General features: G+C 38.9%; 1 pseudogene; it reads right to left on the minus strand.

The window, feature by feature from the left end:
• Positions 1-28,782: 28,782 nt before the first annotated feature.
• Positions 28,783-30,990, minus strand: LOC148564119 (uncharacterized; annotated as a pseudogene).
• Positions 30,991-72,089: the final 41,099 nt, after the last annotated feature.

Raw genomic sequence — 72,089 nt, forward strand, 5'->3', positions numbered from 1 at the left:
TCTTTTAAATAAAATATAGTAGACGTTCTACAAAGTTTTCAAGACGCATTAATCTGAAATATTCATCGTCCGATTATAAAGCGACAGATTGGCAGAAAGTAAAATTCACTGCACGATCACGATAAAGACCAACAAAGATGACAAACAAATTCATCTAAAGGTCGACTAAACGAGGATTTAATCCACTTTCTACAAATCGGCAAAGATGAAAACAAATAATGCAAGAAGTTATCGAAAGTGATCCGGAGAAAGGACCTAACGAGGTCCTGATGGATTGCTAAATAATAACTTAAAAGACTGGCCGATGTTAAGAAGTCGGACCAAGTCAAACCAAGTTATAAGTAAGCCCTGGAAAGAGGTCTGGCCAACCCTATAAAAGAGGATTAATTTAACTTAGAAGGGCTCGACATGACGAAGTCGGCCCAAAACACAAAGTTATAGAAGTAATCCCTGTAAGAGACCTGAACAAGGTCCAAGAAAGAGGATTACAAAAGTAACTTAGAAGGGCCCGACATGACGAAGTCGGCCCAAAACATAAAGTTATAGAAGTAATCCCTGAAAGAGACTTGAACAAAGTCCAAGAAAGAGGATTACAAAATAACTTGATCCGACATGACAAAGTCGGTCTAAAACATAAAGTTATAGAAGTAATCCCTGAAAGAGACTTGAACAAAGTCCAAGAAAGAGGATTACAAAATAACTTTATCCGACATGACGAAGTCGGTCCAAAACATAAAGTTATAGAAGTAATCCTTGAAAGAGACTTGAACAAAGTCCAAGAAAGAGGATTAAAAAATAACTTAATCCGACATGACGAAGTCGGCCCAAAATGTAAAAGTTATAAACGTAATCCCTGAAAGGGACCTGAACAAGGTCCAAAAAAGAGGATTACGAAGGTAACTTAGAAGGGCCCGACATGACGAAGTCAATCCACATAAAGTGCAAAGGCTATAAAAAGTAATACTTGCCAGAGACCTCACAAAAGGTCCAAAATAACAGGATTTTTGCCTCAAAAGGAATCAAAGCCAAAAGCACAAAAGCCACTCAAAGAGATCGAGCGACAAGACCCCAAGCACTACCAAAAGCCTAGAAAAAGTGCCTAGACGAGATAAAGATCGATATGATACTAAAGGCGCGAAGTTGTGATAAAAACAAATTTAAAGGGGCTACCCAAATCAGCCCCAAGAACTTGGAAGCTACCTTTTGTTTTTTATCCTAAGGTTGCTAAACAAGCAACTAAACAAGTGTCAACAGTCAGCAAAATAAAATTTACGAAATAAAGAGTTTAAAAGCCTACAAGCCGGGCTATCTACACAACCAAGATAAAAAAGTTCAGTTAAGCATCAGAAGCCTTCCTGGTAGCATCAGCACGGGGAGAAGGAGGGTGAGTCTGAATGGGCACAGCATCAACGGTCCCATCATCTCGATTCAGGATTTGACAGTCCGGATCGGATACGGGATGACCGACCTCAACTGAAGGAACTGAAGAAGTTGACACTTTGGCGGCAGGCGCAGGGGGAGGTTCGACATCATCATCATCCGGGTCGTCAGGGACAATCTTACCATCCCTCACAACATTGTCCAGGCTGAAGAGAGAAAGATCGACCTCGGGAGCCAGAATTCAAACCTGCTCCTTCAGGTTCTCATAAGCAGCATTCACGCTGCCGACAAGGTGACCTTGGAGCTCGGAGTAATCAGCTCGGGCAGACTCCAACTCCTCCCTCAGACGCATTACCTCCCGATAGGATGTAACATAGCTGTCTTTATGCCTCAATCCCGTGTCCTCGGCCAACCTCACAGAAGCCGCCAAGGCAAGGGAGCTAGCCTTCTCGCTCTACAGCTCCTTCTCCAGTTTTGTCACTTTCACTTCGAGCCCCTCCTTCAAGCCCTTCATCCGATCAAGCTCCTGTTTAGCCTCCTCCATGAAGGCTTTATTGGCTTGAAGAGGAAGATTTTGGACAGTTCGGTACAAGGCATCCCCCATGTGCGCCATCTTAACACTACTCCGAGTTATAAAGTCCAAATGGCGAAGGAGTGATACATCATCCATAGGAAGGGCACTGTAAGGACCGATCTGCTGATCTACGAACTCGACCGCGTCAAAATTAGGGGCATCAAGGTTGAAAGGCTCAATGGTTTTTTGCTTTTTGTTGGGAGGAGCACCAGAAGTAGCAACAGAGGCTTGGGGAGGATCAATCAAACGAACCCGGGGAGTCGGGATTACCTTCCTCACCTCAGGTGAGCTCGGAACGGCCGGCTTCGACTGAGCCTGGCATGATCCCTCCCCGGCCGCCTTGGCCGAGACGTTTTTAACTCCGGTAGCTTTCCTCACCCTTTTGAAGGCCTTTATAGATTCATTATCCTTAATCATCTCTGCAAGCAAAGCACAACAGTAAGGAATCAATTAACAAATCAGAAAAGAGCTTGCAAACAATATAGGAGTAGACAAAAGAGGAAAATCAAAAAATTAACTACCCAGCTCAGTTTGGTGGAGAGAGGGATTAGTTAAAAATTTCTTCATGTCGAGATGGGGAGGCTGACCCCAGGTCTCTTCCAGAACAGTCACGAAAGCTTGCTCAGCCTCATCCAACATTTCCCTTGAATATCTAGATACCCTCACGTCCTTTTGCCATTCCAAGGGAAAGGCGGGCTCGTCATTTTCATCCAGAAAAAATGGCCGAGCTCCTTCAACAGCTCGGACTTTAAAAAAGTAATTTTTAAAATCACGGAAAGATTCATCAAACATAGAGAAGACCTTTTTTCCTTGGGAAGGTCGGAAAGAAACCCAAGCGGCTTTCTTCTTAACTACGAGGCTTCGTCAAAACAAAGAGATAGAAGAAAAGGGATTGCGAAGCAGGAATACCGAATCCATGACACAACAATTGAAAGATTTTTATGAAACCCCAGGAATTGGGTTGAAGTTGGGAAGGAGCAACATTACAGGACCATAACAGGTTGATCTCAAAATCAGTAAAAGGAAGGGTGATACTCATCTGGCCAAAAAAGAAATCGTAAGCATAAAAAAAGGGCGATCTCCAGCAACCGGAGTAGAGAAACAAACTCTCTCTTCAGAAGTGGGAGGTACAAGTTCATAATTCTTTTCCTCACCAACACTACTACAAACCCTATGAAATTGCCTAAGCTGCTGAAAAAATTCAGCAACAACCAAAGAAACACACAAAAGAACCATTGAATCCACCCAATCAGCCATGCCCTCAGGGACCTGGGAAGATGTCTCAACAATGTTCTTGCAAGAAGACATGAGGTCAACTAGTCCTACAGCAAGAAGAGAAGAAAATAGATTACTAACCCAAAACATCTCGGATAAAAAAAAACAAAACATCTCAGAACAGCTCGGACAAGTACGACACGGAGCAATACAAACAAAAGGAAACCCCAGGACCCGCACTAAAGATCCAGGGGCATCCTTTTGGGGTAAGTTAGGGAGCGAGGATTCAAGGAAACCTACAAGTTTACATCTCTACACGTCCTAACAGGAAGAAAACACTCCGAGAAAAAAGCCACGAGTTACAAATCAAAAATATCAAAATAATTACCTCCCAAAATTCACAGTCTCAGACGGAACTAACAAGCAAACAAAAGCATCAAGAGAAAGTCAAGAAAACGCACTCCGAACAAAAGGCGAAAATCAAATTATGGGTATCGTTATCTCCTACAAAGGTACAGCAACAAGGAAAGCCACCAAACAAGGAAGAAATTAATGGGCAATCTTTTGAAATGGTGAGCAAGATACAGTTTTTTCAAAAAATAGCCAGAAGCGACAGTAGAACATACAAAGCCCTAGGAAGCCTCAAACAGAAATACCAGGAGTAGGCGTAAAAACGAAAAAGAAAGTCAGAAAAAATACATTACAGCGACAAGCAAACACAAGATCATAGAAAGGTTCAAGCTTTTTTTGACATACAGTCAAATATCAAAGAGTTACCAAAAAACCAAAGACAAAACAACGAAAAAAGTGAAGAAACTATAAATGGATCCAACCTGGAAAAAAGCGAAAAGATTCAGAAGAGTTGAAGATGGAAAGACGGAATCGCCGGCAAAATCGCTGACTGACGCCACAAGCAAGAAAAGGAAAAATGTAGGCGAAAAACTTGTAGCGAGAGAACGGAAGGAGAAGTTACAAAGAAAAATGAAGGAGAGAAACCGTTTCTGATTGCAAAATTCAAAATAAAAACCAAGGGAAATGGGGCACTTAATACCAATTAATGAAGGTATTAAACCCTCGCATGTTCCCAAGAACAAAGCGCTGATATAAAAAGCGCGCGCTTTTAGAGGAAAACATTCCACATTCAAAAAAGGTTCTACAAAGAAAGGAATCGACAAAATGCTCGAGTTCGGCTTCACTAGAGAAAGATCGAAGTCAAAGATTCAACCTCAAAGCAGAAGACCGAGCTCTAGCAGGGACACTGTTCATACCCTGGGTCGAGCTATCCGATCCGGGATGTTCAATAATAAAGCGACCGACCTCTTCAGGTCAGGCTATCTGACCTCTTCTCAAAGAGGTCGGTCGAATCGACAGGAAAGCCCAGTAAGGGGCCCAAATAGAGGAACACGACCCAAATCTAAAGGCAGTCCAAGCCTATAGAGATAAGGGCGGTTCCCTTAAAAGATAAGCTGACCTCAACTCAAAGATAAGATAAGATAAGATAAGATAACTAACTTATCTTATATAAAAAGGTCACTCTACACCATTATAAATACACTGGAGCACCCAGGTATAACTCATACTCTAATTCTACTAAAAACCTGTTTAATACCGAGGCTAACTTAAGCATCAGAGTCTCTTGTAGGTACCCCCCACCCTCCGGTGACCAAGGATCAGCAGTGCAGCCAGTCCAACAAGTCGGACACGACAGCTCCGGTCGCCACCCACCAGCCGGACACGTCATCTCTGACTAGTACAGAAGATCTCGTCCGAGATCGACCCACAGTTTCAGATAACCCTCGGAACAACTACACTGTCATAAACAACACCCTATTCAAAAGAGGGATTTCAATACCATTATTAAAATGTGTGCCGACCTCCAACACAAGGGAAGTTTTAGAGGAAGTGCACAGTGGCATCTGTGGCAATCATCTTGGAGCACAAGCACTCACCAAAAAAGTACTTCGGGCAAGATTTTATTGGCCAACTCTACAAAAGGAGGCCACAGAGTTTGTAAAGACATGTCCACCATGTCAAAAACATGCCAACTTTCACATCGCCCCGTCAGAGGAGCTCATCAGCATAACCTCACCTTGGCCGTTCGCTAAATGGGAACTCGACCTTCTCGGACCCTTTCCCAGGGATCGGGACAAGTTAAATTCCTCATAGTAGGGGTAGACTATTTCACAAAGTGGATCGAGGCAGAATCCCTAGCTAACGCCACTACTCGAAGAAGTCAAAAATTCCTATACAGGAACATTGTCACAAGGTTCGGGGTTCCATACTCCATCACCACAGACAATGGCACCCAATTCACAGATGCAGGCTTCAGAAAATTAGTAGCCGACTTGAACATAAAGCACCAGTTCACCTCCGTCGAACATCCCCAAGCCAATGGACAAGCCGAAGCTGCTAACAAAGTCATATTAGCCGGGCTAAAACGGAGATTGCAAGATGCAAAGGGAGCTTGGGCCGAAGAACTTCCCATGTTCTATGGGCATATCGAACAACGCCACATTCCACCACAAAGGAATCACCCTTCCGATTAGCATACGGAACAGAGGCAATGATCCCAGTAGAGATCAAAGAAGGGTCGCCTAGAGTGGTCCACTACAATGAAGAAGCCAACTCCCAACTTCAAAGAGAAGAGCTCGACCTACTTCCTAAAATTCAAGAAATGGCTCGGATCAGGGAAGAAGCACTAAAACGTCGAATGGCTTCCAGATATAATCAAAAGCTAGTGCCAAGTGGTTTCGCTGAGAACAATCTCATCCTAATCCGAAATGATATTGGAATAACTCGACCCAGGGAAGAAAAGCTGGCAGCAAACTGGAAAGGACCCTACCGAGTCATAGAAGTACTTGGGAAGGGCTACTACAGACTATCTGAACTCGACGGGCGAGAACTTCCTAGGTCGTGGAACGCCTGCAACCTAAGAAGGTACTATAGCTAGAGAAGGTAAAAGATCTCATCATAGGATGCACTCTTTTTCCTAAAAAGGTTTTTTAATGAGGCACCAAGTTGAGATTCAGAGGATAAAAACTCTATATGTACATATTTTCATTTTCTTTTAAATAAAATATATTAGACGTTCTTCAAGACGCATTAATCTGAAATATTCATCGTCCGATTATAAAGCGATAGATTGGCAGAAAGTGAAAAATAAATTCACTGCACAATCACGATAAAGACCAACAAAGATGAAAACCAAATTCATCTAAAGGTCGACTAAACGAGGATTTAATCCACTTTCTACAAATCGGCAAAGATGAAAACAGAATAATGCAAGAAGTTATCGAAAGTGATCTGGAGAAAGGACCTGACGAGGTCCTGATGGATTGCTAAATAATAACTTAGAAGACTGGCTGACGTTAAGAAGTCGGACCAAGTCAAACCAAGTTATAAGTAAATCCTGAAAGAGACCTGAACAAGGTCCAAGAAAGAGGATTACAAAAGTAACTTAGAAGGGCCCGACATGACGAAGTCGGCCCAAAACATAAAGTTATAGAAGTAATCCCTGAAAGAGACTTGAACAAAGTCCAAGAAAGAGGATTACAAAATAACTTGATCCGACATGACAAAGTCGGTCTAAAACATAAAGTTATAGAAGTAATCCCTGAAAGAGACTTGAACAAAGTCCAAGAAAGAGGATTACAAAATAACTTGATCCGACATGACGAAGTCGGTCTAAAACATAAAGTTATAGAAGTAATCTCTAACTTGATCCGACATGACGAAGTCGGTCCAAAACACAAAGTTATAGAAGAAATCCCTGAAAGAGACTTGAACAAAGTCCAAGAAAGAGGATTAAAAAATAACTTAATCTGACATGACGAAGTCGGCCCAAAACGTAAAAGTTATAAACGTAATCCCTGAAAGGGACCTGAACAAGGTCCAAAAAAGAGGATTACTAAGGTAACTTAGAAGGGCCCGACATGACGAAGTCGATCCACATAAAGTGCAAAGGCTACAAAAAGTAATACTTGCCAGAGACCTCACAAAAGGTCCAAAATAACAGGATTTTTGCCTCAAAAGGAATCAAAGCCAAAATCACAAAAGCCACTCAAAGAGATCGAGCGACAAGACCCCAAGCACTACCAAAAGCCTAGAAAAAGTGGCTAGACGAGATAAAGATCGATATGATACTAAAGGCACGAAGTTGTGATAAAAACAAATTCAAAGGGGCTACCCAAATCAGCCCCAAGAACTTGGAAGCTACTTTTTGTTTTTTAGCCTAAGGTTGTTAAACAAGCAACTAAACAAGTGTCAACAGTCAGCAAAATAAAATTTACAAAATAAAAAGTTTAAAAGCCCACAAGCCGGGCTATCTACACAACCAAGATAAAAAAGTTCAGTTAAGCATCAGAAGCCTTCCCGGTAGCATCAGCATAGGGAGAAGGAGGGCGAGTCTGAATGGGCACAGCATCCACGGTCCCATCATCTGGATTCAGGATTTGACAGTACGGATCGGATACGGGATGACCGACCTCAACTGAAGGAACTGAAGAAGTTGACAATTTGGCGGCAGGCGCAGGGGGAGGTTCGACATCATCATCATCCGGGTCGTCAGTGACAATCTTACCATCCCTCACAACATTGTCCAGGCTGAAGAGAGAAAGATCGACCTCAGGAGCCAGAATTCAAACCTGCTCCTTCAGGTTCTCATAAGCAGCATTCACGCTGCCGACAAGGTGACCTTGGAGCTCGGAGTAATCAGCTCGGGCAAACTCCAACTCCTCCCTCAGACGCATTACCTCCCGATAGAATGTAACATAGCTGTCTTTATGCCTCAATGCCGTGTCCTCAGCCAACCTCATAGAAGCCGCCAAGGCAAGGGAGCTAGCATTCTCGCTCTCCAGCTCCTTCTCCAGTTTTGTCACTTTCACTTCGAGCCCCTCCTTCAAGCCCTTCATCCGATCAAACTCCTGTTTAGCCTCCTCCATGAAGGCTTTGGTGGCATGAAGAGGAAGATTTTGGGTAGTTCGGTACAAGGCAGCCCCCATGTGTGCCATCTTAATACTACTCCGAGTTATAAAGTCCAAATGGCGAAGGAGTGATACATCATCCATAGGGAGGGCACCGTAAGGACCGATCTACTGATCTACGAACTCAACCGCGTCAAAATCAGGGGCATCAAGGTTGAAAGGCTCAATGGTTTTTTGCTTTTTGTTGGGAGGAGCACCAAAAGTAGCAACAGAGGCTTGGGGAGGATCAATCAAACGAACCCGGGGAGTCGGGATTACCTTCCTCGCCCCAGGTGAGCTCGGAACGGCCGGCTTCGACTGAGCCTGGGATGATCCCTCCCCGGCTGCCTTGGCCGAGACGTTTTTGGCTGCGGTAGCTTTCCTCTCCCTTTTGAAGGCCTTCATAGATTCATTATCCTTAATCATCTCTGCAAGCAAAGCACAACAGTAAGGAATCAATTAACAAATCATAAAAGAGCTTGCAAACAATATAGGAGCAGACAAAAGAGGAAAATCAAAAAATTAACTACCCAGCTCAGTTCGGAGGAGAGATGGATTGGTTAAAAATTTCTTCATGTCGAGATGGGGAGGCTGACCCCAGGTCTCTTCCAGAATAGTCACGAAAGCTTGCTCAGCCTCATCCAACATTTCCCATGAATATCTAGATACCCTCACGTCCTTTTGCCATTCCAAGGGAAAGGCGGGCTCGTCATTTTCATCCAGAAAAAACGGCCGAGCTTCTTCAACAGCTCGGACTTTAAAAAAGTAATTTTTAAAATCACGGAAAAATTCATCAAACATAGAGAATACCTTTTTTCCTTGGGAAGCTCGGAAAGAAACCCAAGCGGCTTTCTTTTTAACTACCTCAGGCTTCATCAAAACAAAGAGATAGAAGAAAAGGGATTGCGAAGCAGGAATACCGAATCCATGACACAACAATTGAAAGATTTTTATGAAACCCTAGGAATTGGGGTGAAGTTGGGAAGGAGCAACATTACAGGACCATAACAGGTTGGTCTCAAAATCAGTAAAAGGAAGGGTGATACTCATCTGGCCAAAAAAGAAATCGTAAGCATAGAAAAAAGGGCGATCTCCAGCAACCCGAGTAGAGAAACAAACTCTCTCTTCAGAAGTGGGAGATACAAGTTCATAATTCTTTTCCTCACCAACACTACTACAAAACCTATGAAATTGCCTAAGCTGCTAACAAAATTTAGCATCAACCAAAGAAACACACAAAAGAACCATTGAATCCACCCAATCAGCCATTCCCTCAGGGACCTGGGAAGATGTCTCAATAATGTTCTTGTGAGAAGACATGAGGTCAACTAGTCCTACAGCAAGAAGAGAAGAAAATAGATTACTAACCCAAAACATCTCAGATAAAAAAAACAAAACATCTCAGAACAGCTCGGACAAGCACGACACGGAGCAATACAAACAAAAGGAAACCCAAGGACCCGCACTAAAGATCCAGGGGCATCCTTTTAGGGGCAAGTTAGGGAGCGAGGATTCAAGGAAACCTATAAGTTTACATCTCTACACGTCCTAACAGGAAGAAAACACTCCGAGAAGAAAGCCATGAGTTACAAATCAAAAATCATCAAAATAATTACCTCCCAAAATTCACAGTCTCAGACAGAACTAACAAGCAAACAAAAGCATCAAGAGGAAGTCAAGAAAACGCACTCCGAACAAAAGACAAAAATCAAATTATGGGTATCGTTATCTCCTACAAAGGTACAGCAACAAGGAAAGCCACCAAACAGGGTAGAAATCAAGGGGCAATCTTTTGAAATGGTGAGCAAGATACATTTTTTTTCAAAAAATAGCCAGAAGCGACAATAGAACATACAAAGCCCTAGGAAGCATCAAACAGAAATACCAGGAGTAGGCGTAAAAACGGAAAAAAAAAGTCAGAAAAAACACATTACAGCGACAAGCAAACACAAGATTATAGAAAGGTTCAAGCTTTTTTTGACATACAGTCAAATATCAAAGAGTTACCAAAAAACCAAAGACAAAGCAACGAAAAAAGTAAAGAAACTATAAATGGAACCAACCTGGAAAAAAGTGGAAAGCTTCAGAAGAGTTGAAGATGGAAAGACAGAATCGCCGGCAAAATTGCTGAGTGACGCCACAACGTAAGAAAAGGAAAAATGTAGGCGAAAAACTTGTAGCGAGAGAACGGAAGGAGAAGTTACAAAGAAAAATGAAGGAGAGAAACCGTTTCTGATTGCAAAATTCAAAATAAAAGCCAAGGGAAAGGGGGCAATTAATACCAATTAATGAAGGTATTAAACCCTCGCACGTTCCCAAGAACAAAGCGCTGATATAAAAAGTGCACGCTTTTAGAGGAAAACATTCCATATTTAAAAAAGGTTCTACAAAGAAAGGAATCAACAAAATGCTCGAGTTCGGCTTCACTAGAGAAAGATCGAAGTCAAAGATTCGACCTCAAAGCAGAAGACCGAGCTCTAACAGGGGCATTGTTGATACCTTGGGTCGAGCTATCCGATCCGGGATGTTCAGTAATAAAGCGACCGACCTCTTCAGGTCAGGCTATTCGACCTCTTCTCAAAGAGGTCGGTCGAATCGACAGGAAAGCCCAGTAAGGGGCCCAAATAGAGGAACACGACACAAATCCAAAGGCAGTCCAAGCCTATAGAGATAAGGGCGGTTCCCTTAAAAGATAAGCTGACCTCAACTCAAAGATAAGATAAGATAAGATAACTAACTTATCTTATCTAAAAAGGTCACTCTACACCATTATAAATACACTGGAGCACCCAGGTATAACTCATACTCTGATTCTACTAAAAACCTATTTAATACCCATGCTAACTTAAGCATCGGAGTCTCTTGCAGGTATCCCCCACCCTTCGGTGACCAAGGATCAGCAGTGCAGCAAGTCCAACAAGTTGGACATGACAGCTCCAGCCGCTACCCACCAGCCGGACACATCATCTCCGACCAGTACAGAAGATCTCGTCCGAGATCGACCCACAGTTTCAGGTAACCCTCGTAACAGGTACTTTATATGCTTATATGAAAATGTGAAAACAATTTAAGCACTTGTTCATGCATCTAGCACATTAATCATATGCATTAATTCACTGAAAAAAAAAAAGAATATGAATAATGAGAAAAGAGAAAAAGAAAAGAAAAATAGCAAATAAATAAAAAGGGGGAAAATGCCCCAATGTCAATAAGTGAACTAATGCATATGACTTGTACTTAAAAGATATCAAGGTGCATGAATATGTGGAAAAAATAGTTAATGGGTAGTTAGGTTTTGGATTTTGATTACATGGATTGTCTTAAGATAGGTGGAAAGTTTGGGTTAATCAAGAATTCAGATTTTAGTCCACTTGACCAAATACAATCCTACCTTGACCTTAACCCCATTACAACCCTTAAAAGACTTCTTGATATGCGTATTTGTGCATTAAATTTTTGTTGATTGGTAGAAGAAGAGCAAGTTTTAGAAAGCATGATTAGTAGAGAACCGAGAGAATCGAACCTTAAACACTTGAGCGATTAGAGTGTATACACTTCCAGTGAGGGTTCGATGCTCTATTCTATGTTCCCGGCTTTCATGAGATTTCTTCTTGCAAGTTTACCTGTACTTTATTTTGTGATTTAAATTAGTGGAATCCAGTTTATGTTTGTCTTGGAGAATTTGTTTACTTTTAACCAAGTAAGTAGAATCATTTTTTTGCATGTAGTTGCACTCATATAGATAGATTATGATAAACCGCTATTTTACGATTTATTTTGTATTGAATTGAGCGGATTTTATCCATTATTCTCACACTTATGCATATAAATTGCGTGTTTTACATTTTCCTTCCTAATTCTGTGATATAGTCGAAAACATGTTTCCTAGGCCTTTAAATTATCAATTTTTAATTACCCTTTATTACCATTCGATGTTGTGATTTGTGCATTAAGTGTTTTCAGGCTTTATAGGGCAGGAATGGCTTAGAGGACGGAAAGGAAGCATGCAAAAGTGGAAGGAACACAAGAAAATGATGTTTTGAGAAGCTGGCAATGACGCGTACCCATAGGGCGTCGCGTACGCGTGACAAGGATTTTTACCAAGCGACGCGTACGCGTGACAAAGCGTCACGTGCTGCAATCTGCAGAAAATGCTGGGGGTGATTTCTGGGCTCTTTTTGGCCCAGTTTCAAGCCCGAAAACACAGAATAGAGACTGCAGAGTGGGGGAAACAAAGAGACAACTTTCATTCACATAATTTTAGGTTTTAGATGTAGTTTTCTAGAGAGAGAGGCTCTCTCCTCTCTCTAGGTTTTAGGTCTTAGTTATATTCCTTTTCTTTCAGATTTCTATCTTAGTTTAATTTAGTTTCTCTTCTACTTTTATTTGTCTCAGCATTCTAGTTTATTTATTTCCCTTGTTGATTACTTTATGTTGCCAATTTAGTTTATGAATTCTCATGTTAGATTTGATTTTCTATTTAATGCAATTTGTGGTATTTCATATTTATTACTTCTTCCTTTATTTGTTATCATTGATTTTGTAATTATTGGTTTTAGATTTTACATTCTCTTATTACTTTTCTATGCTTTTGTTTTGTGCCTTCCAAGTGTTTGATGAAATGCTTGGTTGGATTTTAAATTAGCTTTTTATGTTCTTAGCTAAGATTGTGTAATTAGAGACTCTTGAATTGTCAAAGTCTCTTGTTAGTTGGTAATTGAAACTTGCTAGTTGATTTGAATTCTATTAACTCTAGTCTTTCCTTAGGAGTTGACTAGGACTCGTGAACTCAAGTTGATTTTATCACTTGACTTACCTTCAATTGTTAGAGGTTAACTAAGTGATAGCAAAAGGCAATTACCATTACAAGTGACTACGATAATAGGGATAGGAATTCTAATTATCAATCCTTGCTAAGACCTTTATTTATTATTAGTTTATTTTCTTGTCATTTACGTTCCTTGTTCAACATTTCAAAACCCAAAAAGATACAACCTCATAACCAATAATAACTACACCTCCCTGCAATTCCTTGAGAGACGACCCGAGATTTAATACAACGGTAATTTTTATTGGGTTTGCTTAAGTGACAAACAAATTAAATTTGTTTGAGGTTTAATTGTCGGTTTAGATCTATACTTGCAACGCGCTTATTTCTGTGAAATTCTTTACCGACGATTTTTCCAACGTCAATTTTTGGCGCCATTGCCGGAGAAATGCAAATGTGTGCCTTATTATTGGTTATTGTGAATATTGTAAATAATTTTGCTTTTTCGTTTCTTTGTTAGTTGTTTCTAGTTTTAGGAGTTTATTCTCATTATTTTCTTATTAGTTTTTATTTTTACTTTCTTTTGTTACTATGAATTCTCACCCCTTTGGCTATGAGTTTAATTCAAATTATGTTGTTGAGAATGGAATCTACAATGAGAATATGCATCAAGGTTGGGACAATCAAAGATGGGAGGAGCCACAAGGATTTGATCAACCCTTTCGGCAACAACATCCTACAATGTACCATGAGCAACAACCATTCTACGATGCATCCTAAGACCATGGTTATAGTGGACCTTTTCGTGACAATCAACCTCCACCAAATTACTATGGGCAAGAACCATTCCAAGGTCCGTATCAAGACAATGGATATGGTGGACCCCTTGTAGTTACCAACAAGCCCTACCATATGCCTATGAACCCCCTCCTCAACATAGCTTTAAACCACCATACTCACAAGCCCCCTACTACCAAACACCCTCATATGATCCTAACCCTTATCCACCATACCAACCTCCCTATGAACCATATGAGCCATACATAGAGCCACCCCAATTCCAACCCAATCACTCCCAAGAGCCAGATGATCTTAATCATGTTATCCAATCGGAAGAAGAGTCAAGAGATCATCTCATGAAGACATTGGATCAATTTCAAGAAACCCTTCATCGATTAGAGCAAGTGGGAAGCCGAAAAGCACACGAAGCTCTCATGGATAAAGAATCTCAACTTGAGAACAAGGAATTAAAGTGTGTTGTGCAACAAGTGAAAAATATGGAGAGTGTTGAACCACCACATCCTTATTATGATGAACCACCCTCTTATCAGGAACCTTTCCTCCCAAGTAATGAACCTTCATATCCACCCCAATTTTCAATGGATGACACTCTAAGTGTTCTTCTTTAAGAGCAAAGAGAGATGCAAATGACAACACAAGAATTCATAGCTATCTTGACTGAGGTAGTAGGTAATTTAGCCTCTCTGCACGTCAACACTCAAAGCACGCCCATGGCTACATGTGGAGAACCAAGAGAAGCGTGTAGCATGAAGGAGACACTAAAAACTACGGTGGACAACGAGGAACATGACTTTGTATTGGAACAAGTGGAGGAAGCCGTAATAGTTGAAGAGGAAGAAGTGGTTGAAGACTTAGGAGATGTCGAACCTCAATGGGAATCAAGAGTTGAAGAGTATTCCTCCAAGAAGATTGAACTTGATGTCAAAGAGGCTAGTGCACAACCTCCATGGCATATTCCCTATGAAGAATTGCATGGAATAGATCAAGAGGTGAGTTCCCTTGGTGATGATGATCATGAATCAAGTCTTCCTAGTGATGAATCTACATCCGTAATTGAACTCCTTAAACATGAGGACCCTCCTCTGATTGAGTCTGAGAATGATGTGGAAGTGGAAGTCCTTCGGAAAGGTTGGACAGGAGTGGAACATGCTTTGTCAAGAACGTTGGAGACTTCTCTACCTAGGTTGCCGTCTACTACATCATTTGAATGGGTAAAACTCATCTCTATTCGCCTTCCTATCCCACTCGAGTATGGTATTCTTGAAACGGACGGCCAACATAGGGAGCTATGTGGCATTAAGCGTAAGAGAAGAATATTTAGTGGTTGGAGTTGCAAATCAAGGGTCATCAAGGTTGAGATTCCAAGAGCTAGATGCAAGGGTGGGACTAATGAACATTTGGTTGGATCTGAGAGAAGAGTTTGGTATTGCATTGAGAATTCAGACTGCTTGCCACCTGGTAGGAACAATGATGATCAACTTCAAGATGGGTGTGGAAATAAGATTTCGGATCCCGGGCATACAAGAGGATCGACTTTGGGAGCTCAAAGCTTGTGAAGAAATCCCTCAAGGCTTGGCAAATTCACTTGAGAATGATGAAGATTATTGGAAGTACAAGCGTTTGGTGGAAGTTTCAGGATGAGTTCAAGCACAAGCCATGATAAACCACTATTTCATGGTTTATCTTGTGCTCAATTGAGTGGATTTTATCAACTCTTTATCCACTTATTCATAATATTTGCATGGTTTTATATTTCCTTCCTGATTTTGTGCTATGATTGAAAATATGCTTCTTTGATCTTATATTTGCTTATTATTAATCCTCTCTTATTACCATTAGATGCCTTGATACGTGTGTTAAGTGATTTCAGATATTATAGGGCAGGAATGGCTCAGAGGATAGAAAGGATGCATACAAAAGTGGAAGGAATACAAGAAGTTGGAGAAATTGCTAAGCTGTCCAGCCTGACCTCTTTGCACTCAAACGGCTATAACTTTAGCTACAGAGGTCCAAACGACGCGGTTCCAATTGTGTTGGAAAGCTAACGTCTGAGGCTTCGATTTGATATATAATATGCTATAGTTCCTCTGACGCTAGGCGACGCGACCGCGTGATCCATGCGGCCGCGTCGCAGTGACGGAAATCAGCGTGTTTGAATTCTTCTCCAGCGATTTTCGGCTGTTTTCGACCCAGTTCGCAGCCCAGAAAACACAAATTAGAGGCTATAAAGTGGAGGATTGCATCCATTCATAGGGAGGCTTTCACATTCACAATTTTAGGAGTAGATGTAGTTTTTAGAGAGAGAGGTTCTCTCCTCTCTCTTAGGATTAGGATTTAGGACTTCTCTTAGTTTTAGGAGTGACTCTCAATCCCAGGTTCAATGTTCTTTTTATTTATTTTTCTAATTTAATTTATGAATGTCCATGTCAGATTTAAGTTCTTTTGTGAATGCAATTCGAGGTATTTTCAGATTTAATTTTGCTTTGCTTCATTTATAAATGTTTTTAATTTAATTTAGATTTTTCTTCTTTTTGGCTTTGGTTAAAGTAATTGGTGACGCTTGAGATGTCAAATAAAACAGTGGTTGAAATTGGCAGATTCTGATTGAACTAGGATTGCTCTAAAGCTAGTCTCTCCACAAGAGTTGACCAGGACTTGAGAATCAAGCCAATCAGCCCACTTAACCTTCCTTTGTTTAGTAAAGGCTGACCAAGTGGGATTAAAATCCAATTCTCATCACAATTGATAAGGATAGGACTTCCAGTTCTTGTACTTTGCCAAGAGTTTATTTTATAGTTATTTATTTATCTTATTCTTCTTGTGCAACATACTGCTCCCTTACTTTATAAAACCCCTAATTTACAATCTTCATAACCAATCATAAGAACATACTTCCCTGCAATTCCTTGAGAAGACGACCCGAGGTTTGAATACTCGGTTATCAATTTCAAAGGGGTTTGTTACTTATGACAACCAAAACGTTTGTACGAAGGGATTTCTGTCGGTTTAGAGACTATATTTACAATGCGACTGTTTTTATGAAATTCTTTACTGGCAAAAATCCTAATGTCAAAATGACGCCGTTGCCGGGGAATTGCAAACGTGTGCCTTATTATTGGTTATTGTAAATATTTTATTTTTGCTTGTTTATTTGTTTTTATTTTTGTTTTTATTTTTTCTTTTTCTTAAGTTAAGAGGTTATTGGTTTTTATTTTAAAATTTTTATTTTATCTTATCTTATTTCAAAAATCAAATTTCAAATTTCAAATTTCAAAAATTCAAAATTCAAAAATTTAAAATTCAAAATTTCAAAATTTAATTTTCAAATTCAAAATTTAAATAACTTTTTAATTTAAATTTGTTTTTATTTTTGTTTTTAATTTTTATTTGCTACCATGAACTCTCACCCCTCTCGCTTTGAGTTTGGTTCTAACTTTGTTGAAGGAAATAGAAGTTACAGCAGGAATGTGCATCAAGGTTAGACCAATCAAGGATGGATGGAGCCAAGAGGATCTAATCAACCCTTCAGGTAGCAACACCCTCCGAGATATCCTGGACAAAGACCATTCTACAGTGCATACCCAGCTGAAGGATATGGTGGACAACCTTGTAACTACCAACAAGCCCCACCCCGTGCATATAAACCATCCTTTCAACATAACCTCGAACCACCACACTCACGAGCTTCTCTTCACCATTCGCCACCATATGATCCTTCCTTAGCCCAGTACCAATCCAATCACTCCCAATCACCACCACTTTCCTATGTATCATGCCCAAGTCCGGCAACCCGAGAAGCAGAGGTTCGCCTAAAGGAAACAATAAATAAATTTCAAACAACCATTCGACAACTGGAGCAAGTAGTAATTCAATGGGTTTCTAGATGCTCAAATACACAAGGATCAGCCACAGCCCCATGTGAACAGTCTAACGAAGAGCGTAGCATGAAGGAAATACCAGAAATTCCAGTGGATAAGACAGAGAACGAATTCGTGCTAGAACAAGTAGAAGAAGCTGTCATTGTTCAAGAAGAAGAGTTGGTTGAAGATCTAGGAGATGCTGAACCTCCATGGGAATCCAGAACTGAGGAGAGCTCTGTCAAGGACGCTACGGTTGATGCTAAGGAGGATATTGTACAATCTCCAAGGCAAGTTGTTTATGAAGAATCAGACGGAATAACCCAAGACACAAATTCCCTTGATGATGATAGTCACAAGTCAAATTCTCTTAGTAATGAATTTGCATCCGCAAGTGAATTCTCTGAGATCGAAGAATCTTCCCCAAGTGAATATGAAGATGATGCGGAGGCAGATTTCTCTCAACCTCCAATCTATGACTCAAGTGATGAGGAAGACATAGAAGACTTTGACCAGGGTGATACTACATTTGAAGACTCTTACAAGGAAATGGAGCAATTCACAGAAGAACCCAAGGGAGTAGAACTTGCAGAACCACCAGAAACACCTATCGCAAGGCCATTACCACCTAATACAAGCTTCAAGTGGGTACAATCCTTAACCTATAACTTTACTTATTCACTTGAATATGATTTGCTTGAAACAGATGGCCAGCTTAGAGCTCTTTGCGGCTTTAAGAGTAAGAGGGAAATGGCTCGTACTCAGAGTTGGTGCACAAGGTTCAATAAGGTTCCACGCTTCACCTCGAAGTACATGGATTGGTATCATGCTCAATTACATGGATCACGGAGAATGTTTGGTCACCATGGTGAGATTCTACTTTTTAAACCGCCCGGATGGAAACATATAGATCAAGATGGAGGCGGATTTAATAGCAAAGCTTGGGATCCTGGAATCTGCTCTGACATCTGTTACCCCGGGAGCCTAAGAATCTGTTTGAAGCTTCTTAAGGGCTTTACATGCTTAGTTTGGGACCCCGGAGGTTACTTGAAGTACAAACACTGGTGGGGATTCCTGGACGAATACAAGCATAAGCCACCATAACAGGGAGCTCACCAAATGTCCAACTTAAGAACTTTAACTAAAAGTGCTAGGTGGGAGACAACCCACCATGGTATAATCATTCCTTTCTCAATTTTAATTAGTTTTGTTTGTTTTTGAAATTTTATTTTATTTTATTTTATTGAACCTGGAGTTTTGCATCACATTCATATTAACACTGCATTCTGCATCTTTTCAGATTAAAAAAAAAAAGCGAGCACGCGACGCGACCGCATCAGCGACGCGTTCGCGTCGCAAGGAGATGGGAGACAATATTAATATGAACAGAGAGTTTCACAGGAGCAGCGCTGGAGGCGTGCCAATGGCACAAATCACCCCACGCAACCGCGTCGCTGACGCAACCGCGTCATATGGGAATAATGGCCTCCCACGCGACCGCGTCACCCACGCGACCGCGTCACCCACGCGGCCGCGTGACCTGAAATCGGCGTAAAAAGGGTGTATGGCAGAAAGTTGAGCTGGAGTTGGGCTGGACCCGTGCTAGTAGCACAAGCCCTGCCACGTGAACGCGTCACCCACACGTCCGCGTCATATTGGAAATAAGGCCACCTGCGCGATCGCGTCGACCACGCGACTACGTCACCCTGGATTTTGGCAATACTGAGTTTTGAACAGAGAGTTGTACGACCGCGAGGCTGCACTCGCGTCACTAGCACAAATCGAGTCACGCGATCGCGTCCCCCACGCGTCCGCGTCACCCAACCTTATCGTGCACCATGCGACCGCATCACCCACGCGACCGCGTCGCCAGCGTCGCACAACCTATCCAAATTAGTGCCAATTTTCTTATCTTTTCTTTTCTAATCATAATTTCTTCCTTCTCTCTCCTTTCTCACTTTCTTTTTCTTCTTCTCATCCTTTTTCCCTCTCATTTTATTTTATTTTATTTATTTTCATACTTTCATTCATTGCATATTTTTATTTTTCTAAAATTATTGATGTTCAAATGTTCTTATTCAACTGTTATATCTTTCCTAGTATTATCTTGGTACTTATGACTTGTTTTATTCTGATTGGGTAACATTATTTAAATCAATGCTAATTTTTATGATACTTGTACTCCTCTTGCATTGACATGTACTTATATTGATATTTTCATTACCCACACTCTTCCTCATTGTTGCATATTTTGCACCATTGGTATGCCATGGCTTCTATTGTTTTCTCACGTACATGTTAAAGCTTCCATGTAAATGAGACCCTTTTCATTCGGCATTAACCCAACCATATTTCATTTATTTTCTTATCTCTATTATTGGGTTACCTTTCTTCCCTTTTTCTTTCAGGATGGCCACCAGGAAGAGAACCGGAAGACGTTTACATGAGGAGACAGACAAGTCCATCTGCACAATCCTTAGAGAAAAGCAATAGTTGAAACAACCCGTCCACCTGCACATCTCAGTATGCACCGAGGACGGTGCAGTCTTTAAGTGTGGGGAGGTCGATACCGATCTCCATGGGTTAGTACTTTCCTGTCTCAAACACCAATATTTTATTTTCTTTGTTAATTGTTACATTTGCATATTTAATTGCATGTTTATTTGATTTTATGCATTTAGTTACTACTTGGTTGAAGTAATATTTTCTTTTTCAAGAAATTTTTATAATATTTCACTAATTTAAATTGAAAAAAAATTTTTTGTGTTAAACTTGTTTGGAAGTTGTATTTGGAACATGGTTTTTGAGCTAAAAAACACACAACCTATGAGATTTGAGCTTATTTATATGGTTACATTATTTAACCATAAATATTTTATTCCTGTGTGTTCCCTTCTCTATGATTGTAATCTTTACTTTGTTCCATTCTATATGTCCAATATTTAGTGTATTTACATGCTTGCATATGATTGAGGCCATTGTTTGATTTTAGCTCACTTATCCCAAAATTAGCCTACCTTTTACATCACCCTTGTTAGCCCCCTTAAGCTTTTAAATCCCCTCTGTTTTATAACCACATTACTAGCCTTAAGTAGAAAAACAAAATAAGAATCCCAAGTTGAATCCTTGGTTAGCTTAAGATAGATATTGTGTAAAATTTAAGTGTCGGAAATTTTATGGGAACATGGGATGATATGAAAAAGTAGGGAATTAAATTGAATAAGTTATTTGAAAATTTGGGAAGCATGCTCATGTGAAATCAAAATAATTAAATTACCATGTGCATTGAAGAAAAATATATTAAGTAATTAAAAAAGGGGATACAAAAAAAAAGAAAAGAAAAATAAAAAAATACCCCAAATGCAAAATAAAAAAAATCAATGCAAAGGGGACAAAATTCAAAAATAAGTTTGATACATGAGCATGTAATACTAAAGTGGGAAAATTTTGGGTAGCTAGGTAAAGTATATTTAAATTATATAAAGTATGTATATGTTAGGTGAGATCTTAGACTAATCAAGGATTCACTTTGTTAGGTCACTTAGCCTTATATATATATACCTTCACCCTTACCTTAGCCCCATTACAACCTTGAAAAGACCTCATGATGTTTGCATTGGTACATTAAATTTTTGTTGATTGGTTAGATGAAGAACAAGGTTTAGAAAGCATGACTAGAGAAGAGTAGAGTGAATAACCCTAGACACTTGAGAGATAGAGTGATATACACTACCAGTAAGGGTTCAGTGCTTAATTCTATGTTCCTGCTTTCATGAGCTATCTTCTTACAAGTTTATTTGCTTTTATTGTATAATTTGAATTGGTAAAATCCAGTTCATGTATGTTCTTAAAAGATTTGTTTACTTTTAACCAAGTAGGTAGAAACATTTTGCATGTAGTTGCATTCATATAGATAGGTTGCATTTCATGCATTCTACCATCCCTCTTCATCTTTATAGCTTCTCTTGAGCTTAGCATGAGGACATGCTATTGTTTAAGTGTGGGGAGGTTGATAAACCACTATTTCATGGTTTATCTTATGCTCAATTGAGGGGATTTTATCAACTCTTTACCCACTTATTCATAATATTTGCATGGTTTTATATTTCTTTCCTGATTTTGTGCTATGATTGAAAACATGCTTCTTTAATCTTATATTTGCTTATTATTAATCCTCTCTTATTACCATTAGATGCCTTGATATGTGTGTTAAGTGATTTCAGATATTATAGGGCAGGAATGGCTCAGAGGATAGAAAGGAAGCATGTAAAAGTGGAAGGAATACAAGAAGTTGGAGAAATTGCTAAGCTGTCCAGCCTGACCTCTTTGCACTCAAACGGCTATAACTTTAGCTACAGAGGTCCAAATGATGCGGTTCCAGTAGCGTTGGAAAGTTAACGTTCGGGGCTTCGATTTGATATATAATATGCTATAGTTCCTCTGACGCGACCGCGTGATCCATGCGGCCGCGTCGCAGTGATGGAAATCAGCGTGTTTGAATTCTTCTCCAGCGATTTCCGGGCTGTTTTCGACCCAGTTCGCGGCCCAGAAAACACAGATTAGAGGCTATAAAGTGGGGGATTGCATCCATTCATAGAGAGGCTTTCACATTCACAATTTTAGGGGTAGATGTAGTTTTTAGAGAGAGAGGTTCTCCCCTCTCTCTTAGGATTAGGATTTAGGACTTCTCTTAGTTTTAGGAGTGACTCTCAATCCCAGGTTCAATGTTCTTTTTATTTATTTTCCTAATTTAATTTATGAATGTCCATGTCAGATTTAAGTTCTTTTGTGAATGCAATTCGAGGTATTTTCAGATTTAATTTTGCTTTGCTTCATTTATAAATGTTTTTAATTTAATTTAGATTTTTCTTCCTTTTGGCTTTGGTTAAAGTAATTGGTGACGCTTGAGCTGTCAAATAAAACAGTGGTTGAAATTGGCAGATTCTGATTGAACTAGGATTGCTCTAAAGCTAGTCTCTCCACAGGAGTTGACCAGGACTTGAGAATCAAGCCAATCAGCCCACTTAACCTTCCTTTGTTTAGTAAAGGCTGACCAAGTGGGATTAAAATCCAATTCTCATCACAATTGATAAGGATAGGACTTCCAGTTCTTGTACTTTTCCAAGAGTTTATTTTATAGTTATTTATTTATTTTATTCTTCTTGTGCAACATACTGCTCCCTTACTTTCTAAAACCCCTAATTTACAATCTTCATAACCAATAATAAGAACATACTTCCCTGCAATTCCTTGAGAAGACGACCCGAGGTTTGAATACTCGGTTATCAATTTCAAAGGGGTTTGTTACTTATGACAACCAAAACGTTTGTACGAAGGGATTTCTGTCGGTTTAGAGACTATATCTACAACGCGACTGTTTTTATGAAATTCTTTACTGGCAAAAATCCTAACGTCAAGCCACCATGACAAGGATCTCACCAAATGTCCAACTTAAGGACTTTAACTAAAAGTGCTAGGTGGGAGACACCCCACCATGGTATATTCTTTCTAATTTCTCTTTTGTTTACATTGGTAGTAAATTAAATTTTTATTTTTAGTTATAGTTATTTAGTTTAAATTATGGTTTTATTTGCTTAATCATGTTTAGCATTGTTTTGGTAGTTTGTTATTTCTCAAAAAAAAAAGGGACAACCCACGCGTGCGCATAGGAGACGCATGGACGTCGAAACCAATTTTGCTATCCCATCTAACGAACAAAAAGTTGTGATGGAATCGTGCGGCTGGTGTGCTAGAAGTACAATTCGACCCACGCATACGCGTCCATGACGTGTACGCGTCAATTGCAATTCTGGCGCACCACGCGTGGGCGTGCCTGATGCGCACGCGTCGCACGTAAATGCTGCCCCCTTCAATCTGAACAGAGAGTTGTGCGAAAACGGTGATGGAATTGTGCGTTTAGCACAATTTCACTCGACGCGTACGCGTGCTTCACGCGTACGCGTCACATTCATTTCTCTCCACCAATGCGCACGCGTCCGTGACGCGTATGCGTGGATTCAAATTTGCCTAATCCCTTATGCGAGAACACTTTTCATTCGCGTAACCCTATCCCTTTCACCCCCAATGTCTCCTTCTATTCCCTCTCTTCCCTCTATTGAAACATTCATTACTCACCACCATCACCCTCATACTGTAGCTCAGTTCCGGCGACCCCGAGCCGCCGCCGACCACCCCTCCATCCCCTTCTTTTCTTCTTCTCCTTCTTCTCTTTTCCCTGTCCGTCCGCCCATCTTCTCCGCCTTCACCAAGCACCGCCGCGGACCCCATTGTCACCAACCACTCTCAGCTGTTCCTTTCCCATTTCTCCCTCCTTCCTTCTATTGCTGTAACCACAGCAGAAGCTACGCTTCCCTGCTCTACATCTCGCTGCTCTGTGACCACCTTCTCCTTGCCACTTCTGGGTTGGCCGTGTCATTTCCTTCCTCTTCCAGTTCTGTTTCTGCTTGCCCCAGGTTCCCCTGTCTTCCCTTTCATTTTTTTTCTTGCTTTATCATTCTGTTTAGGTAATTTTGTTAGCTTTGTTTAACTTTTGCTTAGTTTAGTTAGATTAGAAATGCATGTTCTTAGTTGATTTTAGGTGGTTAGGTAGCTAGGATGTGGTTAGTGGATTTAGGTCTGATAATTGCTCTGTTCATGCTGTCTGAATTGGATGATTTTATAACTGCTTTGCTGTTGATGTTGCTGATCTATTTTTACATGTTGCTATTCGATGCTATTTACTGGTATGCTATTTCACTGCTGTTATGCTGATTTTGCTTAATGATGCCTGTGCCATATGAATTTTCCTGTTCTTCATGCTAATTGACCTATATTGGATTCATATGAGCTGCTGAGTTATTGATGTTTGTAATTGAATAGATGATGGTTGCTAAACCGAGATCGATATTATTGATAAATCTGTTGCTGAACTCATATTCGAAAATGCACCTTGGTTCATGTGAAATATGGCTATTGAATTTGTCTGAATTATCTTGAATTTATATGGACTGATTTTGCTGTTTGTTTAATTCGGGAACGCTCAATTTACTGCCAAAATGCTGCCGTATTTTTCTGAAAACCTTATCCTATTAATTTCCAATTGTGAACTGAATTTGGCACATTTTAACTCTAGTCCCACTTGTTTATTGCCAAATTTAAGTAATAGAGTGGTCTACTGGCACTTCGGCTTTTCTTCAGTTCCCTTTATTTGGTTTAAATCATTGCAGACAACAAGGAACTGGTTGACGGTTTCTATGTCAATTAGAACCTTGCTGACCAATGAATTTTGAACCTCTTCTATGATTGAATTGTTCAAGTTAGGTTACAAATCTTCCCTCTTCATGGTCCTATTTCAATTTTAACTTTTCTTTGACCATTGAAGTTGTCTCAAAAAATTTCTAATCAGCCTAATCTTGTTTCCTTCTGATGAGGTTCTTTGACTTTGCTATTGATGGTGCCTTTTACTTGAGTGATGAAATACATTGATGATAACTTATGTTTACCGTTTGTGCTTCTTACATTACATCTTTCATCATCAATGATTTGCTTTGTTCTCATGAGAGTGGGATTTGATGTGTGAAAAACGATCCAACATAAAACTCACCGGCAAGTGTACCGGGTCGCATCAAGTAATAATAACTCACATGAGTGAGGTCGATCCCACAGGGATTGAAGGATTGAGCAATTTTTGTTTAGTGGTTGATTTAGTCAAGCGAATCAAGATTTGGTTGAGTGATTGTAACTTGCAGAAACTAAATTTGCTTGGAAAGTAAAGAGGGAGGGGTAAAGTGCAGTAAATTAAAGAGCAGGAAAGTAAAGAAGCAGATTCTTAAAGTGCAAATAATGTAAATTGCAGAAACTTAGATTGCAAGAAATGTAAATGGCTGAAGCTTAAAGTGCAAGAAATGTAAATTGCTTGAATCATAAAAGGAATTGGAAATTAGGATAGCAGAATTTGAACAAGAACAACTAAATTGCATTAAACATAAAAGAGAAAATTTAAGTGCAGTGAAGTAGATCTTATCAGAAAAGTAAAATGACTTGAGAATTTAAAGAACTGGAAAGCAGTGCTTAAGTTGCAGCAATTCTAAAAGGTGTTGAAGATCTCAGGAAATCAAAGAGACTAGAAAACAAATCTAGATCTCACTCCCTTCCTAGATCCAACAAGAGAAATTGCAAAAGAAGTAAAGAAAAGTAAATTGCAGAAGCAAAGTAGATGAAGAAGCAGTAAACAGAAATTCAAATTCAATTATGCAGAAAGAAAACAAACAAGATCCCAAGGTGAGATTGAAACAGAAGTTCTTCAATTCTCTACCCAAGATCCAAAGCAAGGAAATAAAAGAGTGCTCAAGCAAGAACCAAGAAGAAGAGAGATCAATTCTCCTTCCAAGTTCTCTCAGAAATTCAAAAAGCTCAGAATTAAAATGCAGGTAAAAAGGGAAAATTCAAAATGAAGTCTAGAGGTTCTAAGGTAAAAGAAAAAGGTCCTAATTACATCAAACTAACTCCTATTTATACACTTTCTATTCTTGGATATTGGAATTCGGATGGGCTTTTGATTTGGTGAAGGAATGAAGTAAGTTGGAATTTTAAATTTCAATTTCAGCCCAAATGCATCTCCCAGGGGAATGCTCAGCTCACAAAGTGAGCTGAGCTTTGTGCTTTGCATAGCGTGTCTTGCTGATTGGGAAGCATCAGGGGAGAGCTCAGCTCACTTTTTCTTGGTGCGCTAGTGTCTTGGTGCCAAATTGTGCGCGCCTTGTGCTGCCCAGGACCGTGTCATGCGCGCTCCACTCTTTTCCTGACCGTGTCAAGATGTGTTGCATGTGCCCATGGATAGCGCTCAGCTCACTTTGTGACCTGAGCTTTGGTGCATCCAAGGAAGGGTCCTTGGTTCGAAACTTGGAGGAAGCATGCGCTGGAGCTTTTCCTTGGTTTTCTTGTGATGCCTTGCTTCCTTGCTTCCTCATGGTGGTGAGTTCGAACCTTGAGGAGTGCATTTGGCCATTTTTTGCTTATTTTCCTTAGTGAGTAGCGCCTCTCCCATCCCCCTTGGTCATGAGTTCAAGCCTTGGAGCATGCATTTGCAAATCATTTTCTTTGAATTATTTCCTCAATGCTCTCGATAATGCTCACTTTGTGAGCTGAGCTTGGTTCCTCATTTCCTTATTTCTTGGCCTTGTGTTGTGCTCAGCTCACAAAGTGAGCTGAGCTTTGTGCCTTGGTCTCCTGGAAGCAAGTGTAGCGCTCACTTAGTGAGCTTTGGAGAGAGCTTCATGGTTTTGTTGCACCACACTTCCTCCTTTCTTGGCCACACTTTTTCTCCTTTGAGCCACGCTTCTTAGGCCATGCTTCCTTCTTTTCTTCTTTTCTTCACCTACAATTAATCAAAACAACCAATCAAAGTATCACCAAATTCACAAGGTCTATTAATCATTAAAATTCAATTGAATTTAGCTTAAACCTCATGATTTAGCATCAATTTCATGGTGGTTGTTTGATTCAAAGAAGTCATGCATTTTCATTCCAAATTACTTACTTAGAGTGCAAGAAAGTGCATAAACCAAATGAAAAACAAAGAAAAAGGCTAGTAAAACTAGACTATGATGACTTGTCATCACAACACCAAACTTAAAACTTGCTTGTCCCCAAGCAAGCATAAAACATAAGAGAAGATAGAATGAAGTAGATAAGCATGCATGTCCTTATTAGGCAATTAGTTGAATTTTGTTTATGGGGTTTTATGCAGATCAAAAGTAGCTCATTTATTACTTGCTGTCAAAACAAACCATGTTCCTTTAAGGGCTCACTAAGGTTGCTGCTATGAATCCTCACTTTTTGCTCATTTCCCTTGTCAGCTTTTCTTCTTTCTTTTGCATTACAGAACTTATTTCTTATTGAAGGCTTGGTGTCAAATGTTGCAGTGGCCTTTGGCCTTATTTTACTCAACATTTCTTCACCACAGACACATGGCTCACCTTTTTCTTCCTAGGATCATTGATGCCCAGCATCTCTTTGGATTACTAAATATTTTGTAGCTAGGTTGCTCTTTATTGTGGACTTTCAGTTGACAATCCCAAATCAGTTGATCTAAGTTGCCAAGTTTTAAGATACTCCTTAGAACCTACTTGTCCAAGCATATCCTAGTACTCAAACACCACAGGCATATGTCCTAGGGTCCAAGCTATTGGTGTCTAGCCTTATTGTTTGTTTCTTTGCCAACTTTTGGCTTTTCTTTTTTCTTTTTCTTTCTGTTTTGGTTTAATTTCAAGGGATTTTTTTTATTAATTGAAGGATCATAGCAGCAAACTAGCTTAAGCTTCAAGTAACAAGTCATTCTACAGCATTTATTCTATGAGCTAACAATTAATTCAAACACACACCACCACTAACTTTCATTCTAACTTCTGTGACATTGAACAATTACTTTTCTAAATCAAACATCTTTCTTTTATTCAAACAGCAAGGGAAACAAAACAAAGTATTCAAGTTGATGAATGATGACACTTATTAGGCAGAAAATTTTCAAGCAAAAATTATGCAGATAGCTTTCTTTTTCAACATGTACTTCCACTTGCAACTAAATAATCATTTCAGCCAGACATAAAGGAGTACCTGAATTAATTGATTGCACAATCAATGATCAAGTATAAATACGACCTGTTGGATTGCTACTTTTCTTTCTTCCTTCTGTTTGCTCCTTCTGAGTCATAGTGCAAGTGTTCTTTAATTTGTTGACTATTTTCCTGCATAATCCTCAAAAGTGGCTTGCTTCTCAAGCCCTTAAGGTACCCGGTTAATATGCAAAGCTTATTTGTGGGCTTTTGAACTTACTTTGGTGTGTGAACACCAAACTTAGTTCCTTGCCAATGTCTCTCATGCAGCAAATTAATTATCTGTGAAATCCTTTTTCCATGCTAAAGGTAATAAAACTAAAAACTATGAAACAGTAAATAGTTAACTAGTTTATCTAAATGCTTGAAGCTAGCATTATGCAGAAAGTGAGAATGCGTTTTATGATGAGACTTTGGTGGAACACCAAACTTAGAATCCTTCACTCTCCCTTAGATTATTTTGGTGTGCAACACCAAACTTAGCTTCTTGCAATGTAGACAAAACTAATTGACCTTTTTATTGAAATAGTCATGAAAATAAAACTACCTCAGGTTGGGTTGCCTCCCAACAAGCGCTTCTTTATTGTCACTAGCTTGACATCTTATCCTTTGATCATGGGGGTTGAAAACTGTAGTGCCTCAGCTTGTCCCCTCTGACTGTGAGCTTCTTTTTTGTCCCTTGGTGCTCAATTTCCACATGCTCAAGAGAGAGTACTTGGTTAACAGTGTAGTGATCCTCAGTCCCCAGCTATTGATATATTAGTTGCACCTTGTCGCCTTTGGAAAATCCTTCAGTTGGAATTTTTTTATTCTTCCACCCTTTGTGAGCCTTCTTCTTGTTTTTCTTCTTTTTTCTTGTTAACCTTTCTTTCTTGACAGCAGCTTTGGTTGTGGTACTTTCTTCATTGTTTATCATCCTAATTCCTTTTTGAATCTCTTCTCCTTCTTGCACATGCTCATCCTTCTGATCCCCTGTGTTTTTGGTTGCTTGCCTTGGAAAACAGTCACTGACTACTTTGCTTCTCTCTTCACTAATTTGTGGTTCTGGAAACACTTTCAGGATAATGCTATCCTCATGCATCCTGAGAGTTAGTTCTCCCTGCTCTACATCTATGATGGCTCTAGCAGTGGCCAAAAATGGCCTTCCCAAGATGATTGAATTGTTTTCTTCTTCTTCAGTGTTCAGTATTACAAAGTTCGCAGGAAAAATGAACTTGTCAACCTTAACTAAAAGGTTCTCAATCACTCCCTTGGGATATATTATTGATTGGTCCACCAATTCCAAGGACATCTGTATTGGTTTCACCTTCCCTATGCCAAGCTTTTTCACTAAGGATGATGGTATTAAATTTATGCTTGCTCCTAAGTCACACATCCCCTTGTTGATAAGTAGATTTCCAATGGTGCAAGGTAGGAAGAAACTTCCAGGGTCTTCTAACTTGGGAGGGAGTCCTTTTCTAATGAGTGCACTGCACTCTTCAGTGAGAAGCACAGTCTCTTTTTCTTGCCAACTCCTCTTCTTGTTGATAAGTTCTTTTAAGAACTTTGCATACAGGGGCATTTGCTCAAGTGCTTCAGCTAAGGGAATATTGATCTCCAACTTCTTGAAGATTTCAAGAAATTTTGGGAAGTGTTGATCCTTAGTCTCCTTGTTGAGCCCTTGAGGATATGGCAAAGGTGGAGTGAAGTTCATTCCCTGCCTTTGGTCCTTAGTTGGCTCTTCAATTACTTCCTTTCCCTTTCTTGATTTTTGTGGCTGATCTTCTCTTTCTTGAACTTGATTCTGAGTTGGCTTGCTTGCTGTCTCCTCCTTGTCATTGACTTTCTCTTCTTCAGCTTGTTTCTTGTCACTTTCCTTTGACTTCTTGGTTGCTTCTTCATTTTTCACCAAGACTCTTCCACTCCTCAATTGTATTGCCTTGCACTCCTCTTTTGGATTGGGAATGGTGTCACTTGGTAGTGAGTTTGATGACCTTTCAATGGTGATCTGCTTGGAGAGTTGTCTAATTTGCCGTTCCATATTTTTCATGGATGCTTCTTGGTTCCTCATTGTCATCTCTTGAGTTTTCATCATTTTTTCCATTAGGAGCTCCAAGTTGTTAATCCTTTGGGATTCTTGTGAGATTGGTTGATTGTGGGGTGTTGAGGGTTGAGGGTAAGTGTTCTGATTTGAGGTTTGGTTATTGGATGGGTAATGGTTGGAGTTGGGGTAGTTGTTTTGGGGTTTTCTGTAAGAGTTTTGGTTAGTTTGCTGCTGATTGTGGTTTTGGTTGTTTCTTGAAGTGTTTTGATTTGAGTTTCTCTGCCATGGTTGTTGATTTTGGTTGTGATTGTCTCCCCACCTAAGGTTTGGGTGGTTCTTCCAAGAAGGGTTGTAGGTGTCACCATAGACTTCATTTGGCCCAGAATTTTGGTTGTGCATGTACTGGACTTGCTCTTGCTGTTGCTCCTCTTGAGTCTCTTCATTTTGTCCCCATGTGGATGATGGTTGGCTTGTATTAACTGCTGCAACTTGGAGGCTATCAATCCTCTTGGCCATTTACTCAAATTGTTGTTGAATTTGCTGCTGCATCATTTTGTTTTGAGCCAAGATTGAGTCCACTCCTTCCAACTCCAACACTCCTTTCCTTTGTGATGGTTGGCGTTGCCTCTGGTGAGCAAAGAAATATTGATTGTTGGCTACCATATCAATGAGATTTTGGGCTTCCTCTGCTGTTTTCATTAATTGCAAAGAACCTCCTGCTGAATAATCCAAAGCCTCTTGAGATTTCAGTGTCAAACCTTCATAGAAATTCTGCAATCTGTCCCACTCACTGAACATTCCTGGTGGACACTTCCTGATTAGAGCTTTGTATCGTTCCCATGCTTCATACAAGGGTTCAGCATCCATTTGTGTGAATGTTTGCACTTCAGTCTTCAATCTAATAACTCTTTGAGGTGGGTAAAACTTGGCAAGGAACTTGGTTACTAGATCATCCCAATTGTTGATGCTGCCTCTTGGGAAGGATTCCAACCATTGAGTGGCTTTGTCTCTGAGTGAAAATGGAAATAGCAGTAGCTTGTAACTGTCAGGGTGCACACCATTGGTTTTGACAGTGTCACAAATCCTCAAGAAGGTGGACAAGTGTTGGTTAGGGTCTTCAAGTGGTCCTCCTCCATAAGAACAATTGTTTTGAACCAAGGTGATGAGTTGTGGCTTTAGTTCAAAGTTATTTGCATTAACATTTGGGGTAAGAATGCTACTCCCACAATGTCTAGGATCTGCACTTGTGTAGGAAGCTAAAACTCTTCTCTGTGGTGGATTATTGTTGTTATTGGCTACTCCTTCAGCCCCATTTGGTGGGTTTGTTAAGTGTTCCTCCATATCTTGGAATTCTTCTTCTGACTCCTCTTCTCCAATAATATTTTTCCCTCTTTCAGCTCTTCTTAACCTTCTGAGGGTTCTTTCGTCTTGTTCACAAAAAGTGGGTGTAATTCTCCTTGTACCTGACATACAACCAAAGCATAAAAATCACAACACCAGAAAGCAACAACAGTTTAATCCATGGCTGAAGTGAAATGTTAATTGGCTTAAGCAAAAATTCAAACAGTTAGTGTGTTAGTAAAAAAAAAAACAGAAAAATAAAAAGTGCTTGATCTAGATCTCCACTTCACTTAATCATTGTCAATCTAATCAATCCCCGGCAACGGCACCAAAAACTTGATGTGTGGAAAACGATCCAACACAAAACTCACCGGCAAGTGTACCGGGTCGCATCAAGTAATAATAACTCACATGAGTGAGGTCGATCCCACAGGGATTGAAGGATTGAGCAATTTTTGTTTAGTGGTTGATCTAGTCAAGCGAATCAAGATTTGGTTGAGTGATTGTAACTTGCAGAAACTAAATTTGCTTGGAAAGTAAAGGGGGAGGGGTAAAGTGCAGTAAATTAAAGAGCAGGAAAGTAAAGAAGCAGATTCTTAAAGTGCAAGTAATGTAAATTGCAGAAACTTAGATTGCAAGAAATGTAAATGGCTGAAGCTTAAAGTGCAAGAAATGTAAATTGCTTGAATCATAAAAAGAATTGGAAATTAGGATAGCAGAATTTGAACAAGAACAACTAAATTGCATTAAACATAAAAGAGAAAATTTAAGTGCAGTGAAGTAGATCTTATCAGAAAAGTAAAATGACTTGAGAATTTAAAGAACTGGAAAGCAGTGCTTAAGTTGCAGCAATTCTAAAAGGTGTTGAAGATCTCAGGAAATCAAAGAGACTAGAAAACAAATCTAGATCTCACTCCCTTCCTAGATCCAACAAGAGAAATTGCAAAAGAAGTAAAGAAAAGTAAATTGCAGAAGCAAAGTAGATGAAGAAGCAGTAAACAGAAATTCAAATTCAATTATGCAGAAAGAAAACAAACAAGATCCCAAGGTGAGATTGAAACAGAAGTTCTTCAATTCTCTACCCAAGATCCAAAGCAAGGAAATAAAAGAGTGCTCAAGCAAGAACCAAGAAGAAGAGAGATCAATTCTCCTTCCAAGTTCTCTCAGAAATTCAAAAAGCTCAGAATTAAAATGCAGGTAAAAAGGGAAAATTCAAAATGAAGTCTAGAGGTTCTAAGGTAAAAGAAAAAGGTCCTAATTACATCAAACTAACTCCTATTTATACACTTTCTATTCTTGGATATTGGAATTTAGATGGGCTTTTGATTTGGTGAAGGAATGAAGTAAGTTGGAATTTTAAATTTCAATTTCAGCCCAAATGCATCTCCCAGGGGAATGCTCAGCTCACAAAGTGAGCTGAGCTTTGTGCTTTGCATAGCGTGTCTTGCTGATTGGGAAGCATCAGGGGAGAGCTCAGCTCACTTTTTCTTGGTGCGCTAGTGTCTTGGTGCCAAATTGTGCGCGCCTTGTGCTGCCCAGGACCGTGTCATGCGCGCTCCACTCTTTTCCTGACCGTGTCAAGATGTGTTGCATGTGCCCATGGATAGCGCTCAGCTCACTTTGTGACCTGAGCTTTGGTGCATCCAAGGAAGGGTCCTTGGTTCGAAACTTGGAGGAAGCATGCGCTGGAGCTTTTCCTTGGTTTTCTTGTGATGCCTTGCTTCCTTGCTTCCTCATGGTGGTGAGTTCGAACCTTGAGGAGTGCATTTGGCCATTTTTTGCTTATTTTCCTTAGTGAGTAGCGCCTCTCCCATCCCCCTTGGTCATGAGTTCAAGCCTTGGAGCATGCATTTGCAAATCATTTTCTTTGAATTATTTCCTCAATGCTCTCGATAATGCTCACTTTGTGAGCTGAGCTTGGTTCCTCATTTCCTTATTTCTTGGCCTTGTGTTGTGCTCAGCTCACAAAGTGAGCTGAGCTTTGTGCCTTGGTCTCCTGGAAGCAAGTGTAGCGCTCACTTAGTGAGCTTTGGAGAGAGCTTCATGGTTTTGTTGCACCACACTTCCTCCTTTCTTGGCCACACTTTTTCTCCTTTGAGCCACGCTTCTTAGGCCATGCTTCCTTCTTTTCTTCTTTTCTTCACCTACAATTAATCAAAACAACCAATCAAAGTATCACCAAATTCACAAGGTCTATTAATCATTAAAATTCAATTGAATTTAGCTTAAACCTCATGATTTAGCATCAATTTCATGGTGGTTGTTTGATTCAAAGAAGTCATGCATTTTCATTCCAAATTACTTACTTAGAGTGCAAGAAAGTGCATAAACCAAATGAAAAACAAAGAAAAAGGCTAGTAAAACTAGACTATGATGACTTGTCATCAGGATTGCTTCTTCTTTAACTTTGTGCACTCATTTTGGTTAAGAACAACATTTTCATGCCACTAATTTTAACACACTTTTCTAACTCTTGACTTATTTGACTCTTTAACTTTTCTTTTAGTTGTCAACTAACTCTTTTAGGTTCCTTTTGAGGCATGATAACTATTTTTGCATAACAAACAAGCATCTCACTATTATTGCATGAATTCTTAGTTATTGTTCTGATTGTTGTCTGAGTTCTATTTTTTTGCATTCCAAGAGTTCATTTCTTTAAGTTACTTCATGAATGTGTCTTAATTTCCTTTTATTTCTGGTATTCTGCCTATTTGCCTATTTACTTGCTTCCCTTTCCTCTGCTTTCTTTAATAATCTGGATTCTGGGAATTCTATTTTTCAGGATGTCTTATAGGAAAGGGAAAGGAAAGGCTAAGGCCAGCTCCAGTAAAAGGAAGAGCGGACAGTCATCCGTTGCTCTTTCAGATGTTCTATCGGATGAATTTTGGTGTGAAAAGAACTTTACTGATCAAGAAAAAGCTGATCAACTTGTGCCTGCTAATGACCCAGTCAAATTTGCCAATCTTTAGTGTGAACTCAAGTTTCCGGTCTTTGCAGAAAAACGAAACCTCTACTTGGAAAGGAAGCTAAAAATACCAACCGATTTGAGGAAGTACACTGAACACCAGATTGAATAGAGAGGTTGGGTATTTCTGGATAGATATCTAGCAGAGGTAAACACATCATGGGTCCGTGAGTTCTATTCTAACTATTCTAGGACGACCCTTGATGCAGTGCAGCTTAGGGGGAAAGCAGATTTTAGTCACCGAGGAAGTGATACAGGACATCCTCCACTTCTGGCCTAAAACAGATGACACAGATGGTTTTCAAAAGGCCGAGGAGTCTATTAGATTCATGAGTTTTGATTGGGATACTGTCCGGCGTACTATAGCCATTGATCTTGATGTTACGTGGGCTATGGGAAAGTCAAAGGTAACTCCACGGGGTATAAAGGTTATTTATCTCAATGATGAGGCTAGGATGTGGCAACAGATACTGAGCAATTATGTGATGCCTAGTACTCACGAGTCAGAAGTGCTAGCTGCCATGATCCTCCTTATTTGGTGTGTCATGGAAGGGAAGGACCTATACCTTCCAAGGCTCATCAGGAAGTATATGTCCAGAGTTCATGTGAGAGGCACATTGGCTTTTCCTTATTTGATCACCCAGATGGCTCGTCGAGCTGGGGTGCCTTGGGAGTCAGAGGATGAGAGACCACCGATTGCCGACTGCAAGAAAGTTATTCCGCACGGTAAGCGGTTCGGACCTCTAGGCCACAGACCACCTACTACTACTTCTACTGATGCGGCCACATCCTCAGCAGCACCTTCAGCACCTGTAGCACCACCAACTTCAGCAGCACCATCATCCACTTCTCAGTCAGTCTACCACCTTGTGCACCGCCTTTTCGAGTGCCTTGATCAGATGGAGCACCGCAATCAGCGAGTTGGAGCGTCGCAACAAGCGATACTATGTGCATCTGAAGCTGATTGTGACTACTGGGCGTACTGACATCCCCTCCCCTCCGAGCCTGACACACCCTTGAAGCACTCTGAGGAGGAGGAGGAGCAAGAGGAGGCACAGGAGGAGGACCAGCAGTAGTCACAGCACGAGGAGACTCAGCCTGAGCAGCCTACAAAGCCACAGGTACCTGCACAGCCACACCGACAGAGCCAGTGGCATACCCTTCAGTGGGCAACGATCCTTCTCACCCAGCTTGACTGAGAGCATCGAGGACGATGCTGTGATTTAAGTGTGGGGAGGTTGCCGTCTCCGATGGACTATATTTTGGTGAACTATTTCAGACCTTTGTTTTATTTTGCTTTGTTTTGTTTTATTTTTAGTACTTGCACATTTTCATTTTATTGTACTTCTGTTTATTTTTACTTTGTTGCATTTTGCACTTTGGGCTTGTATATATCTTAGATATTTAGCTTGAATTGCACTTTTAGTTATTAGTTGTGATATGGGAAAATGTGGATTATTGAGCTTAGTTTACCCTTTTGCATATGAGAATTTGGTTTGATTGAAAATAGAGAGTAAACTAAAAACTTTTAGCTTTTCATAATCACAACATTTTATTTAGTTTATATATAAAATAATAAATGTTGGTCAATTTGTTGAAATTTTTAAGAATTCATTTTTCTTAGAAAAGGCATTTAAGATTCACATTGATTTGAGTTAAAACTTTTTGAAACTTGCATGATATATATAAATACTTTGGAATATGGTTTTTGAGCTAAGAACACACAACCTGTGAGATTTTGAGCTTAATTGCATGGTTATAATATTTAACCATGATTTTTATTCTTGTGTATTTTCTTCTCTATGATTGTAATCTTTAGTTTGTTCCATTCTATATGTCCATTATTTAGTGTATATTCATGCATATATGTGATTGAGGCCATCATTTGATATTAGCTCACTTATCCCAAATAGCCTACCATTTCATTTGCCTTTGTTTGCCACTTTGAGCCTTGTTAATCCCTATTTGTTCTTTATATTACCACATTACTAACCTTAAGTGGAAAAATAATTAATTACCTTATTTGAATCTTTGGTTAGCTTAAGATAGAGACTGTGTGTCAACTAAGTATGGGAAATGTGGAAACTATGGTTGAGGAGAAGGTGTTTTGTTTTTATTGATAAATATTGAGAATTTGGGTGCTTACTCGTGTGAAATTATAAAAACCATATGCGTTGATGTATTATGCTTCCATTTATATTAAAAAAAGAGAAGAAATAAATGAATAGGGGACAAAATTACCCCAATGTTAAGTTCAATAAAAGATCAATGCATATGTGATGGAATGAAAATTGAGACATGAGTATGTGAAATATACAAAAGTGAGATTTTGGGTAGCTAAGCTTGACTTTAGAATTGTATAGAGTGTGTATATGTGTTAGGTGAGAACTTAGATTAGTCAAAGATTCATATGATAGCTCACTTGGCCATACATGTATCCTCACCCTTACCTTAGCCCCATTACAACCTTGAAAAGCCCTTATGATATTCGCACTTGTACACTTGATAATTATTGATTGGTTAGATGAAGAACAAAATTTTTGAAAGCATGATTAGAGGAGATTTTAGAGGTTTAACCCCAAACACTTGAGTGATTACAGTGCATATACACATCCAGTGAGGGTTCAATTGCTCATTTCCATATGTCCATATTTGATCATTGCTTGTCTTGCAAGTTTGTGAACTCTTTTGATTAACTCAACTCAATTGTGAATGTACTTTGATATGATTTATTTAGTCCTTGATTGTGCATATATGATCTCTTGGGAATTTGACTCACGGTGACCATATACATGCTTATATATGTATAGATAGATAGTAATTAGAATAGCATGATGCATGTAGGTAGCTCGCATCTAGATAGGTTGCATTGCATAAGTTCCACCATTCTGCCTTCACTCTTTTGGTTCTCTTGAGCTTAGCATGAGGACATGCTAATGTTTAAGTGTGGGGAGATTGATAAACCGCTATTTTACGGTTTATTTTGTATTGAATTGAGCAAATTTTATCCATTATTCTCACACTTATGCATATAAATTGCGTGTTTTACATTTTCCTTCCTAATTATGTGATATAGTTGAAAACATGTTTCCTAGGCCTTTAAATTATCAATTTTTAATTACCCTTTATTATCATTCGATGTCGTGATTTGTGCGTTAAGTGTTTTCAGGCTTTATAGGGCAGGAATGACTTAGAGGACGGAAAGGAAGCATGCAAAAGTGGAAGGAACACAAGAAAATGATGTTTTGAGAAGCTGGCAGTGACGCGTACGCATAGGGCGTCGCGTACGCGTGACAAGGATTTTTACCAAGCGACACGTACGCGTGGACGACGCGTACGCGTGACAAAGCGTCACGTGCTGCAATCTGCAGAAAATGCTGGGGGCGATTTCTGGGCTCTTTTTGGCCCAGTTTCAAGCCTGAAAACACAAAATAGAGGCTGCAGAGTGGGGGAAACAAAGAGACAACTTTCATTCACATAATTTTAGGTTTCAGATGTAGTTTAGGTTTTAGGTCTTAGTTATATTCCTTTTCGATTTCAGATTTCTATCTTAGTTTAATTTACTTTCTCTTCTACTTTTATTTGTCTCAGCATTCTAGTTTATTTATTTCCCTTGTTGATTACTTTATGTTGCCAATTTTGTTTATGAATTCTCATGTTAGATTTGATTTTCTATTTAATGCAATTTGAGGTATTTCATATTTATTTCTTCTTCCTTTATTTGTTATCATTGATTTTGCAGTTATTCGTTTTAGATTTTTGATGAGCGGATAATTTATACGCTTTTTGGCATTGTTTTTAGTTTGTTTTTAGTAGGATCTAGTTACTTTTAGGGATGTTTGTATTAGCTTTTATGTTAAATTCATATTTCTGGACTTTACTATGAGTTTGTGTGTTTTTCTGTGATTTCAGGTATTTTCTGGCTGAAATTGAGGGACTTGAGCAAAAATCATATTCAGAGGTTGAAGAAGGACTGCTGATGCTGTTGGATTCTGACCTCCCTGCACTCAAAGTGGATTTTCTGGAGCTACAGAACTCAAAATGGCGCGCTTCTAATTGCGTTGGAAAGTAGACATCCAGGGCTTTCCAGCAATATATAAGGGTCCATACTTTGGCTGAGTTTAGACGATGCAAAAGGGCGTTGAACACCAGTTCTATGCTGCAGTCTTGAGTTAAACGCTAGAAACACGTCACGAACCAGAGTTGAACGCCAAAAACACGTTACAACTTGGCGTTCAACTCCAAAAGAAGCCTCTGCACGTGTAAACTTCAAGCTCAGCCTAAGCACACACCAAGTGCGCCCCGGAAGTAGATTTATGCATCAATTACTTACTTCTGTAAACCCTAGTAACTAGTTTAGTATAAATAGGACTTTCTACTATTGTATAAAGATCTTTGGAACATCTTCGGATCACCTTTGATCAATTTTATGCTATCTTAGACTTTCATGGGGGCTGGCCATTCGGCCATGCCTGGACCATTATCACTTATGTATTTTCAAATGGTAGAGTTTCTGCACTCCATAGATTAAGGTGTGGAGCTCTGCTGTTCCTCATGATTTAATGCAAAGTACTACTATTTTCTATTCAATTCAACTTATTCCGCTTCTAAGATATCCATTCGCACCCAAGAACATGATGAATGTGATGATTATGTGATGCTCATCATCATTCTCACTTATGAATGGGTGCCTGACAAACACTTCCGTTCTACATGCAACCAAGCTAGAATGAGTATCTCTTAGATATCTAATACAGGGGACCGAGTCCGAGTTATTAGTATCTTTGTGGTATAAGTTAGAACCCATGGATGGCCATTCCTGAGATCCAGAAAGTCTAAACCTTGTCTGTGGTATTCCGAGTAGGATCTGGGAAGGGATGGCTGTGACGAACTTCAAACTCGCGAGTGCTGGGCGTGGTGACAGACGCAAAAGGATAGTAAATCCTATTCCAGTATGATCGAGAACCTCCAGATGATTAGCCATGCCGTGACAGAGCATTTGGACCATTTTCACATAGAGGATGGGATGTAGCCATTGACAACGGTGATGCCCTTACAGAAAGCTTGCCATGGAAAGGAGTAAGACTAATTGGATGAAGACAGCAGGAAAGCAGAGATTCAGAGGAATGAAAGCATCTCTATACGCTTGTCTGAAATTCTCACCAATGAATTACATAAGTATTTCTATCTTTATTTTCTGTTTATTTATTATTATTATTATTCGAAAACTCCATAACCATTTGATATCCGCCTGACTGAGATTAACAAGATGACCATAGCTTGCTTCATACCAACAATCTCCGTGGGATCGACCCTTACTCACGTAAGGTTTTATTACTTGGACGACCCAGTGCACTTGCTGGTTAGTTGTGCAAAGTTGTGAAGTTATGTTTGGACCATGGTATTGTGCACCAGTTATTGGCGCCATTGCCAGGGAGAGAACGAACAACAAATTTTACAACCTCAGAGTAACAATTTCGCATATCAAGTTTTTGGCGCCATTACCGGGGATTGTTCGAGTTTGGACAACTGAAGGTTCATCTTGTTGCTCAGATTAGGTAACTTTCTTTTCGTTTTCTTTTCAAAAAAAATAATAATAATAATGTTTTCAAAAATATATTTTTATTCTAAATTCTTAAGAATGAATTCTAGAGTTTCATAAAGCATGTAGAAGCCTGGTTGGCTGTAGAGCCACGTCTAAATTCATTTGGACTGAGGCTTCCAAGTCATCATTACAAGAGCAAGCTAGTTGTTGCTAATCAAATTTGTTATTGCATGTCTGATTTATATCCTAAAGCTGGCTGGCTATTAAGCCATGCCCAACCCTTGGATTGGAGCTTTAGGCCAATATTGAAAGATTCCTGGGATTCTTATTAAAAATTTTGAATTTCTTATTTTCTTTTTCCTATATGTTTTTCGAAAAAAAATTAAAAGAAAATACAAAAAAAAATCATAAAATCAAAAATTCAAAAAAATATCTTGTGTTTCTTGTTTGAGTCTTGAGTCAATTTTTAAGTTTGGTGTCAATTGCATATTTTTTATTTTTCTAAAAATTTTCGAAAACTCATGCATTCATAGTGTTCTTCATGATCTTCAAGTTGTTCTTGGTAAGTCTTCTTGTTTGATCTTCGTATTTTCTTGTTTTGTGTCTTTTCTTGTTTTTCATATGCATTCTTGAATTCTTAGTGTCTAAAAATTAAAAATCTTTAAGTTTGGTGTCTTGCATGTTTTCTTTTCTTGAAAATTTTTCAAAAATATGTTCTTGATGTTCATCATGATCTTCAAAGTGTTCTTGGTGTTCATCTTGACATTCATAGTGTTCTTGCATGCATCATGTGTTTTGATTCATAATTTTCATGTTGTGAGTCATTTTTTTTTTGCTTTTCTCTTTCATCATTAAAAATTCAAAAATCAAAAAATATCTTCCCCTTTTTCTTCTCATAAATTCGAAAATTTGAGTTGACTTTTTCAAAACTTTTTAAAATTTAGTTGTTTCTTATGAGTCAAATCAAATTTTCAATTTAAAAATCTTATCTTTTTCAAAATCTTTTTCAAAAATCATATCTCTTTCATTTTTCTTATTTATTTTCGAAAATTTTAAAAATATTTTTCAAAAATCTTTTTCTTAATTTTATATCATATTTTCGAAAATATCATCAACAATTAATGTTTTGATTCAAAAATTTCAAGTTTGTTACTTACTTGTTAAGAAAGATTCAAACTTTAAGTTCTAGAATCATATCTTGTGATTTCTTGTGAATCAAGTCATTAATTGTGATTTTAAAAATCAAATCTTTTTCAAAACTAATTTCAATCATATCTTTTCAAAAATATCGTTTTATCTTATCTTTTTCAAAGTCATATCTTTTTAATCCTAACTTTTCATATCATATCTTTTTCAAATATCTTTTCTAACTTCTTATCTTCTTATCTTTTAAAAAAAATTGATTTTCAAAATTTGTTCCAACTAACTAATTAACTTTTTGTTTGTTTCTTATCTCTTTCAAAACTACCTAACTAACTATCCCTCTCTAATTTTCGAAAATACCTCCCTCTTTTTCAAAAAAATTCTTTTTAATTAATTAATTGTTTTAAATTTTAATTTTAATTTTATTTCCCCTTTAATTTTCGAAAATCATCAACTCCTTTTCAAAAATTATTTTCGAAAATTTCTCTCTCTCATTTTCTTCTATTTATTTAATTACTTACTAACACTTCTCTTCATCTCATATCTCTGCTCCTATCCTCACCCTTGTGTTTGGATTATCCATTCTTCTTCACTCTTATTCCCTTTCTTCTTTTACTAACAATAAGAAACCTCTTTACTGTAACATAGAGGATTCCTCTTCTTTCTTGTTCTCTTCTCTTTCATATGAGCAGGGACAAGGAAAAGGGCATTCTTGTTGAAGCAGATCCTGAACCTGAAAGAACTCTGAAAAGGAAACTAAGAGAAGCTAAAATACAACAATCCAGAGACAACCTTACAGGAATTTTCGAAGAAGGAAGAGGAGATGGCAGCCAAAAATAATAATAATGCAAGGAGGATGCTTGGTGACTTTACTGCACCTAATTCCAATTAAACATTGGCTCAAAAATACACCCTGGAGATGCCAATGTTTGCGCCAACGTTTGCCTCAAACTTGAGGTCAAACGTTGGCTCAAAAATTAACCCTAGAGGAAGCAACGTTTGCGCCAACGTTTGCCTCAAACTTGAGGTCAAATGTTCGCACAATAACACACCCAGGAGGACTAACGTTTGCGCCAACATTTGCCTTAAACGTGAGGTCAAATGTTGGCTGCAAAAATTGCCTTGGAGGGAGCACGTTTGAGCTCACGTTTGAACTCAAACGTGAACTCAAACATGAGTGACAGAAAAGCACCGTTCTGCATAATGCTAGCATGCAAACGTTTGAGTAACGTTTGCCTCAAATGTTGACTCAAACGTGAATCCTCCAAAGTCCAAATTGCAAACAGAGTTGTTCTCAAGACCAAGAGCAATCAACCGGGGCTATCTTCAACCCAATTCCATCAAGGTCAAGGCCCAAATTCAAGGCTTAATGATCAATAGAAGGAAGTGTATAAATAGAAGTTAGTTTGATTTAGAAGGAGGAACTTTTACTTTGAACGTTTTTACCTCTTTTAAAATTTTTCATTCTATAACTTTGATTTTGGATCTTGGAGAATTGGAAGGAGAATTGAGTTCTCTTCCTCTCTGAGTTTCCTGTTTTCTTTTCTGCAAAGCTTGCTTGAGTCTTGATAGTGAAGAGTTGAGGAAATTCTGTCTCAACCTCACCCTTGAGATCTCTTTGTTTCCTTTTCTTGCATAATTCAAGAATTTAGTGATTTGAATTCCAAGTTTCTTTAGTATTTTGAATTTTAATTTGTTTACAATTACTCTTTGAATTGGATCAAGGAAGGCAATGAGATCTAGACTTGGTTTTCTAGTCTCTTGACCCCTGAGATCTTGAAATTTCCTTTTAGCTCATCTGCTGAATGCTTCTTGAAGCTGATTTACTTTTCTGTTTGAAATAAATCTCAACTCACCTCATCATCTACTCTTCTGCTTGTTGCAATTTATTTTTGCTTGTTTAAATTTTTGCAATCCCAATTCCCAATTCCTTTTATAATTTAAGCAATTTACATTTCTTGCACTTTAAGTTTCAGTCATTTACATTTCTTGCAATCTAAGTTTCTGCAATTTATATTACTTGCACTTTAAGATTTAGCTTCTTTACTTTCTTTTCCCTTTAATTTACAGTCAATCACCCCTCTCCCTTTACAATTCATGCAATTTAGCTTCTGTCAATTACAAATCACTCAAATCAACTCTTGTTTGCTTGACTAAATCAATCACTAAACTAAAATTGCTCAATCCTTCAATCCCTGTGGGATCGACCTCACTCACGTGAGTTATTATTACTTGATGCGACCCGGTACACTTGCCGGTGAGTTTTGTGTTGGATCATTTTCCACACATCATGTTTTTGGCACCGTTGCCGGGTGGTGGTCTAGATTGACAATGATTACGTAAGGTGGTGGTCTAGATTAAGCACTTTTTCTTTTTCTTTTTACTAAGCATACTAACTGTTTGAATTTTTGGTTAAGCTAACACTAACTTCACTCTAGCAATAGAGTGTTTAATTCTAGTTCCTGGTTCTGTGTTTATGTCAGGAGGAAGAAGCGATGAATCCACACCTTTTGATCCTGAAACACTTTGGAGGTTAAAAAGAGAACCAAGAAATGGAGGAAAATCCAACAAATCCACAAGTGGGAGTGGCCAATGACAATGGTCAGCCCCAAAGGAGAGTATTAGCTTCATATACATTTGCTAATCCAAGGCATTGTGGGAGTAGCATCCTTACCCCAAATGTCGATACAAATAACTTTGAATTGAAGCCCCAACTTATCACATTGGTGCAAAGCAATTGCTCATACGGAGGAAGTCCAATAGAAGATCCAAACCAGTATCTCTCCACCTTCTTGAGAATTTGTGATACAGTAAAGTCCAATGGTGTGCATCCAGAAACATATAAATTACTGCTGTTCCCATTCTCATTGAGGGTACAAAGCTACTCAATGGCTTGAAACCTTTCCACAAGGAAGCATCACTAGCTGGGAGGATCTAGTGAATAAATTCTTGGCTAAGTTCTACCCCCTCAAAGAATCATCAGGCTCAAGAGTGAGGTGCAAACCCTCACACAAATGGATGCTGAATCTCTCTATGAGGCATGGGAGAGGTACAAGGCCCTGATTAGAAAATGTCCCCCTGAAATGTTTAATGAATGGGACATCCTTCAAAACTTTTATGAAGGTTTGACTATGAAGGCTTAGGAAGCACTAGATCATTCAGTAGGAGGCTCCTTACAATTGATGAAGACAGCAGAGGAGGCTCAAAACCTCATTGATATGGTGGCAAACAATTAATATTTCTTTGCTCATCAAAGACAACGCCAACCATCACAAAGGAAAGGAGTGCTAGAATGGGAAGGAGTGGACACCATCCTAGCTCAAAACAAGATAATACAGCAGCAGATTCAACAACAACTTGAGCAGATGGATAAAAATATTGATAGCTTGCAAGTTGCAGCAATGAATACAAGCCAACCATCAACCACATGGGGGAAAAATAAAGAAAACCAAGAAGATCAGCATCAGGAACAACCTCAATATGTACACAACCAAGGCTCAGGCCAAAATGAAGTTTATGGTGACACCTACAATCCATCCTGGAAGAACCATCCAAATCTCAGATGGGGAGATAACCACACCCACAGCCAGCAACTGTGGCAGAAAAACTCAAACCAAAACAACTCAAGAAACACAACTTACTCAAACCACGACCAGCAAAACACTAACCATAATCTATACAAAAAACCCCAAAACAACCACCCAAATTCCAACTATTATCCACCCAATAACTCAGTCACTAACCAAAATAACCATCATCCACCTTCCACATCCATATTCCACCCACAAAATAACCCCACAAATAGTTCAAACAACTTCCAGCAACAACCATCTCACTTTATACAACCACAACCAAATCCAGACTCCCAAAAAATCTTTAGTCTAGAGATAATGATGGAGAAACTCATGAAAAATTAAAAGATGGCAAGACAAGATCAAGAAGCAGCACAGAAGGATCAAGCCATAACAAGTAAAAACCAAGAAGCTTCAATCAAAAACCAAGAGGCTTTAATCAGAAATCTTGAGAGGCATATGGAACAAATGGCTAAACGAATTACAGAGATGGATGAGAAGCAATCAAATGCATCCCCTAATGCCACTCAAGACCACCCAAGGGACAAAGGAAAAGCTACAAAGTAGGAGGAGTGCAAGGCAATCATAGTGGGAAGTGAGAAGACTGGGGAGAAGGAAACCATCAATCAGGAAGAACATAACAGAAAAGTTCCACAAGAAGAGACAGAAAAGAGAAGAGAAGAGGATAGAAAGACCAAGAATGCAAAAAGCTCAAAGAGAGACAAGAACATCCTTGAGCCACAACTACAAGAGAAGAAGGAAGGGGTGAAGCCATATATCCCCAAACTTTCATACCCTCAGAGGTTCAAAAAAGAAAACGAGGATAAGCAATACTCAAAATTCCTGGACATATTCAAGACACTCAGTGATGTGTGGAAAACGATCCAACACAAAACTCACCGGCAAGTGTACCGGGTCGCATCAAGTAATAAAAACTCACATGAGTAAGGTCGATCCCACAGGGATTGAATGATTGAGCAATTTTAGTTTAGTGGTTGATTTAGTCAAGCGAATCAAGTATTGGTTGAGTGGTTTATAATTGATAGAAGCTAAATTGCATGAATTGTAAAGAGAGAGGAAAGAATTGCAGTAAATTAAAGAGCAAGAAAGTAAAAGTGCTGAATCTTAAAGAACAAGTAATGTAAATTTCAGGAACTTAAATTGTAAGAAATAAAAATGACTGAATCTTAAAGTGCAAGAAATGTAAATTGCTTGAATTATAAAAGGAATTGGGAATTGGGATTGCAGAATTTAAACAAGAGCAAGTGAATTGCAATTAAACAGAAGAGTAGAAAGTGAATTGAAGTAAAGTAGATCTAAACAGCAAATAGAAATGCTTGAGAAATTAAGACAGAAAGTGATGCTTAATTTGCAGCAATTAAAAGGATGTTGAAGATCTCAGGAGTGGAAGAGACTAGAAAACAAGTCTAGATCTCAAATCCTTCCTTGATCCAACAAGAGCAATTGCAAAAGAAATAAAGAAAAGTAGATTGCAGAAAGTGTAGAAGAAGATGCAGTAAATAGAAATGGAAATTGAATTATGCAGAAAAGTAAATAAGAGGTCTCAAGGTGAGATTGAAACAGAAGTTCTTCAATTCTTCACCCAAGATCCAAAGCAAGAAAATAAAAGAGTGCTCAAGCAAGAACAAGGAAGAAGAGAGATCAATTCCCCTTCCTAATTCTCTAAGATCTAAATTCAAAAGTAAAAGCTCAAAAAATGAAAATGAAAGTGCAAGAAAATTTCAAAGTAAAAGTCTAGAGGTCTAATTAAATCAAACTAGCTCCTATTTATACACTTTCTATTCTTGGATTTTAGAATTTGGATGGGCTTTTAATTTGGTGAAGATTTGAATTTAATTGAAGTTTTGAATGAATTTCAGTCCATGTGAAAGTTGCTCCCAGGAGGATGCTCAGCTCAAGTGAGGAGCAGAGCATTGGAGCTTATGTTGAAGATCCCTTGTCGCGTGCCTTGGCTGGGGGAAGCATCAGGGGAATGCTCTGCTCAAGTAGGGAGCAGAGCATTGGTGCCTTGTATGCATGTCTTATGCGCGCCTTGTGCTCCCTGGCCGTGTCAAATGTTGCACGCCTTGTGCTCCCTGGCCGTGTCAAGCATGCTTGTGTGCATCCATGAGTAGCGCTCTGTTCACCTTGTGAGCGGAGCATTGGCTCCTCCAAGGAGAGGTCCTTGGTTCGAAACTTGCTGAATGTAATTTGGCACTTTTTCTTTGTGAAGGAAATCAAGATATCCATGCCTTGCTCCTTGAGGTGTTAAGTTCAAACTTTGGGGGATGCATTTTGTGTATTTTCTTTTGCCAAGCTTTGTAGTAGCACTCCCCACTCTTCCCTTTGCTCATGGGTTCGAATCTTGGAGAGAACATTTGGCAAACATTTCCTTGGATTTATTTCTTGTGAGAGCCCGATAATACTCCCTTGGAGAGCTGAGCATTATTTTTCCTTTCCTTGTTTCTTGTTTCTCAAATTGTGCTCAGCTCTCAAGGGGAGCAGAGCATTGAAGCTTGCCTCCTTGGTTCATTGTTGCGCTCCCTTGGAGAGCACTGGGCTCTTGGGGAGAGCTTCGTGGCTTCCCTCCTTCCATGTGCCACGCTTTCCACTTTTCTTTGCCACACTCTTCTCTTCCTTGGGCCACACTTCTTAGGCAATGCTTTCTTATTTTCTTCTTTTCTTCACCTATAATTAATCAAAACAACCAATCAAAGTATCACCAAATTCACAAGGTTTATAAATTATTAAAAATCAATTAAATTTAGCTTAAACCTCATGATTTAGCATCAATTAAATGGTGGTTGTTTGATTCAAAGAAACCATGCATTTCCATTCCAAATTACTTACTTAGAATGCAAGAAAGTGCATAAAACCTAATAAAAACAAAGAAAAAGACTAGTAAAACTAGGCTATAATGACTTGTCATCACAACACCAAACTTAAAACTTGCTTATCCCCAAGCAAGCACTAATCATAAGAGAAGATAGAATGAAATAGAAAAGTACATATGTCCTTATTAAGCAAATAGTTGAATTTGGTTTATGGGGTTTTATGCAGATTAAAAGTAGCTCAATTATTACTTGCTGTCAAAACAAACAATGTTTCCTTAAGGGTTCACTAAGGTTGCTGCTACAATGCCTTACATTTTTGCTTCTTTCCCTTAATTTTTTTCTTTCTTTTGCTTATATAGCTTATTACTCATTGAAGGCTTGGTGGCAAATGTTGCAGTGGTCTTTTGCTTAATTTTCACTCAACATTTCTTCACCACAGACACATGGCTCACCTTTTTCCTCCTAGGATCATTGATGCCCAGCATCTCTTTGGATAACTAAGTGTTTTGTAGCTAGGTTGCTCTTTATTGTGGACTTTCAGTTGGCAATCCCAAATCAGTTGATCTAAGTGGCCAAGTTTTGGAGTACTCCTTAGAACTTACTTGTCCAAGCATATCCCAGTACAAAAACACCACAGGCATGTGTCCTAGGGTCCAAGCTATTGGTGTCTAGCCTTATTGTTTGTTTCTTTTCCACTTTCTTTGGCTTTTTTCCATTTCTTTTTCTTTCTGTTTTGTTTTATTTGCAAGGGACTTTCATTAATTGATGGATCATAGCAGCAAACTAGCTTAAGCTTCAAGTAACAAGTCATTTTTGCAGCATTTATTCTATGAGCTATCAATTAAATCAGACACATACCACCACTAACTTCCATTCTAACTTTTGCAACATTGAACAATTACTTTTCCAAATCAAACATCTCTCTTTTATTCAATCAGCAAGGGAAACAAAGCAAAGTATTCAAGTCAATGAATGATGACAATTATTACGCAGATAACTTTCAAGCAAAAATTATGCAAATAGCTTTCTTCAGCATGTACTTCCACTTGCAACTAAATGATCATTCCAGCCAGACATAAAGGAGTCTCTGAATTAAATCATTACATATCAATAAGAATCAAGTATAGATACAACCTGTGGGTTGCATCTTCTCATTCTTCCTTCTGTTTGCTCCTTTTGAGTCGTAATGCAAGTGTTCTTTGAATTTGTTGGCTATTTTCCTGCATAATCCTCAAAAGTGGCTTGCTTCTCAAGCCCTTAAGGTATCCGGTTAATTTGCAAGGCTCATTTGTGGGCTTTTGAACTTACTTTGGTATGTGAACACCAAACTTAGTTCCTTGCCAATGCCTCTCATGCAGCAAATTTATTGCCTGTGAAATCCTTTTTCATGCTAAAGGTAATGAAACTAAAAACTCTGAACAGCAGATAGTTAACTAGTTCATCTAATTGTTTAAAGCTAGCATTAGGCAGAAAGTGAAAATGCATTTCATAATGAGATTTTGGTGGAACACCAAACTTAGAATCCATCATTCTCCCTTATATTGTTTTGGTGTGCAACACCAAACTTAGCTCCTTGCAATATAAATAAAGCTAATTAACCTTTTTATTAAATAGCTATGAAAAGAAAACTACCTCAGGTTGGGTTGCCTCCCAACAAGTGCTCTTTTATTGTCACTAGCTTGACATCCTCAATGCTTGTTTAGTTCAGATGCTGAACTTCTTTTTCCTTGTCCCATTGTCCTCCTAAGTAAGGCTTTTCCCTGTGCCCATTTACTGTGAAGTAGTTCTGTGTAGCTTCATCTAACAGCTCAAGACTTTCATAAGGAAAAACTTTTGTTACTAGATACGGACCTGTCCATTTGGACTTGAGCTTGCCAGGGAAGATCTTGAGCCTTGAGTTATATAAGAGCACTTGCTGTCCTGGCTTGAACTCTTTCTTTGAGATCTTCTTGTCATGCCACCTCTTAGCTCTCTCCTTGTATATCTTAGCACTCTCATAAGCTTCTAGTCTAAACTCATCTAATTCGTTCAGTTATAGTAGCCTCTTTTCTCCTGCTGCTTGAGAATCAAGGTTGAGGAGTTTAGTGGCCCAAAAAGCTTTATGTTCAAGCTCTACAGGGAGATGACAAGATTTTCCATATAATAGCTGAAAGGGGGAATTTCCAATGGGAGTTTTGAAACTTGTCCAGTATGCCCAAAGTGCATTTTCTAACTTCCTGGCCCAATCTTTTCTTGTGCTTCCCACTGTTTTTTCTAAAATTTTCTTCAACTCTCTATTTGCTAATTCAGCCTGGCCATTAGTTTGAGGATGGTATGGTGTGGCTACTTTATGGATTACTCCATATTTGTGGAAGAGTTTCTCCATTTGTTTGTTGCAGAAGTGTCCACCACCATCGCTGACAAGACCCTTGGGTACTCCATATCTAGTGAAAATCTACTTCTTAAGGAACTGAAGGACAATCTGTGCATCACAAGTGGTTGTGGCTATGGCTTCCACCCACTTTGAGACATACTCTACTGCCACCAATATGTATCTGAAAGAGTAAGAAGGGGGAAAAGGTCCCATGAAATCGATGCCCCATAGGTCAAATAACTCCACTTCCAAGATGAAATTTTGAGGCATCTCATTATTTTTTGTTAATCCTCCAACTCTTTGGCATTCATTGCATTGGTGAACAAACTCTCTGGCATCTTTGAAGATAGTTGGCCAATAGAAGCCGCTTTGTAATACCTTTGCAGCTGTTCTCTCTGGTCCAAAATGTCCACCGTATGCTGAACCATGACAATGCCACAATATGTCCTTCATTTCATTTTCAGGGACATACCTCCTAATCATTCCATCAGAGCACCTCTTGAATAAAAAGGGTTCATCCCACAAGAACTTCCTTGCTTCATTGAGCAGCTTCTTCACTTGTTGCTTAGAACATTCTTGAGGTATCTTCCTTCCTACTTTGTAATTTGCTATGTCAGCAAACCAAGATGTTTGTTGAACTTGGAACAGGTGCTCATCAGGGAAGTTCTCATTTACTTGCTGTGGTCTATCTTGATAGGCTTCTTGTGGTACTCTTGATAAATGATCTACCACTTGATTTTCACTTCCCTTCCTATCTCTTACTTCGATATCAAACTCTTGTAGTAGCAGCACCCACCTAATAAGCCTTGGCTTTTAAATCCTGTTTAGACATTAAATACTTGAGAGCAGCATGGTCAGTGTACACTATAACTTTTGAGCCAATCAAGTATTGCCTAAACTTATCAAATGCATACACTATTGCCAAGAGTTCTTTTTCAGTGGTGGTATAATTTTTCGGTGTTTCATTTAATACTTTGCTGGCATAATATATGACATGGTGCAACTTATCTTTCTTTTGTCCCAGCACAGCACCAATAGCAAGATCACTTGCATTACACATAAGTTCAAAAGGTAAGTTCCAATCAGGGGGTGTGATGATTGGTGCTATGATGAGTTTTCTCTTTAAGGTTTCAAAGGCATGCTTACAGTTGCCATCAAAGATGAAAGGGTTGTCAATCACTAGAAAATTGCTCAATGGCTTTGCTATTTTTGAGAAATCTTTGATGATCCTTCTGTAGAAACCAGCATGCCCAAGAAAACTCCTTACTGCTTTCACATTAACGGGTATAGGAAGTTTTTCAATAATTTCTATTTTAGCTTTATCAACCTCTATATCTTTGCATGACACTTTATGCCCAAGAACTATCCCTTCAGGAACCATGAAATGGCATTTTTCCCAGTTCAAGACCAAGTTAGTTTCTTGGCATCTTTTCAAAACAAGAGTTAAATGATGCAAACAAGTGTTAAATGAATTGCCAAAGACAGAAAAATCATCCATGAAGACTTCTAAAAATTTTTCAACCATATCAGAGAAAATGGAAAGCATACACCTCTGAAATGTGGCTGGGGCATTGCATAGCCCAAAGGGCATCCTCCTGTATATAAAAACTCCAAATGGACATGTGAAGGCAGTCTTCTCTTGGTCCTTGGGGTCCACCACGATTTGATTGTACCCAGAATACCCATCCAAGAAGCAATAATAGGCGTGGCCGGCCAATCTTTCCAGCATCTGATCAATAAATGGGAGAGGAAAATGATCTTTTCTTGTGGCATCATTCAATCTTCTATAATCTATGCACATCCTCCACCCAGTCACTGTTCTGGTAGGGGTCAACTCGTTCTTGTCATTGGTGATGACTGTCATTCCCCCTTTTTTTGGTACAACTTGAACCGGGCTCACCCATGAGCTGTTAGAGATTGGAAAAATTATTCCAACATTCCATAACTTCATGACTTCCTTTTGAACTACCTCCTTCATGGCTGGGTTGAGCCTTCTTTGGGGTTGAACTACAGGCTTTGATTCTTCTTCCAGCAGAATTTTATGCATACAAATGGCTGGGCTAATGCCTTTGATATCTTCAATTGTCCAACCCAAGGCTGCTTTGTGGGCTTTCAACACTTCAATCAGCCTTGTTTCTTCTTTCATATTCAAGGAGGAGTTAATGATCACTGGTAGAGTCTCTTCTTTTCCTAGGAACACATATTTGAGGTGAGGGGGAAGAGGCTTCAACTCCTGTTTTGGCTTCTCTTTCTCCTTATCTTCACTGGAGATTTCTACCACTTCTTCTTCCTGTTGCTTATGACAAGTGGCTTCTAACATTTCCTCCACCATACTTTCTATCATATCCACCTTCATGTAGTTTTCTTGTTCAGGGGGTGTTGCATTGATTTGAAGACATTGATGACCATTTGCTCATTATGCACTCTGAAAATCATCTCTCCCTTCTCTACATCGATAATGGCTCTGGCTATGGCTAAAAATGGCCTTCCCAAGATGATTGAATTGTTTTCTTCTTCCTCTGTATCCAGAATGACAAAGTCTGCAGGGAAGATAAACTCCCCAACCTTCACTAACAGGTTTTCCACAATGCCATTGGATGTCTTGATTGATCTGTCAGCCATCACCAAAGACATCCTGGTGGGTTTGAGTTCTTCTATGGCAAGCTTTCTCATCATTGTTAACGGCATCAGATTGATGCTAGCACCAAGGTCACAGAGAGCTTTGTCTAGGGTCATTTTGCCTATGGTACATGAAACTACAAAGCTCCCTGGATCTTTGAGCTTTGGTGGGATACCTCCTTGAATCACAGCACTACATTCTTCAGTGAGAAGTATAGTTTCCTTCTCTTGCCAACTCCTCTTCTTGTTGATAAGCTCCTTCAGGAACTTGGCGTATAAGGGCATTTGCTCCAGTATCTCAGCTAAGGGAATATTTATCTCCAACTTCTTAAAATCTCAAGGAACTTATGAAAGTGTTGATCCTTTGTTTCCTTGTTGAATCTCTGGGGGTATGGAAGTGGAGGCATAAAGCTTTTCTCAGCTTACTGCTTTTGTTCCTTGATTGGCTCTCCCTTTTCTTTGAGCTTCTCTGGAGTATTCTTGCTTGCTATTACTTCCTCATCATTGGCTTCTTTTTCAACCTGCTTCTTGTCATTTTCCTTTGGCTTCTTGGTTGTTTCTTCATTTTTCACCAGGATCTTTCCACTCCTTAGTTGTATTACTTTGCACTCCTCTTTTAGATTAGGAATGGTGTCACTTGGTAGTGAACTTAAAGGTCTCTCAGTAGCGAGTTGCTTGGAAATCTGCCCAATCTGCCTCTCCATATTTTTCATGGAAGCTTCCTGGTTCTTTGTTGTCATCTCTTGGTATTTCATTATTTTATCCATCAAGAGCTCCAAATTTGTAATCCTCTGAGAGTCTTGTGAGATTGGTTGATTGTGGGGTGTTGAGGGCTGAGGGTAACTGTTTTGGTTAGAGGCTTGGTTATTGGATGGATGATTGTTAGAGTTGGGGTAAGTGTTTTGTGGTTTTCTGTATGTGTTTTGGTTATTGTTTTGCTGGTTGTTGTAGTTTGTATTTTTCCAACTATTTTGGTTTGAGTTTCTTTGCCATGGTTATTGAGGTTGATTGTGATTGTCTCCCCATCTGAGGTTGGGGTGGTTCTTCCATGAGGGGTTGTAAGTATCACCATAGACTTCATTTGGCCCAGAATTTTGGTTATGCATGTACTGGACTTGTTCTTGTTGTTGCTCCTCTTGAGTTTCTTCATTTTTCCCCCATGTGGTTGATGGTTGGCTTGTGTTGACTGCTGCAACTTGAAGATTGTCAATCCTCTTGGCCATTTGCTCAAATTGTTGTTGAATTTGCTGCTGCATCATTTTGTTTTGAGCTAGGATTGAGTCCACTCCTTCCAACTCCATCACTCCTTTCCTTTGTGATGGTTGGCGTTGCCTTTGGTGAGCAAAGAAATACTGGTTGTTGGCCACCATATCAATGAGATTTTGGGCTTCCTCTGCAGTTTTCATGAGTTGCAAAGAGCCTCCTGCTGAATAATCCAAAGCCTCTTGAGATTTCAATGTCAAGCCTTCATAGAAATTCTGTAATCTATCCCACTCACTGAACATTCCAGGTGGGCACTTCCTGATTAGAGCTTTGTATTATTCCCATGCCTCATACAAGGGTTCAGCATCCATTTGTGTGAATTTTGTACTTTAATCTTCAATCTAATAACTCTTTGAGGTGGGTAAAACTTGGCAAGGAACTTGCTCACTAGATCATCCCAATTGTTGATGCTGTCTCTTGGGAAGGATTCCAACCATTGAGTAGCTTTGTCTCTGAGAAAAAATGGAAATAGCAGTAGCTTGTAACTATCAGGGTGCACACCATTAGTTTTGACAGTGTCACAAATCCTCAAGAAAGTAGACAAGTGTTGGTTTGGATCTTCAAGTGGTCCTCCTCCATAAGAACAATTGTTTTGAACCAAGGTGATGAGTTGTGGCTTTAGTTCAAAATTATTTGCATTAACATTTGGGGTGAGAATGCTACTCCCACAATGTCTAGGATTTGCAAATGTGTAGAAAGCCAAAACTCTTCTCTATGGTGGATTATTGTTGTTATTGGCTGCTCCTTCTGGTGGATTTGGTGGATTTGTTAAGTGTTCCTCCATATCTTGGAATTCTTCTTCTGAATCCTCTTCTCCAACAATGTTCTTCCCTCTTTTAGCTCTTCTTAATCTCCTAAGAGTTCTTTCGTCTTGTTCACAAAAAGTGGGTATAACTCTCCTTGTGCCTGACATACAATCAAAACAAGAAGAATCACACAAAACCCATTGTTGGAGTGAAATTTTAGTTAGCTTAAGCAAAAATTCAAACAGTTAGTGTGTTCGTTAAAAGTCAAAGAAACAGAAAAATAAAAAGTGCTAGATCTAGATCTCCACTTCACTTAATCATTGTCAATCTAATTCAATCCCCGGCAACGGCACCAAAAACTTGATGGTGTGGAAAACGATCCAACACAAAACTCACCGGCAAGTGTACCGGGTCGCATCAAGTACTAATAACTCACATGAGTGAGGTCGATTGATGTGTGGAAAACGATCCAACACAAAACTCACCGGCAAGTGTACCAGGTCGCATCAAGTAATAATAACTCACATGAGTGAGGTCGATCCCACAGGGATTGAAGGATTGAGCAATTTTAGTTTAGTGGTTGATTTAGTCAAGCGAATCAAGTATTGGTTGAGTGGTTTGTAATTCGCAGAAACTAAATTGCATGAATTGTAAAGGGGGAAGGGGAAATTGTAGTAAATTAAAGAGCAAAGGAAGTAAAAGTGCTGAATCTTAAAGTGCAAGTAATGTAAATTGCAGAAACTTAGATTGCAAGAAATATAAATGGCTGAAACTTAAAGTGCAAGAAATGTAAATTACTTGAATCATAAAAGGAATTGGGAATTGGGACTGTAGAATTTAAACAAGACAGAAGTAAATTGCAACAAGCAGAAGAACTAAAGATGTATTGAAGTGTAATGGATCTCAAACAGAAAGTTAAAATGCTTGAAGAATGAAAATAGAAAATGATTGGTGCTTAATTTGCAGCAAATTAAAAGAGGTTGAAGATCTCAGGAGTGGAAGAGACTAGAAAACAAGTCTAGATCTCAAATCCTTCCTTGATTCAACAAGATCAATTGCAAAAGAAACAAAGAAAAGTAAATTGCAGAAGGAGTAGAAGAATGAAGCAGTAAACAGAAACTAAAATTCAATTATGCAGAAGATTAAACAAGATCTCAAGGTGAGATTGAAACAGAAGTTCTTCAATTCTCCACCCAAGATCCAAAGCAAGAAAACTAAGGAGTGCTCAAGCAAGAACAAGAAAGAAGAGAGATCAATTCTCCTTCCCAATTCTCTACGATCCAAGTTCAAAAGTAAGAGCTCCAAATGAAAATGAAAATTTAAAGGAAAAATTCAAAGTAAAGTCTAGCGGTCCTCACTAAATCAAACTAGCTTCTATTTATACACTTTCTATTCTTGGATTTTAGAATTTGGATGGGCTTTCAAATTTGGTGAAGAAAAGAATTAAATTGGATTTTTAGTGATTTTTGGCCCAAGTGCACCTCCCAGGGGCAAGCTCAGTTGAAAAACCAAACTGAGCGCCCAACTTGCCATGCTTCTACAATTTTTGGTGCGCCAGCCTCCCTTGGACATGTTGCGTGACACTAGAGCTCAGTTGGAATTTTGAACTGAGCTCTCCATGTCCTGGCCGTGTCATGGGGTGCACAAGGCTTGCTCCTTGTTGCTTCTTGTTGCGTGTCATGCCCCTTGGTGTGTCAAGTTTGTGCGCCAAAATGTGGGGAGCTTGGGGGAGAGTAGTGCTCAGTTGGGAAAACCAACTGAGCTCTCCTTGGTGGCGCCTTGCTCTTGTCTTCAAGGTCCCAGGTTCAACTCTTGGTGGAGGAAGTTTGAAGCCAATTTCCTTGGAAGAGTGGACGCTCCTCCTTGCCCTTTCATGAAGCTCCTTGGTTCAAACCTTGGGAGAGCCATCTTGGCTCATTTTCTTTGGAATAAAAGTGGCGCTCCTCCCTTGTGTTCCAAGGAGTTCCCAAGTTCGAAACTTGGCCCAAGCATCTTGTGTTATTTTCCTTGTAAGCTTGGTAGTGTGTGGTTCCAAGTTCGAAACTCTGAGGAAGCATTTTGGCTATTTCTTCTTGATTTTTCTTGCAAGGAGCGTTCCTTGCCTCCCTTTGGTCCTTGGTTCGAAACTTGGTGGCTTCCTCCCTTGGAATTTCATCTTGAATTAATTTTGAGAAGTCCCCGATAAAGCTCAATTAGTGAACTGAGCTTTATGTTGTTTCCTTGTTTTCTTTAGTGCTCAGTTGACTAATTGAACTGAGCTTGGTGCTTTGCTCTTTCCCATTTGTCCTTGTGAAGCTCAGTTTGCTTTCTCAACTTGGCTTCCATTCTTCTTTGATTTTTGCCACGCTTTTCCTCTCTTGGGCACGCTTGTTGCTTCCTTTGGACACATTCTTTAGGCCACGCTTTTCTTATTTTCTTCTTTCTTCACCTACAAGTAATCAATTCAACCAATCAAAGTATCACAAATTTCACAAGGTTTATAAATCAATTAATTATCAATTAAATTTAGCTTAAACCTCATGATTTAGCATCAATTACATGGTGGTTGTTTGATTTAAAGAAGTCATGCATTTTCATTCCAAATTACTTACTTAGAATGTAAGAAAGTGCATAAAACCTAATAAAAACAAAGAAAAAGGCTAATGAAACTAGGCTAAGATGACTTGTCATCATCGATCCCACAGGGATTTAAGGATTGAGAAATTTTAGTTTAGTGGTTGATTTAGTCAAGCGAATCAAGTATTGGTTGAGTAGTTTATAATTGACAGAAGCTAAATTGCATGAATTGTAAAGAGAGAGGAAAGAATTGCAGTAAATTAAAGAGCAAGAAAGTAAAAGTGCTGAATCTTAAAGAACAAGTAATGTAAATTGCAGAAACTTAAGTTGCAAGAAATGTAAATGACTGAATCTTAAAGTGCAAGAAATGTAAATTGCTTGAATTATAAAAGGAATTGGGAATTGGGATTGCAGAATTTAAACAAGAGCAAGTGAATTGTAATTAAACAGAAGAGTAGAAAGTGAATTGAAGTAAAGTAGATCTAAACAGCAAAGTAGAAATGCTTGAGAAATTAAGACAGAAAGTGATGCTTAATTTGCAGCAATTAAAAGGATGTTGAAGATCTCAGGAGTGGAAGAGACTAGAAAACAAGTCTAGATCTCAAATCCTTCCTTGATCCAACAAGAGCAATTGCAAAAGAAATAAAGAAAAGTAGATTGCAGAAAGTGTAGAAGAAGATGCAGTAAACAGAAATGGAAATTGAATTATGCAGAAAAGTAAACAAGAGGTCTCAAGGTGAGATTGAAACAGAAGTTCTTCAATTCTCCACCCAAGATCCAAAGCAAGAAAATAAAAGAGTGCTCAAGAAAGAACAAGGAAGAAGAGAGATCAATTCCCCTTCCTAATTCTCTAAGATCTAAATTCAAAAGTAAAAGCTCAAAAAATGAAAATGAAAGTGCAAGAAAATTTCAAAGTAAAAGTCTAGAGTTCTAATTAAATCAAACTAGCTCCTATTTATACACTTTCTATTCTTGGATTTTAGAATTTGGATGGGCTTTTAATTTGGTGAAAATTTGAATTTAATTGGACTTTTGAATGAATTTCAGCCCATGTGAAAGTTGCTCCCAGGAGGATGCTCAGCTCAAGTGGGGAGCAGAGCATTGGAGCTTATGTTGGAGATCCCTTGTCGCGTGCCTTGGCTGGGAGAAGCATCAGGGGAATGCTCTGCTCAAGTAGGGAGCAGAGCATTGGTGCCTTGTATGCATGTCTTGTGCGCGCCTTGTCCGTGTCATGATGCGCCTTGTGCTCCCTGGCCGTGTCAAATGTTGCACGCCTTGTGCTCCCTGGCCGTGTCAAGCATGCTTGTGTGCATCCATGAGTAGCGCTCTGCTCACCTTGTGAGCGGAGCATTGGCTCCTCCAAGGAGTGGTCCTTGGTTCGAAACTTGCTGAATGCAATTTGGCACTTTTTCTTTGTGAAGGAAATCAAGATATCCCATGCCTTGCTCCTTGAGGTGTTGAGTTCAAACTTTGGGGGATGCATTTTGTGTATTTTCTTTTGCCAAGCTTTGTAGTAGCGCTCCCCACTCTTCCCTTTGCTCATGGTTCGAATCTTGGAGAGAACATTTGGCAAACATTTCCTTGGATTAATTTCTTGTGAGAGCCCGATAATGCTCCCTTGGAGAGCTGAGCATTGTTTTTCCTTTCCTTGTTTCTTGTTTCTCAAATTGTGCTCAGCTCTCAAGGGGAGCAGAGCATTGAAGCTTGCCTCCTTGGTTCATTGTTGCGCTCCCTTGGAGAGCACTGGGCTCTTGGGGAGAGCTTCGTGGCTTCCCTCCTTCCATGTGCCACGCTTTCCACTTTTCTTTGCCACACTCTTCTCTTCCTTGGGCCACACTTCTTAGGCAACGCTTTCTTATTTTCTTCTTTTCTTCACCTATAATTAATCAAAACAACCAATCAAAGTATCACCAAATTCACAAGGTTTATAAATCATTAAAAATCAATTAAATTTAGCTTAAACCTCATGATTTAGCATCAATTAAATGGTGGTTGTTTGATTCAAAGAAACCATGCATTTCCATTCCAAATTACTTACTTAGAATGCAAGAAAGTGCATAAAACCTAATAAAAACAAAGAAAAAGACTAGTAAAACTAGGCTAAGATGACTTGTCATCACTCAGCATCAATATTCCTTTCTTAGAAGTACTTGAACAGATGCCATTATATGCCAAATTTATGAAAGAAGTGCTAACAAAGAAAAGACCCTTGAAGGAAGGACTGATTGTTGAAATGACAATGGAGTGTAGCGCTATTCTCCAAAGAGGTCTACCAGAGAATAAGGATGATCCTGGAAGGTTTTATATACCTTGTACCATAGAAAACATAACTATTGAGAAATCATTCTGTGACCTTGGTGCAAGCATAAACTTGATGCGTCTATCTCTTATGAGGAAGCTTCAAATTTTTGAGCTGAAACCCACTCGAATAGCTCTTCAAATGGCTGACAAGTCTATTCAGCAAGCACTTGGAGTTGTAGAGAATGTGCTGGTAAAAGTGGGGAAATTCCTTCTCCCAGTTGATTTTGTCATCCTGGATATAGAGGAAGACTCTCACACTCCCATCATCCTGGGGAGGCCTTTCCTGGCTACAGGCAGAGCACTGATAGATGTTGAAAAAGGAGAATTGTTGCTGAGAGTGCATGATGAGCACCTAGTATTCCATATTTTTAAAACCCTGTATGAGCCCACTTAAGAAGAAGATTGTATGAAGGATAAGGCCAGGGATAAAAGCTTGAAGGAGGCATTCAACGAGTTAGCTCCAAGACTTCTAAATCCATGCTTGAAAGAAGTAGAGATAGTGCAATAGACCAAAGAAATCAAGGAGGAACTAGATCCAAAACCCCTAGATGAGAACCTCAAAATTCCAGATAAAGAACCACCAAGGCATGAATTGTCTCCTGAGAAAAAAGAGAAGAAGAAGAAGCCAAAAGGGTGGAGAAACAAGAAAATCCCCACTGAAGGGTTCTCACCAGGGGATAAAGTGATGTTGAACACCCAACCAATGAAGGTGTCTCCACAATTATCTGAGTACTATACTGTGAACCGGATCCTTTCACTTGAACACCTAGAAATCATCAAAGAGGAGACTAGAAGGAAGTTCACAGTAAGAGGAGAAAAGCTAAGGCACTATGATTTTCAACCCCCATGATCAAAGGATAAGATGTCAAGCTAGTGACAATAAAGAAGCGCTTGTTGGGAGGCAACCCAACCTGAGGTAGTTCACTTTTCATAGCTATTTCAATAAAAGGGTTAATTAGACTTATCTATATTGCAAAGAGCTAAGTTTGGTGTTGCACACCAAACCAATTTAAGGGAGAATGAAGAATGCTAAGTTTGGTGTTCCACCAAAAATCTCATTTAAAAACACATTCTCACCTTCTGCATAAAGGGTTGCTAACTCCAAGCAATCAGAGAAACTACTTAACCAATGTCTGTTTTCTAGTTTTTAGTTTTATTGCTTCTGGCAAAGAAAAAGAGTTTCACATATGGTTGATTTTATGCATGAGAACCATTGGCAAGGTACTAAGTTTGGTGTTCCCACACCAAAGTAAGTTCAAAAGCCCACAAATAATTCATGCATGCTAACCATTTCTGCTTTCAAGTGCTTGGGGAACAAGCAACTTTCAATATCATTGCAGAGGTGTATCCAAGTTTTTGGGAGGATTAAGCATCATCAATCAAAGAGATAAAGAGGAATGTGAAGACCAGCGATGATGATGATGAGGAGTAAAGCAAGTAAACTCCAAAAGGTTGTATTGTTAAGTGATTATTTTGCATTAGACACTGCTATGATTGAAAGTGGTATTGTACCCCTGTTTTTCTGTCTGTCTTTCTAGTATAGTTTCTCTGTAATTAAATAATTAAGATGCTTGATCATTCACAACCCTATACTCTCCAAACTTTTTTGCACTCACTGTCTCAAAAAGGCATCACATGAAAGTTCTTTGAAAAGAAGGATTGAGGAATTAAACAGTTTTGAGGAAAGCAAAAGATTAGGAGAAGTGGTGGTTCTAGTTGTATGATTATGCATTGAGGTTGCATGCTTATGAAAACTTGCATGGGAGCTCATAGGCAGGACATAGAGTTCGAAGAAGTATTGTGGAGAATCCCAAACATTTATTGATCCAAGAAGCAGCAAACAAAAGGAAATAGAGAAAATACAAAAATGAAAGAACATGGCCCAAGGCTCTGAGCATCAATTACTAGGCAGAAAAGAAGGAAGAAACAAAAACTCAAAAAGTTGTTATCCTAGTAAATGCTTGTGGTCGAATTGTGTCAAAGAGAGAGGCTTGAGCAAGTAAATCCTTAGGGATGCTTTAACACCTAATACCTTAAAACCAACTGGTTTAGGAGTATTGATTGAAAGCTTATCTAAAGAGCCGCTTTGAGACATAACACTTAGAGTCAAGGCCAAAACACAGAAATTATAAGCTGCTTCAAGGTGATTACCTATAGAGAGATCTCCATGATATCATTTGGATAAAAGTCCTAGGACCTAAGACTTCCAAGATGTAGGGACTAGTAAGCACTGAAGCCCTTGCATGAGCATATGATTTAGAGTTTACCCCACTGTCACTTAATCACTTCACTTACAGGATAGTACAAGTTATTCTTCAATCCACTTCTAATTGAAAGAACCTTTGAGCATAATTCTTTTCTTGCTTGGGGACAAGCAAGGTTTAAGTTTGGTGTTGTGATGACAAGTCATCTTATGCTAGTTTTTCAAGCAATTTTTCACTTGTTTTATAGGTTTTATACACTTTCTTGAGTTACAAGTAAGCCATTTGGGTAGAAATTCATGTGTATTTGGATTCAATCAACCATGAGTAAATTGATGCATTTTGATGAGGTTTTGTGCTATAATTGCTTATATGTCAAGAATAAGAAGAAGTCTCATGATTTTAGCATAGATTTGATGCATTTGTTGATTGATGACAGGTGACCAAAAGGCTTGGAGGAAGGATGAAGAAAGGGGATGACAGCAATGGAAATGAAGGCAGCAAAGCCACCCTGGGAAGAGCTCACGTTTGTGCCAACGTTTGCCTCAAACGTGAGGTCAAACGTTCGCTTAAGAAGATACCCAGAGAATGCCAACGTTTGCCTCAAACTTGAGGTCAAACGTTGGCTCAAAAATACACCCTAGAGATGCCAACGTTTGCGCCAACATTTTCCTCAAACTTGAGGTCAAACGTTGGCTTAAAAATTAACCCTGGAGGAAGCAACGTTTGCGCCAACGTTTGCCTCAAACTTAAGGTCAAACGTTGGCACAATAACACACCTAGGAGGACTAACGTTTGCGCCAACGTTTGCCTCAAACGTGAGGTCAAATGTTGGCTGCAAAAATTGCCTTGAAGGGAGCATGTTTGAGCTCACGTTTGACCTCAAATGTAAACTCAAACGTGAGTGACAGAAAAGCACCGTTCTGCATAATGCTAGTACGCAAACGTTTGAGTCAACGTTTGCCTCAAACGTTGACTCAAACGTGAATGCTCCAAAGTCCAAATTGCAAACAGAGTTCTTCTCAAGACCAAGAGCAATCAACTGGGGCTATCTTCAACCCAATTCCATCAAGCCCAAGGCCCAAATTCAAGGCTTAATGATCAATAGAAGGAAGTGTATAAGTAGAAGTTAGTTTGATTTAGAAGGAGGAACTTTTACTTTGAATGTTTTTACCTCTTTTAAAATTTTTTATTCTGTAACTTTGATTTTGGATCTTGGAGAATTGGGAGAAGAATTGAGTTCTCTTCCTCTCTGGGTTTTCTGTTTTCTTTTCTGCAAAGCTTGCTTGAGTCTTGATAGTGAAGAGTTGAGAAAATTCTGTCTCAACCTCACCCTTGAGATCTCTGATGACATGTCACCATGTCATATTTTTCTATGTTTTTTCATACGAGAAATAGATGATTTGTGCTTAAATATTGAATTCTTTTGTGCTTAAATGGTATATTTTCTTGATCTTTTAATTTTATGAATCTTGTAGGAAATAAGAAGAAAAAGAAGCAAAGAAGCACAAAATAAGCTAAAAAGGAGAAAAAAAAGCTTTGGGGAACACTTTGAAGTTGGAGCACACTTTGGAGCCTTAGGCCACGCTTTTAAAAGCGTGGCCCATGACCAAATTAAAGGAGAATAGGCAATCAGCATACAATGCTCCGCTCTTGCCAAGAGCTGAGCATTACCCTGATGCAAAGATGAGCTTGGAAGCAAAATTTTGGCTAAGTTAAAATCTGGGCACTCACAGCATGACCATGCCTCCTTCAAAGGGTTATAACTTGAGCTACAGATGTCCGATTGATGTACTTCCAGTTGTGTTGGAAAGCTGACATTCAGAGCTTTCCAACGATGTATGGCAATTTATATTTGGCATGAAATTGAGGCACGAATGAAATGCATCTTTAAGGGCCAAAAACAAGCAAAAAAATCAGCCAATGCTTCCACCAAGGCTCGAAGCTGGAGCCTCACTCCAAAGCAAAGTAGCGCTCACTTGGAGAGCACAACGCTCTCTTAGAGAGAGCATTGTCGTGCTCTCTTCATAAAAATTCAAGGAAAATCTTTTCTCCAAATGCTTTCACAAGGGTTTGAACTTGGGACCTCCCCTTGGAATCACCAATGCTCAGCTCACAAGGTGAGCAGAGCACTACTCCTTAGCACACACAAGCAACATTGACACGGGCCAAAGGAGCATGAGGCGCGCAATTGACACGGTCCAGGGAAGCAAGGAGCACGCAAGACAACCCCCACACCAAGCCAATGCTCAGCTCCCCTTGTGAGCAGAGCATTCCCCTGATGCTTCTCCCAGCCAAGGCACGCTACAAGGGATCTCCAACATAAGCTCCAATGCTCTGCTCCCCACTTGAGCTGAGCATCCTCCTGGGAGCAATTTTCACATGGGCCAAAAATTCAATAAAAATCTAATTTAATTCAATTCTTTACCAATTGAACCAAGGCCATCCAAATCCACTTCTCCTCAAATCCAAAGCAAGCTAAGCCCATTATCATCATTCAAAGGCACAAGAATTAGTTAGCTTAGGAATTTATTTTAATTGTAATTTGTTTAGAATTTCAATTTTATTTTCATTTTCACTTTGTAAAACCTATATAAAGGCATCAATTCCATCTCATTAGGGGAGCCCAATTGTAGAGAGGCTAGCTCCACTAGGGAGTAGTAGGATTAGAAAACTCTCTCTTTAATTTTCATTTCTGTTTTAAATCTTGGATTGAGAGTGGAAGGAATTCTGTTTTCATTCTCTATCTGCAACTTCTCTTTACTTCTTCTGCAATCTTTCTTATAATTCTCTGTAACTTTTCTCTTGTTGGATTAAGGAAGGACTTGAGATCTAGACTTATTTTCTAGTCTCCTCCACCCCTGAGCTTCAACCTTCTTTTAAATTACTGCAAATTAAGCACCAGTCATTTTCTGTTTTCAATCCTTCAAGCATTTTTACTTTCTGTTTCATTCCTCTTCAATTTCCTCTCCTGCATTCTGCAATTTCACATTTTTGTTCACATTTAGCTTGGTTTAATTTCCTACACATTTACACTTTCCTGCAATTTAAATTTCCAGTTGCTTGATCTATTACTTTCTTTAATTTCCAGCACCCACTCCCCTTTACATTTAATGCAATTTACATTTCTTGCAATTTAAGTTTCAGCTATTTTACTTTCTTGTTCTTTAAGTTACTGTCCAATTTACTTTCTGCACTTTAATTTTTCTTGTCATTTACTTTCTGCTGCATCAATTATCACTCAAATCATCAATGTTAGCTTGACTAAACTAATCACCTACTAAAGTTGCTTGATCCATCAATTCCTGTGGGATCGACCTCACTCTAAGTGAGTTTTACTACTTGATGCGACCCGGTACACTTGCCGGTTAGTATTTGTGTGTTTGGAAATTCGTTTTTCCACAAAAACACCATCAAGTTTTTGGCGCCGTTGCCGGAGATTGATTTAGATCAACAATGATTAAGTAGGTTAGAAGTCTAGATCAAGCATTTTCTTTATTTTTGTTTTCTGTTTTAAATTGAAACCAAGGTGTTTGAGTTTTTGCCTCACTAAGAAATTCTCATATCTGATATGAGTAATTTCAATTTTCCTTGGTGTTGTGTTTTCCAAAATTCAAATAGAGTTCAACTCATCTTATGATCAAACAAATTTTATGGGATATTTCCCACCATTACCAATCTCTAATGGTGGCTGGGAATATCACCAAGAAAATACAAATTCTAAGCACTACAATCCATGGAGAATTGCTTCAGAAACACAAGATGAGAAAGAAAATCATATGGAATATTTCTTTCCACCACAAAATGATTCAATTCATTATTCCAATGGTGGCTGGGAGTGCTTCCAAGAAACTGCAAATCCTGAGCAGTTCACATGAGAAATTGTCCAACCTCAACTCCCACTTCTACATTTGAAAATTCTTCATCACCTAAATATGCCTCAACACAAACCTCCACGAGCCAAAGACTCTCAGAACTTGAGTCCATGTTCAACAGAATGGTGGAGGAACATCAACAATCCCGGAGGGAACTAGAAATCCTTTCTCAGGAGACGGATGAGCAATTGGAGGACACAGATAAACGCTTAGAACTACTAAGCAAGGAAAATGAAGACCAATTGATGGATGTGAAGGATAAAGTGGAAGAGCAAGATGAGGAGGCTACTGCATCAAGTGAACTTTCAATGAAGAATGAGGTGGTTGAAAATGAAACTGCACTTGAGGTGACAAAGGAACATGAACATTCACAACCCTCACAAACTTCCCTTGAATCTGTGATCGAAAAATATGAAGAGGAGATGAAGAAATCTTGGGAAGAACAATAAACCTCCTCCATAAAAGAACTATTAAGTCAAATATTGAGTGCAAAGAAAGGAGTGGAGGAACAAAAAAGTGAGGAAGTCATTCAAGAAAATTCACACTCAAGTGGGGCAGAGAAGTACATGAAGGAAGAGCTCATTGAGCCACCAATTTAAAAAGCTCAGAATGAAGACAAAACTCCAATAATCACACAGCAACCAAGTCTTGAATCCAAAGAAGTGAAGGCAACTAGCAAGAACACCAATTCTGTCCCTAATCCAGCAAGCAAGATTAATCAAGCCATCTGCAAAAGGAAGCTTGCTGAGGAAAGGCCAAGACAAGGGACACTAGCTGAATCTTTCCCTCCTTTGAGGTCATTCCTCTTAACAAACTGGAAGAAAAGGAAGAAAGTGAAGAACAGGTAGACCGTAGGTACATTTCTTCTCCTTGCTTTGTTTAAATTCAATAAATTGGCATATGGTTACATTCTAAGTTTGGTGTTGCCTTGCAACAAATTGTTTTCAATCTTTTTGAATGATTGCATCAAATCAAAAATGAAAGTGTCACACCAAGATTTTAAGTTTGGTGTGCCACTTATTTCTATGCAATTCATTCAAGCAACACTACTTGTCTACACAATCATAATGCCTCTGCAGTTTTATTTTTTCTTTTAATTTGACACTTTTTCATTCTACTTTCTTTAGTCATTTTTCTGTTTTTAAATGCTTTCATTTTATTTTTCTTATTTACTGTGTTTATTAATACATCACCAAGAGAGCTTTATTCATGACAGATTCTTGACTTGGTGATTGTACGTAACAAATAACAGTTTCATTTGCTTAGTTTTAATTCAAATAAATTGACATATGATTGCATTCTAAGTTTGGTGTTGCTATGCAACAAAATTTGATTCCAATTCTTACAAGATACTTGCATTAATTCCAAGTAAAAGTGTCACACTAAGTTTGGTGTGCCACTTATCTTTTATGCAATATATTGTGCACACCTTCTTATCTATGCAGTCAAAATGTCTTTGTCTCTTGTGTCTTGATTGTGATCTTTAATTTTGCTTGCTTAAAACACATGTGCTACTAACATTTCATTGTATAAGACATTCATGATCCATCTTAGCCCCATAGCCATTGTTCTAATTGTTGCTTGAGGATGAGCAAGCATTCTGAGTTTGGCAAGGGAAAGAGGAAGAATAGAGGAAAAAGGACAATAATAATGAAGATGAACTACAAGGTTGTAGAGTTCCTTTTCCTCTCCTTTGTTTCCAGCACTTTATTTTGCATAATTGTCTTTACATTCTCTGTATGCATGTGTGGTATGAATAAGCATAGTTTGAATATTGATTTGTAACATGTTGCCATGCCATTATGACTACCAACTTGAGTTTTGTAAAGCTTAAAGCAGTAAAGTATCATGATCATAAACAAACAAGGCATTAAAGAAGAAATTAGCATGTGCATATAAATTTTGGAAAGCTAGTATGATTAATTGTTGCTCAATTGCATTGGATTTTATTTAATTGAAGTTTTCATCTAGGACATTTTGTGAAATCTTTTGAAATCATGAAAACCTTGAAGGAAGTAAATGCAAATAAAGCAAAAAAAAAAAGAAAAAGGGAAAGAATGAGAAAGCTGAAGGCTCTGAGTACCAATGGCAATTTATTTGTTAAGTACTTGTGGTGTTTATGTATCAAGCCAAATGCTTGAAAACAAAACACTTAGAAGTCAAGGCTAGACTCAAGTGCAAAAGCACTCCCTCAAAGCTCAAGGTTCTGAGCATCAATGATTAGAGAGTCAAGAAAAGAAAAGAAAAAAATAAGCTTAATGAAGTCCTCTAATTCAAATGCTTGTGGTGCTTATGTATCAAGTGGTAATACTTGAAAACAAAGCATTTAGAATCATAGCTTTGTTATCAACTCATGGGGAAAAACACCCAAAAGGAGAAGCTAAATAAGGAAATCAAAAGCTTGTTTCAAGGAAGAAATATAAGAGAAAGATTTCATAAAATGAGCCAGATAGAAGCATCAATCATTTACATTTCTTTTGTGATTGTAGCATGCTTAGAAAACTAGCTAACCATGAACATTGAGTTGCTATTCTTCTTACCTTGGATTGTCAATCTTTATTGCATGATTCTTTTCTTGCTTGAGGACAAGCAAGGTTTAAGTTTGGTGTTGTGATGACATGTCACCATGTCATGTTTTTCTATGCTTTTTCATACGAGAAATAGATGATTTGTGCTTAAATATTGAATGCTTTTGTGCTTAAATAGTATATTTTCTTGATCTTTTAATTTTATGAATCTTGTAGGAAATAAGAAGAAAAAGAAGCAAAGAAGCACAAAATAAGCTAAAAAGGAGAAAAAAAAGCTTTAGGGAACGCTTTGAAGTTGGAGCGCACTTTGGAGCCCTAGGCCACGCTTTTAAAAGCGTGGCCCATGACCAAATTAAAAGAGAATAGGCAATCAGCATACAATGCTCCGCTCTTGCCAAGAGCTAAGCATTACCCTGATGCAAAGATGAGCTTGGAAGCAAAATTTTGGCTAAGTTAAAATCTGGGCGCTCACAGCATGACCATGCCTCCTTCAAAGAACTATAACTTGAGCTACAAATATTCGATTGATGTGCTTCCAGTTGCGTTGGAAAGCTGACATTCAGAGCTTTCCAACGATATATGGCAATCTATATTTGGCATGAAATTGAGGCACAAATGAAATACATCTTTAAGGGCCAAAAACAATCAAAAAAATCAGCCAATGCTTCCACCAAGGCTCGAAGCTGGAGCCTCACTCCAAAGCAAAGTAGCGCTCACTTGGAGAGCACAGCGCTCTCTTAGAGAGAGCATTTTCGTGCTCTCTTTATAAAAATTCAAGCAAAATCTTTTCTCCAAATGCTTTCACAAGGGTTTGAACTTGGGACCTCCCCTTGGAAGCACCAATGCTCAGCTCACAAGGTGAGCAGAGCACTACTCCTTGGTACGCACAAGCAACATTGACACGGGCCAAGGGAGCATGAGGCGCGCAATTGACACGGTCCAGGGAAGCAAGGAGCGCACAAGACAATCCCCACACCAAGCCAATGCTCAGCTCCCCTTGTGAACAGAGCATTCCCCTCATGCTTCTCCCAGCCAAGGCACGCTACAAGGGATCTCCAACATAAGCTCCAATGCTCTGCTCCCCACTTGAGCTGAGCATCCTCCAGGGAGCAATTTTCACATGGGCCGAAAATTCAATAAAAATCCAATTTAATTCAATTATTTACCAATTGAACCAAGGCCATCCAGATCCACTTCTCCTCAAATCCAAAGTAAGCTAAGCCCATTATCATCACTCAAAGGCACAAGAATTAGTTAGCTTAGGAATTTATTTTAATTGTAATTTGTTTAGAATTTCAATTTCATTTTCATTTTCACTTTGTAAAGCCTATATAAAGGCATCAATTCCATCTCATTAGGGGAGCCCAATTGTAAAGAGGCTAGCTCCACTAGGGAGTAGTAGGATTAGAAAACTCTCTCTTTAATTTTCATTTCTGTTTTAAATCTTGGATTGAGAGTGGAAGGAATTCTGTTTTCATTCTCTATCTGCAACTTCTCTTTACTTCTTCTGCAATCTTTCTTTTAATTCTCTGCAACTTTTCTCTTGTTGGACAAGGAAAGACTTGAGATCTAGACTTGTTTTCTAGTCTCCTCCACCCCTGAGATCTTCAACCTTCTTTTAAATTGCTGCAAATTAAGCACCAGTCATTTTCTTTTTTCAATCCTTCAAGCATTTTTACTTTCTGTTTCATTCCTCTTCAATTTCCTCTCCTGCATTCTGCAATTTCACATTTCTGTTCACATTTAGCTTGGTTTAATTTCCTACACATTTACACTTTCCTGCAATTTAAATTTCCAGTTGCTTGATCTATTGCTTTCTTTAATTTCCAGCACCCACTCCCCTTTACATTTAATGCAATTTACATTTCTTGCAATTTAAGTTTCAGCTATTTTACTTTCTTGTTCTTTAAGTTACTGTCCAATTTACTTTCTGCACTTTAATTTTTCTTGTCATTTACTTTCTGCTGCATCAATTATCACTCAAATCATCAATGTTAGCTTGACTAAACTAATCACCCACTAAAGTTGCTTGATCCATCAATCCCTGTGGGATCGACCTCACTCTAAGTGAGTTTTACTACTTGATGCGACCCGGTACACTTGCCGGTTAGTATTTGTGTGTTTGGAAATTCGTTTTTCCACAAAAACACCATCAATCCCTTTGTTTCCTTTTCTTGCATAATTCAAGAATTCAGTGATTTGAATTCCAAGTTTCTTTACTGTTTTGAATTTTAATTTGTTTGCAATTACTCTTTGAATTGGATCAAGGAAGGCAGTGAGATCTAGACTTGGTTTTCTAGTCTCTTGACCCCTGAGATCTTGAAATTTCCTTTTAGCTCATCTGCTGAATGCTTCTTGAAGCTGATTTACTTTTCTGTTTGAAATAAATCTCAATTCACCTCATCATCTACTCTTCTGCTTGTTGTAATTTATTTTTGCTTGTTTAAATTTCTGAAATCCCAATTCCTAATTCCTTTTATAATTCAAGCAATTTACATTTCTTGCACTTTATGTTTCAGTCATTTACATTTCTTGCAATCTAAGTTTCTGCAATTTATATTACTTGCACTTTAAGATTCAGCTTCTTTACTTTCTTTGCCCTTTAATTTACAGTCAATCACCCCTCTCCCTTTACAATTCATGCAATTTAGCTTCTGTCAATTACAAATCACTCAAATTAACTCTTGTTCGCTTGACTAAATCAACCACTAAACTAAAATTGCTCAATCCTTCAATCCCTGTGGCATCGACCTCACTCACGTGAGTTATTATTACTTGATGCAACCTGGTACACTTGCCGGTGAGTTTTGTGTTGGATCGTTTTCCACACATCAATGAGATGGTGGGAAACTTGGGGAGTCTGTTGTCTTCTCTGACTTGGTAAACTTCTTTTAGATGCCTTTTCCGTGATGATTTTGATATTCCTCCACCCACGAATCTCCCATTAATCATATGTATATGTCGCTCGGGGGGTTTGAGGTAGATGTTCTTGTCATCCTCTTTCCTCATCCCTCTTTCTCTTCCTTGGGTCATACGACCTGTCCACCAAGTATTTGTCTAGTCGGCCTTCTCTGGCCAAATTTTTTATGACATTCTTTAAATCATAACAGTCGTTGGTAGAGTGCCTGTACATTTTATGGTATTCGCAGTATTCTATTCGACTTCCTGCCTTCTTGTGCTTAATTGGACGAAGAGGTAGAAGCTTTTCAGTATGGCATATCTCTCTGTACGCATCCACTAGAGAGGCCCAGATGGGAGTATAATTGTGGTATCTTCGAGGCTTCTCCGGGTTATAATCTTCCTTTTTCTTAGGTTTTTAATCTTTTTTTTGAGGTAGATATAGCAGGTTAATCCTCAAGAGTGGTTCTCTTAGTCGGGAGTTTTTCTCCATGTTGATGTATTTCTCTGCCCGCTCTTGTACTTCGTTCAGGAAAGTCGGGTGTCGCTTGGATATGGATTGAGAGAATGACCCTTCTTTGAGGCCATTAACTAGCCTATGTAGGTAGCTTTTGTATCTCTAAGAATGCTTTATTGAATCGCTCCATATAGTCTCGAAGCATTTCTCCCATTTTTTGTTTAACTCCTAACAAGCTCGGGGCATGCTTTACTGTATCCTTCTGGATAGAAAATCTGGTAAGAAACTTCCTTGTCAGGTCGTCGAAGCCTGTTACCGACCTAGGGGGTAAGTTGCCAAACCACTTCATTGCTGCTTTTGTCAAGGTTGTTGGGAAGGCCTTGCGGCGAGTGGCGTCAGAGGCATCAGCCTGGTACATTCGACTTTTGAAGTTGCTGAGATGGTGTCTCGGGTCAGTCGTTCCATCGTAGAGATACATGTCGGGAGTTTTGAAATTTTCAGGAACTTTGGCCGGCATGATCTCCTCCACGAATGGATCTTCTCCTCCTAGGGGCTTTTCTCCCTCTCAGCTCGGTTATTCCGACTTCGAAGGTTGGCTTCTAGTTTTAAAAACTATTCTTCAAGCTCCTTTCGTCGCCTTACCTATCTCCGCAGTTCTCGTTCTGCTTCCTGTTGTCGCTCAACTTCTTGGTCGAGCTGC

This window comes from Arachis ipaensis, chromosome B5, assembly GCF_059453495.1.
Source record: "Arachis ipaensis isolate K30076 ecotype BB chromosome B5, ASM5945349v1, whole genome shotgun sequence".
Lineage (NCBI taxonomy): Eukaryota > Viridiplantae > Streptophyta > Magnoliopsida > Fabales > Fabaceae > Arachis > Arachis ipaensis.